Source organism: Phoca vitulina, unplaced genomic scaffold, assembly GCF_004348235.1.
Source record: "Phoca vitulina isolate PV1807 unplaced genomic scaffold, GSC_HSeal_1.0 scaffold18, whole genome shotgun sequence".
Lineage (NCBI taxonomy): Eukaryota > Metazoa > Chordata > Mammalia > Carnivora > Phocidae > Phoca > Phoca vitulina.
The window spans coordinates 28978186-29050274 of record NW_022589721.1 but is presented as its reverse complement, the minus strand read 5'-3'; positions in this window follow the sequence as shown (position 1 = coordinate 29050274).

Here is a 72089-nt window from a genome sequence, read left to right as displayed (position 1 = left end):
CAATATTGAGATGATGCCTTTGGAAATGCAGTATGATGGAGGATGTGTTTTAGAAAGGTCATTCCGGCAGTAGTCTGTCTTGGGGCTGGGGCAGGCGCTGGTGATTAAGAGAGATTGTAGGCAAGTTTAAAAATGCGTTCCAGTTTTCTAGGTGAGAATCTGAAAAGAAAGTTTGAGTTTTCGGAAACCACCATGCCAGGCTACCTGGCTTGTAACAGGAACACAGAAGCCACTGGAACCAACTTGGCCTGGAAAAGGCACGGATGGCTTTACGGTGGAGGTTGCATTTAGCCGACACTTGGATCATAAGAAGGAGTTTTACAAGCAAGAAAGAGAAGATGAAGTATCCCATGAAGAGGGGAAAGAGAATACAAAGGAGCAAAGCACGGAAGTGTATATGCTCTATGAGGATAAGATGCAATGATCTGGTGAGGAGGGGTTCAGTGCGTGGGGGTTGGGAAGGATGATGCACACAGTGATAGGACCTGGAGATGAGTAAGATTAGGGACAGATTATAATGGTTCTGGTTTGGCTTCCATACTTATCCATTTTTTTTTTCAAAGTAGGCCAATTCACTTGTGGATACCTAAGTTGCTGACTTATAAAAATAATTCCAACTTGCATATTCAACACTTGGTCACCATACCACCCTCACCACCCACCACCATGATTACATTGTGCTTCTCTTTTTATATCTTTCCCAGCTTGCAAAAATTTTGTCTCTTGCCTGTCAGAACCACTTCTCTCCACTTCGCCTACATTCTGATTTTTTACCTCTAAGACTTCCTTCCTGGCCTCTTTCTGCTCAGGATGGCTCAATGCTGTAAGGTTCTGCAATTCAACATGTCGCAGGTAAGTGTGCACCTCAACAGGCACCAGGCCTACGGAATCTGACCTCTTGGTTCCACCAAAGAAGAGTCCTCTTCCACCCCGGCCACCCCCCGCTGGGTCAAGAGCCACGGTGTCAGTCCTTCCCCATCCTTCTGCTCTGACCATCAGTTGAGGGAAGAGGTGGCCTGCTGGTAAACCTCAGGAGAAGTGATGGATGAGGAGGAGACACACCGGCCCCATCCTACCCACAATCAGCTATATGAATTTCAGTTTCAAAAATTCTATTCATTTTTATTTTTGGATGGAGCCTGGGAGTATTTTTTAAGTTTTTATTTAAATGAAAGGTAGTTAACATACAGTGCAATATTAGTGTCAGGTGCCCAATACAGTGATTCAAAACCTCCATACAGCACCCGGTGCTCATCAGATCTGTTCATTTTTCATGTAGAGCACTGTTTTTGACACCTCAGATGGCATACGCATGACTGACTAGAAGACTTGTTAGGTGATCAGTTGACTCACATTTCTGTCACACTGCTAGATGATGATAAGACAAATGTGATCCAATTCCTCATCCCTTCCAGGTGTCTTAAGCTTTTCTTGGATCAAGTCGACCTTTATCTATAATTGTCTGAATGATTCCAATATTAATAAAAATGATGGTCCATAGACATTAAATCCAGCGCCAAGTCATTTTCTTTGGAAGATGATGAAGGACCAATTTATCCCACATTGGTGAAAATATAATTATTTTTGGTTTTCATGCTGTGTGTGCACGTGAAGTGATGTACCTTTCAGAAACATTCACCTGCACACACACTTAGATGCTCACAATCTGTTCAGAGCATTTTTCATTCTTCAGGTAAAGAAATAAGGTAGGAAAGTGTGTATGTTTTCCCAGTGTTACTGCACTAATTAGTGCATGGAGTACATGTGGGGAGACGGGAGTGTGGGTTCGATTTTTCCCAGAAGCTACTTAGGTGCTCTCTCCACCAGACACTCTTCCATCATGTTTTTATCTCTTACACTCACATAATTCATCATAGATCCTGGAACCCAGGATGTCATTAGTTTCTGTAGCCCTGATATTAAGATAAGGAATCAGCTCATTTTCTTAGAGCCTGGTGTTTTTCATTTTCCATGTGAAAGAGAGATGAATGAGATAATCATGCTCTAGACTTTGGGAATGGGGCATGATGAGGTTTTTGTATTGAGTTGGGAAATACTCAGTTGAGACAATGATGATTGGAGAAACGTAACAATTGTCTCAACCATCCTGGTTATGACAGAAGTAGGGGTTGAAGTCAGGGCATTGATCCAGGGAGATAATATCAAAAAAGATAAGTTTTGACATAAGGCAAGACTATTTATAGTATACTCTTGGACCACAGCAGAAGAATAGTAGAAGTGGTAGAAAACAGGAGAAATAGTGGGGCTAAGTGTGTGAGGGATTCTCAGAAGTGCTATGTTTATATCATAGCACCATGTTAATTTGGTTCATGGAGAATGAAGGTCCAATGTTTAAGTAAAAATAATTTCACATCAGTGACTGAGAAATTCAGGTTTTTAATTCATTTGGGAGAAAAAAATATGAACTGTTTGGTAAGTGTCAGTGATAGTATATGCAACTAGGTATGCATTCACTGTTGGAGAAAATGTAGATTTATAGGCCACATTGGAAGTAATTTTGAAAATTATATTACAATATGAAATTCACAGACTACATGACCTAAAATATTAATTTCTGCTGGCTACCCTAGAGAAAAAAAAAAGGAGGCAGGCACAAGGGTGCCCATTAAAGCACTGTATATAATACTGAACATTACAAATTGATCTTAATGTCTAACAATAGAGGAATGGCTAAGTAAATATGTGTATTCATCTCTTATAATACTACGAAACAGTTAAAAGTAATGATTTATAAGTATATGTACTGATAGAGGAAATAATCCAAGTTATATTATTGAGTGATGAGTATAAGGGAAGCAATATATACAATACATACAATGTGAATATACAATATATATATATACATATATATTCATACAATAAATACTGCATTTTTTTTTTTTTTACAAAACATATGTAATTAAAGGTCTAGAAGGTTGTGCACAAAATCTAGAATACAAAGGAGTCTTCACAGGGGATTTTGACTTATGATAGATTGCACTATCAGCCCTATTCTTCATTCCTCATTGTACCCATGTCCTGGGCATGAGGTTTTTAAGTTACTCTCATTAATGGGCAGAATATCTGTACCTGTGATTTCACTCTGGTCTTAGCTATCCTTGCTTTGGTTTATATAACAAGGTAGAGATAATGGCACCAGGTGTGAGTGTAGGCCTTAGGAAATCTTACATGTTTCTGCTTCTCCCTCTTTCCATAAGAAGAACATTCCTGGGATACCCCACTAGTCACAGAAGAAGGATGAGAGTTATGTGGACCCAAGCTGCCCCATGCAACCTCCAGACTTGCAGTGAGAAGCAGAACTGCATAGCTCCGAGCAGACCAATTGTACCCACCAGTCTGCACAGCATGGTGAAAATAGGGCAGGTGTTTTAAGCCACTGAGCTTTGGGCTGGATTGTTATGCAGCATTATTGTGGTGGTAATTGACTAGTACATATCTTATTTCTGATATTTATTTTTTTAAATAAACAAGGTGAATAAAACAAGGGATGCAAATACATTACAAAAATATTTAAAAAGAAAGTCAGCGAATGTTTGTCTATGTGCTTTTTTAGGAGATTATTGTTTTATTGAATACGGGAATGGAAGGCTGCTTTTTAAAAGCTGAGGGTGGAGAGGATGCATTGCAGAATAAAATGTGTGTGTACTGCTATTTGTAAATGGCAGTGGGCATGTCTGTACTTTTACTTATGACTACAAGTGAACTGTTTGACCATGGACAAGTCATTGTCCACTTCTGGAGCTTTTTTTTTTTTTTTTTTTTTTTTGCAGGTAAAATGGTGGCTATGGATTAAGCTTACTGATGTAAAGTCTCTTAGATGGTGTACATTCTAAGATACTGCATCCTGCCCCACATGCTTCACTGTGCCACATACAATTGCTCCAATCTCTGATGCTTGGCTGTTTGGCCTCTGTGTTCTGCACAAAGGGAGAGTGAGGGAGACAATTCATTCTGACATATTTTTCTTAGAATCTCATGATTTCCTATCTTTCACCCCTCAGAATGTCAATCTCCTGTTAAATCAAAAAAACTTTGAAATATAATTTCCTTGCTGTTTTACCTTCCCACAAGGCAACTGTCATATCATTTTTTTTTTCATGGAAGAGAATAAAAATACACATTTATTTTTCTTTACAATTTTAGAAAGAGAAACTAAGACATTTATATTTATTTAATTCAAAGTATTTACCAGGTTATGGGCAAGAGCATTGTACAGAGATTAGAAGCAGTGTGACATAGTTGAAATAACCAAATTTTAGGGTCTAAAGGATCTGGGTTTGATATTAAATTGTGCCTCTAAGCAGATATGAGCCTTTGAAAATGGACTCAACTTCTCTGAGGCCATGTGGCTCACTTGTAAAATGAACTTAGTACTAACATACACTTCCATGGGTACTTACGAACATTAAAGGAAATAAATGCAAGTTTATTTAGAAGAAGGCCAGTATGTAATAGAGAATCAGTAGCTCTACTGTCCACACTCCTTATATACTCCTGGAAGGTGAATTGTTTCAAAAACGTATAGATAAACATTCTAGAACTTAAACAAATATCAAATAAGGAGAAAGAACATGATAATAAACACAAATATGGGGATTAATGAATAGAAAGCAGACAAATAATAAAGAAAACCAAAATCTGGCTCTTTTGAAAGATCAATAAATGGATCAAGGTCTAGTTAGACTGATAAAACAAAAACAGAGAAGTCAAATATTACTAGTAGCAGGAACAAAAGAGCACATATATCTATAGCCATATCTACAGAAAGAAAACAAGAAGGAAATTAGTGAAATAGTACAATTCGTAATGAGAAAGATAGGAAGTCAATTTTTTTCAAGAAAATAGAGATGGTAATGATGCCCCTTGTCGTCAAAAAGAGCTGGTTTAGAGGAGGTCTAATGTTGGAACATATCTGGAGATAACACAAATCTTTCATCTATACGTTCAACTATCCATCTGCCTATTCATTCATTCATTCATTCATTCATTCATTTTATTCAACTCTTAATGTGTGAGACATTATGCTAGAAAGAAGGTAGAGACTTAATGACAAGAAATGCTTCCTACCCTCTTCTTAGAGCTCACGTTCTAGAAAGGAAGTTCAGGGTGTGATCAGAGTACAATGAAGTCACAATAAAGTAGCGAGTGCGGTGAGGTCAGTGATAAAAACGGGTGTCACACTCCTATGTATAAACATAGAAGACAGGAGCTCTACCCGTGCCAGGAGAGGAGAGGGGAACCAAGGCAGGGACATCTTTACACAAGATTTGAATCCTTTACTTGGCTTAATATGCAAAGATAGAGAACCACAAATAATAATAATGCTGATAAAGAAAATGAAACTAAGTATTTGGGTCAGATTCCACAGTACTGATATGAAATGTCCTCCAAACACCTCATTCTTTCATTGGTGGTGTTTGCTGGGCTGGGAAGGATATCTTCCACCAGCAATGAAATGCAACAGCACGGAATTCATGCTCTGGAAGGAAATGCTACTGCAGAGCCTAAGGAGGCAGGGGCCTTTCCACCTGAGCCATCTCGATGATAAAATGCTAGATAATGTGCTGTTACGTTCTTTGAAGTTTCTTGTTATGCATACACACACATGTTCTACTCAGGAGAATCTCATTACAAGTGAGCAAGCTCCAACAAGTCCTCGGTCTAATGGTTTGTAGTAACCCTAACCAGCTCAGAGCACCATCACAAACATGCAGAAAGCACTGGGACATTCATGCTCATTTGAGTTGTGCCATGTATTTCCTTTAAAGTTGGTTTAAAGTGTAAGATTGATGAGAAGGAAGGTAGAGAAGGAAAGGAACGGTGGTATGTCAGAACCCAGAGTATGCCCGTCAAGAGGCTCAAAACGCTGTCATGTCCGGACCACAGAAAGGCAGAATATTTATCTCTTGGCTAATTTAATCAAAGTGTTCAAAATAAATCTAGTACCATTTCTTTTTTTGTTTGTTTTAAGATAGATATTGAAAAACACTACTCATGAATCCCTCTTTTCACTATTTCCACCTTTAGTCATGGCACTGTGATGGTTTCATTTCCTTTAGTCGTAGAAGTAAGAGAGAAAAAACCCATTTGTTACAATTGTTAGGTCCTCAGATCTAGCAGAAGTATCATTATTTATCACTGATGTTATTTCTAATTATCTTAAGCAGCAACTCTACATTTTTACCGTTGCCTATCAGACACTAAAGTGAGGTAGAAAACCTTGGCGGAACTAGTTTGGAGATTCTTAAAGGCATGAGTGGCTATCATAATTCATCTATATTTCTTGAAAAAAATAATAGCCATCTTAAGCCTAGTTCCAAGATTTCTCTTTCACCAAGACCTAAAAAGACAAGAACTACACGCTTCAGAGTATTTCACAATTCAATGCATGTTTTCCCCACCTCCTCCCACCCCCTAAACATGATGAAAGTGATGTAAAGGAGGAGAAGGAGGACACATTTGAATAAATAAAGCTCACTAGGTCCACCTTCATGCCCAGTTCAGCCTCAGAGACCCACCTTCTCCCTCTCTTCCTTCTCCTTACTATTTCCACCATAAAGCATATAAGACTCTTCAATGACATGCATATTTTCCAGATAAACCTTACTTTTGCTTGATGTTTCTGACACTGAGAACATTTGAATTTGTACAGAATCCCAGCTCTAATAGCTGGAATAAAACATTTCATTTAGACATATCCCACCTTCAAACAAAAGAAAGGTGAAGACAACATATAATTAACTAAAGGTAATGCTAGTTATTATTATGTGACCTTAATAAATACAAAAAGAAATGAGCAAATTCAGAAATATAGATTTTCATTACAGTGCCCAATAGGGAAAGGAAGAATGAATATCTAGTTTGGATCCCAAATGAAGCCCTCCTTATCAGTCAAGCCTATTAAAAACTAACCCTTGATTACATATTCATTTAATAATTAAAGCATGTTAATAAATGTGTTTAAATAAACCACAAGATAGATATAAATGTGTGTTTTTGACCAATGACAAATGATGAAACATACTGATCATCTCTATCCAAGCCTAGGGAGCAAGAATGGATCTCAATCAGCACCTAATGCATTATAATGTTATGTTTCCTGTGTTGCTGGCTTCTTGCCCCTCTGACTTTAATCCTTCTTATGGATTCAAGGCTCAGATTAAGGGCCATCCAGGACCAACTACATACTTGGCAGGACCTAATGCAAAATGAAAATGGAGGTCCCTTGTTAACAAATTATTCCCAATTTCAAAACAGCAACAGAATATTAAACCAAGGGAGAGGCTCCTCTAAGCAGGGGCCCTGTGTGAAAGCACAGGTATAAGCCCACCACGCTGGCCCTGGGGCTGCCCCCTCTCATTAGAAACACTCCCCGTACTTGGGCTGATAAAATCCAAGCCTACTTAAATGTTTAAGTTAAACGCCACTAGAAGACAGCACAACTCTCCTTAGGGCAGGAGTTCTGAATTATTTTCTCTTTCTTCCATTATGCCTAGCACTGTGCTTTGCATTTGTAAGCCCTTAAAGACAGGGAGAAGGGATGGTTAGTGAATTTACAAGGGGAGGATTTGGTCAAGGTCCACTACTTCATAGATTCGTTTCTACCCGAATGTCTTAAACTCCCATATATCCACATTCTTGACTTATGAAAATGCATAAAATCTCTATCTCACAGGGTCTTGCATGAGAAAATATTGTCTTAATTAGGTCTAAAACACAAATATTAGTGAATGAATGAACGAATGAATGAATGGTTTGAGTGATACACATGTGGTCTCTGTCTATGCCCTACCAAGTAAGGAAGAAGGAGGGGGTCAGCAGACCATCTTTCAGGGGGCTGGTGCAGACAGCCAAATCCACCACACACATCCTTTGATTCCCTGTCATCAAGTCACCAGATAATCACAGGCAAATCCTACCTGAATTGTATTATCCAGGCGCAGACAGAGAAAGATAATACGATTCTTCTTGCAGTAATACATGACTAGGCAGCATGACTCAGAAAAAATAATGCATTCTCTAGTTAGCTTGGATTCCTTTCAGTTAGCTATGAGATCCTAAGCATGTAAGTCAACCTTCCTGAGCCTCTTATTCCTCATTCATAAAGTGAGCATAACAACACAGTGCGCTGTCGAGGCTAGACTACTGGGCTCCGGAGTAGCAGCATGAAGGGGATGCCCCTGTGTGGTACTTCATACGGCAGCCACAACAACATCACATACGTGACAAGGATGCTTTTCTTCACAAGGAATTGCAAACAGTAGCCTATTAACCACTAGACCCCCTGCTCATGATCTTTCACAGAACCCAAATTCCCTCTTGTTTTCACTTTGTTTTCATTCTTTGAATTTCTCTTAAAACAATTTGACTCAACAGAATTAAAAGATATTTCTAGCTTTCCCTTCTTTTATTAGGACCTGTATTATCCTGTTGGTGTTTTAGAAGCTGAAGTCCCTGGGTCTTATCCGTGATTTCACTAGGTAATGCCTTGTTAGAATTCTTGTTGATGGCAGACCTAATCTAGCTCAGTAGTCTCACAGTGCAGATGGTGATTATGGTGGCATTTTTTTTTATGTTGCAAAACTTAAGTACTTAATTTTGTACTTTTTAAAGTATCATTTTTAAAATTAGAGGTCACTTCACCCATTATGGTCTAATGTATAAAACTTATACCAGTCTAGTACATTGGCGTATTTTCTCTGTTTAATTTATCAGGAAAGAATATCACATTTTTCAAATGCATGGACTAATTTTTATAGAGAGTCACATTCAAAGACAAGCACTCTTTCATTTATTCATTCAGTTTAGTCATTCACTTATTCTTCATTCATTCAACAAACACATATGGACTATGTCTCTGGCACTGTTTTAGGTGCTACTTAAACAAACCAGATGCAACTATGTGGCTTTTCCTATAAATGATTTCACAGTCTAGCACGATGTAATCTGAGCTCTAATTAAGATTTTCACAAGGGCGCAGAGATCAGACAAGGAGGAATGCCTAAGTCTCCTTGAAGGCATTGGGACCCAACACTTGAAGACAGAAGTTTGGAGAAGGCAGAGAAGCAAGGAAGATCATTCTAGGCAGAAGGAACATAAGAAAATATATTTCTAACCTGTATCAACTATGTCTGCATAGTAGTGAAAAATCTCCTCTATGTGGTTGGTAAACACAGGTAAATCTCCCCGCATTTAGAGATGTTTGACCAAAGTCTGCCTGTCAATCTAACAGGTATACCGAAAAGAATAGGGCTTGTGCTACAGACCTCTGTAATCATTTTAAATCTTGAGATTTTAGATAGAGCTGGGTATGCATTCAATTTACTCCAAATAATTAATGGGAGCAAAACCAAGGAATGAATAGGAATCAGGGTTGAGCAAAAAAGCCACAGGCAACCTAAAGAAGTATGCCGAAGGGCTGAGAAGTGAGGTCAGATGGCAATCAGAAAAATGAGCCACAAAGCCAGAAACGAGCAAGTTCCAGGAAGCTCTTGCTATCAGGGTGAGAAGTTCAGGACAGAGAGAACAGTGAGGCAAAGACGTTGAGAGCCCCATTTCTATGTGGCACGATGGCATTTTGTTTGCTCAGCGATGGGCCAGCCTGCTGAAAGGCACCCAGAAGGATCATGCACTTCCAACTCGCCCTCCAGACCTTACAGAGGAGGGTGATGTGGGGCCATGGGACTAGGGACTGGATTTGGGTAAAACAAAGCAAATGCCCAATATGGATCATCACTTCATCATCATCACACTTCACAGTACAATACCCACGTCCGGGAAGTCCCCTTAGCATGGAATCCTAGGAAGATCTTCACTGCTCTCTGCAGTCCTGTGCTCAACACACGTCATCCTCAAAGCAGTCCTGAGAAATGGGAGCCCTTGTTTCTCCTGAGAAATGTGAGCAGAGTGGCCCATAGTGTGTTTATCCCATCCAAAGCCATGCATTAAATTATGATTTTAGTCGTCTTGCCCTGGCATTTTCTGTTACTGTCTTCGTGGAGTGTCAGTTAATTTATCTGTCAAATGGGGGTGATGATTCTAACTTCAGTTACCTCAAAGATTTACCCTGTGAAGATCTCCCTGTGAAGGGAGATAATGCATTTAAAATATTGCATAGAATATAAAAGGTCAAACAGACATTGTTAATGGGGTAATATGTGATGGCAAAGGAGGAAGAGGAGGACAAGAGAGATAGAAAAAAGGAAAGGAGTCAGAATTTAGGATTCTTTTTCATTTTTTCATTCCACGATCAAAACCTCAAGTTTCTTGTATATTCTGTTCAGTTGTCGCGGTGAATTCTGGGTGCTTTACTCACACAACCTCCTTTCAATGCCCTATTGGAAGGTCTGGTTTTTAGTCCATGTTTTTATTATTTTTATATATGTGTATATGTATGTATTTCAATGATGGCAGGTTTCCAGTTCTAGAAATTTATTTGGTTCTTTTTCTGAACCTTTTTGTTTGTTTTTTAAGTTGTCCTGTACTCATCCTGTGGACTCAATTATAGGTGTGTGTGTGTTTGTTTTTTTTTAAGATTTATTTATTTGAGAGAGAGAGGGAGAGTGAGCAAACGAGCATGGGCAGGATGGGCAAAGGGAGAGGAAGAGACAGAGAAGCAGACTCCCCACTGAGTGTGGAGCCCTACTCAGGGCTCGATCTCATGACCCTGAGATCAAGACCTGAGCCAAAAGTCAAGAGTCTGATGCTTAACCAACTGCACCACCCGGGGGCCTGACAATTTTCTGTTTTTTTAAAATCTCTCTGAATATTTTAAACATAATTGTCATAGAGTTCAGATACTATCATCTGAATTTTATGGGGGACAATTTCACTCATTTTTGAATCTGCTAACTTACTGTCATGGGGGCTGGAGTTCAAAGGAAGGAAAGAGGCATGTGATTTGGGAAGTAGGAAAGACTTTGAGCTGGAATGGAAGGGGGCGTGTGTGGAAGAGTGTGTGTGTGTGCACGTGTAATAAAAAGACAACCATTACTATTGGCTACACTTGCAGGAGCATTTGGTGTTGTTAGGACAGACTTGATGCTAAGCATGTCAGTTGCAGCAACTCATTTGTTTCTCACACTCAGTGGGCAATAAACCCAACCCCAACTTAAATATAAAGAGGCAAAGGAGAGACAGGTGGAATAACTTCCACAAGTTTGGACACTGGACAGTTTAGATCAGAACTCAGAGGCATTCTTCCAAATTGCAGCTTCTTCATCATTAGGCTATCTGCCAGTGCATATGACTTTAACCAGCAGAAATTCTCTGAGATATTCTCTGCTGGCCTTCAGGAGTATGAGTAGAGAGAAGTTACCTATTTTAATGAATATTATAGGATTTTATTTAAGCAAACTATTTTTCTTTTGAGAACATACAGGCAGGTTTTGGAGAAACTGTTATTGCTTCTTTGCTCTATAATCCACTGTCTTGTCAACTTTTAAGTTGTATGTGGAGAGGGAAGATCTGGGTAGGAGAACAGAAAGTATGACTCTGTGGTGGGATGTGGGTGTGCTGAGAAAAACTCAGGGAAATTTCTCTGATCCTGGAGCTGAAATTTCATGTGATGAGACATACTTAGGGTTTTCACACGATAGACTAAGAAGAATTCTATAGAGGTATGTATATATATTTAATATATGTATTTAAAAATATATATATGCTGACAAAATCGCTGGCTTGAACTTTGGAATGATTGCAGGATGTTGCATAGCGGGACACATCTGTGGAAACTGATACAAACCCCAGTGGACTCATACAAAGAGACAGTGTTGCAGCTTCAGGGTGGGACACCCTGAAGCATAGAATCTAGGACCGCAGAGCTGTTGCTGGTAAATTGCTGAAATCACGATCAGAAGAGTGTTTCCAGGAAGAGAAAAAAAATAAATAAATAAAGATTGCTTAGCAACTTAGTGACTGTCAGGGTTCTGAGTGGGCACTTTTGTCCCTGACGTTCTGATTCATCTGAAGTGTCAGTTTCTTGATGTTTAAAATATATGCCACGAAACGGATTGGTGTATAATGCTCCTTCCAGCTCAAACAGACTATGAGTGCAGAATGTCACACGTGTGTGGAGAGGTAGTTCAGTGGCTCCCAAGCAAGGTCACATGTGGTGGTCATGACATTATTAAGAGGGATCCTGGAGTTATTTTCAATAATTTAAAAAAGCCAAATGGAAACCATATTTAATCTTGAGAAAATCCCTAAATGAAATGCCAATTATTTATATAATTATAATTATTAATGATTATTATTAATTATCTCAACTTCCTGTGGTAAATCCAATCCTCTTCTGCTGATCTAGGAATCTAGTAAATAGCAATTATGCTTGATTAATTAAAAAATATACAGAATTAAAACATCATTAACTATTAAAAAAGAGTATAGTTTTTGTATTGTGTGTATTTGTTTTCAATAAGTGGAGAACTCGCTTCTGGTAATTGTGGGATAACTATGCCGCTGTTACTGTACATTTCTTTTAGAAAATTATTTTTTACTTGAAAAACCATGCTAATGTTTGTTCCAGTAATCTTATTTCTGAGAATCTATGTGAAGAAAATAATATAAAAGGAAAGACTGCTTACATGGGGAATAGTTACTTTCTCTAGAGCACTATACATTGTATCAAAAACCTAAGAGCAACAAAAAGGACCAAGAGGGCACTGGTGAAATTGATGCCTCTGCTATGTTGTGTTGCAAATGTTAATTAGAAACAGTCTATAGAAATAATGGAGGGGCGGGCGCCTGAGTGGCTCAGTCATTAAGCGTCTGCCTTCAGCTCAGGTCATGATCCCAGGGTCCTGGGATCAAGTTCCACATCAGGCTCCCTGCTCAGCGGGGAGCCTGCTTCTCCCTCTCCCACTCCCCCTGCTTGTGTTCCTGCTCTCACTATGTCTCTCTCTGTCAAATAAATAAATAAAATCTTTAAAAAAATAAAAAGAATGGAAATAATTCTGTTATAATGTTTAAAATTGAAAAGTAAATAAAGTTGAATGCACATTTTGTCTATAACTATGCAGATTATACATAGAGAATGGACTGGAAGAGAAACCAAAACATAAATTTTTTTTTCAATTAGCGTAGATATTAAAATATGCACATAGAATATGCATATAGAATGGGCTGGAAAAGAAAATTCAGATCTGGAGCTAGTGTTTTTTATTTCATTGGGTGTCAGTAGTGGTACTGTTCCTTTTAATTACTGTGAGGATCAGTGTGATTTTTTTCATTATGTGGATTTTTTTATTCGTGCATGTATTTCTCCTATTTTTTTTAAATGTTCATAATGCCTTTACGTTAGTTTTACAAGTAAAATATTAAAGTAAGGATCAAAAGTCAGCTTAATTTATAAATATATTTTGATTAGTGAAAGATAGCAATCTATGGAGACTTTTTGAGGGAAGATGATAGAAAATTCGATGCAGGAAAGGTAGAGAGTATGTTTGTTGTGTCCTACTCTTGACATAACTTGGTAACTTGACCAAAGCTTTCCCAGCAAGCCCAGCACCGTCCCTGGCTCACAGATAAGGGCTTACTATTTGCTAACTGAATGCACTCAGCTACCACTACTGAAACCCTTTGCCGGAGGGGAGACCTGAATCACAGGAGTGAAGGAGGTGCCTGGACCCATGGAGCCGGTCTCAGTGGTCATGATAGAAGGAAAGCAAATTTCCCTTCTGCGGCAATGTTACATGTACACTGACTAAACACCACCTCCGCAAAGGTATTTTTCCCCATAGTGACATTATCATCGAGAAATTTTCAACCATTCAAGAAAAAGAACTTCATTAAAGTTTAATATTCTCCTCTAGGTAAGAACACTTGGGGCTTCAAACCTCACGATGGTTTTTAATTACAAACGATGAGCTGCCCTTTCAAATTATGCCAACAAAAATTGGTTTTACACGTATCAAAGTTTATTACTAACTCCTAGAGTTCTGCATTTTTTTGCGTCCACCTCCAAGGCGGTTGGCAGGGTGGCAGTTGGTGTAGAAAGGTCAAGATGGAAAGAGATTAGAGGAATGAATAACAACTGAGCTGTGTTTTTCCTTCTCAAATGATTAAAATGAGAAAATCACCCAGAACTGTATCATCTGCTGCCTGGGTATGTGTTTCTGCAGCCACCCTTCCCCCAGGTGAATCCACAGCTTTGCCTTCTCCTGACTTGGTGGAACATGCCCTCGAGAACCAACACGGCGGAGGTAGGCTTGAGCCTGAGGTCAGTACTGGGATCAAGTCTCTTGTCGATCTCCTTCAGTCAGTTTTGTTTTATCCAAAGATCTCCAACCTGGATTTGATTCATTAATTCCTTCCCTTATTCAAAATTATGATGTCCCTAACGCATGCACCGTGAAAGCAAGCACATCAGCCCTTACCGACATAGCCTAAGAGAATTGAGTCTAGTGTACTGTTTCTCGGCCTCTTTTCTTAGTATCACTGCCTTAAGGAGCCTTATATATGTGTTTGTATGTGTGTGTGTGTGTGTGTGTGTGTATGTATATATATATTACATATAAAGTATATATAAAGGTATATTATATAATATATAAATATATTATATATTATATATAAAGTACATAAATATATATTATACAAATTATTATATATTATATATAAATATATAATATAATATACAAATATAATAAAATGATAACATAAATAACAAATAATAAATAAAATAAATTAATAATAAATTAATAAAATAATAAATGATAAACAATATATGATATATAAATATATAAATATTTATAAATATATATATCCCCCCCTAATTTTACCACCATGCTTATGACTATGGACCTTTGGAGGGCCAGAAACCATTGTAATATCTAAGATCTTTTTTGGCCCAGAGAACTAATTTTTACCACTACATGATATCACCCCTGTTGAAAATGGATAATCTAGTTCCAAATTTGTTCAGGAAGTAGTTTTCTGACATGTGCTCTGGAGAAGGACCACGGGCTGCTAAGAAGCAATGAATGGGGGTCCATATCCTGGATTTGGGTACATCAGGTAAGGATTCCAGAGGAGGCTGGGGAAGGGGTCCTGGAGTAAGTCTGAGAGATGACAGAGAAGAGGCGAAGCCATGACCTGTGCTAGTGGTTGGTTTATCATGTACCAGCAGATGAGCTTCCCATGAGGGTGGCTTCCCTCACTAAGATGTCTCCATCAGGTTCTTGCCTTTTAAGACACACCATTCTCATTATGCACCACCTGGCTTTAAATATGGTTAGGAAAAATAAAACAAAACAAAAAATCTCGAGATATCCAAGCAAATTTTCCTATATTATCTCCCTCCTACCTGTTCCAAATCCAATTGTGTGTCAACTTAAATCCACTTTCTCATTTACTATTTGTGGTCACTAATGTCCAAGCTATTTGTGGCTTCTGTGGAAGGGCTGTAGCCATCCCAAATGATGAGTTTTAAAATTTCTTCCTAGAAGTGGTACATGTCACCTATACACATGTATCATTCATTGAGCCTAAACAAAACACACGGTCATTATGTGGTTCTGTCATTGTTTTTTCCCCGTCTGCCATAGGAATGGCAAAACCCAAGTAGGAGATACGCCTCACTGCGTGCTTTAGAAGAGAAGGATGCGGCAGAGCGTCAAAGGCAATTAGTTCACCTGAGATGAACCATACAGTCTTCTTTTCTCACTATTCTGGGCATGGCATAGGTATGTGAGTCTTCAAATAGTTAAACCTAGGTGTTCTAATAAGTACTTTTAATCAGGTTATTCCTCTGGGCTTTGGTGTTCTGTGCTACCTTATCCAGATACTTAATATCCCAGATGCATACCTAAAAACCTTGCTCCTGATGACTACTGTCGATCAGACATTCTGCTAATCAGGTCCTCTCACTTAGAAGGGCATGGGAGAGCGTGGATATCATATCCTTTCTCCATAAACAGATTATTTTTTCCACGTCATGAGCTCAAAGGTCACAGTTCATTGTTCTTGTATCAGCTGTTAATTATCTTGAAATAAATCACATTGAAATGAACAACTTATGTAAATCAGAGTTGCATACTTGAACTAAGACTGCATTTTAAAAAAAATGTATCAATTAACTCTTTGTAATAATACTCATTGCATTTGTATAATGCATTGCCATTTATAGAATGCTTTTATTAAATTCTTATAATAATCCTAGGAAGTACACATTTTGCATATCACTATTCTACAAAGAAAAAAACCTTCAAGTCCTTGAGACATATTCAAGACAATTATTACCAAGTCAAAGAGAAGAAGGAATTAATTTTAACAATAATCCCTATAAAATTCTAAAATTTATTTGAGGTAAATAACCATGGTATTTTCCAAACAAGTGCCAGACATCGCCCATTGGTGATTATAAATTAAATAAGACAGACATAGACCCTGGCTTCATATAATTTACAAGCCAACAGTTCTTTTAAACAAAAGAACTCTAAAAGTTTCTAAATTGGGGGCACCTGGGTGGCTTAGTCGGCTAAGCATCCGACTCTTGGTTTTGGCTGGGGTCCTGACCTTGGAGTGATGGGAGCAAGCCCGTGTCGGGCTCTGCACTCAGTGAGGAGTCTGTTTGAGAGATTCTCTCTCTCTCCCTCTACCTCCGCCTCTGCCCCTCCCTCTGCTCCTGCTCTCTTTCTCTCTCTCAAATGAATAAATAAAAATCTTTAAGAAAAAGTTTCTAAATTTCACAATTTAATTAAACTATGATAAAGCAGACATGTGGGATGCCATAGAAGTGAATTTTAAGGTTCTGACCTGGTCTGGGATAAGCAAAAAGATTCCCTTGAAGAATTACTGAGTTTTAAAAGGTATCTGAAAATCTGCCATGTGAATATGCAGAGGTGGGTGGTGAGAATCTATCGTCAAGTGACGGAGACAGTACCGAGAAGGTTATTCAGGTAGAGAGAGCACGGCGCATGGGCAGAAGGAGAGGAACACCAATGCAGCCTGGGCTGGGCAATGATCAGAAGAGGAGCAATACTGGTCAATGCTGGTGAGGTAGGCAGGACCCTGGTCCAGCCCTCTGTGTGGACCAAGTCAAATGTGTTCCCTTTTCCTTAAAGCCATATGAGGTCATTTTAAGCAGGGGAATAACATGATGAAGTTTGCATTTTTAAGAGCTCAGTCAGAGAGGCACAAAACTAAATCCCTGCGGACAAGTTTGGAGTCCAGGGATAGAAGGATAGGGTCCTTACCTTGAAGAAAATGTATTTGAAACTAGCAGTTGACTCCATCCTTATGAATACTAACCCGACTGCCACAGTAATCAGAAGCAGAGCAATGATGTAGAGTGGTGTTGTCTCAAACTGAGGGATATGAGCTTTAGACAAGAGAGAAAACAACTCTTCTAAGGTTCTTAGATACTAGGGTGTGGGCCCACAGCAATGGCTGATTTTCTTGATCCCCCCTTTATTTGGGGACACATCTGAGGAAAGACTTGTATTCATCATGCTTTTCTCTTTTCTGTATTTCTGATGCTTTGACCTCTGGGTCTTGCTGACCCTGGAGAGACTGCCCCTCCCGCGGCTATTACTCCTAGGATAGTAAGTGACTTCAGGTGAGTAAGACTTACGTAGGCAAACTACCCAATCCAGAGCCCATACCCCAACTACCTCCTTTATTGGGCTTTTATACTCTGGGCTACTATTCACCTGCCCTAATCATCCAAGGGCTAGGTACCAGACAACTAGAGGCAGCCCCTGCACCCTAGCCCTAGAAGCCCCAATGGAGGCTGTTGCTCCCATTGTCCCCTACTCCCTCTGCCTCCTGACCAGCCCCGGTGCTTCCCCATGAGGTCCCCTGTGCTGTGCAAGCCTCTTCCTGTTGGGAACTGTGAGTAACAAACTGTAGTTTTAATTTTTTATTTTTTATTTAAATTTTACTTAATAAAGTCATGCCAATAAAAAGAATAAAAAAATAAATTTTACATAGTTAAAATTCAGGGCAATATTGGTTTCTGGGGTAGAATTCAGTGATTCATCACTTACCTACAACACCCACGTTGTAAAGGTGGTTGTCTCCTGATCTGTTGGCCTCACCGTACATGAATTATATTAAAACGTACTTTTTAAAACAAATCTACAGCAAAGCCTTTGAAGCAAAACCCAACTTTTGGGGGAAATAGTGTCTAACATGTGGAGAGCTTACTACATGCGGGGCATTGTTCTCAGCACTTTACCTGCATTAACTCAGTTAATCCTCATGACACTCTGTGATTTAGGAGGACTATCCTTACTCCAATTTACAGATGGAAATATTGAGGCACAGGGGCGATAAAGTGATTCTCCCGGCATCACGTAACTCATAAGTGGTAGAGTTGGGATCCAAGCCCACACTCTTGCCTCCCTACTAATGGGACAACTAATTCTGGGAAACATGGAGGTCAAGAGGCAAGGCTCTTCTCCAGGGAATAAAGTGCCCGTAAGAGACACAGGGCAGCTCTGAGTGATGCAGTGTGATGGGGCCATGAGTGAGAAAATGGGAAAACAGGAGCCATAAGAGCACTTTCTATAAACTCAATCAGAAAAATTGTGCCACAGCAATGGAGACAGAGTTGAATTTTTCTTAAATAGGTATCAAGGCCAATATGGTCACTCTCAGAGGCCACATTTGCCTCTTGGCCAGTTCTAATTATCAGCATTGATGCTTTCTATGGGCAATTATCTGGGCTCAGGGAGCCGCCTCAGTCAATAATTGGAGTGCGGGGAGCCCTGGAGGGGTTATCCACACAGATGTACTTAGTACACACCCCTGCTCCAGCTGGCAGCGGGCACGGCCTGAGTGGGAGCAGTGAGGCCTGTGCAAAGTTGGCCCAGGGCTGTGGAGCAACTTGCAAAGCTGATCTCTCTGCATTAAGAGAAGCCCATTAGCACAACAGAGCTAGCGTAGCTGTCAGAGTCGCTAGGTGCCCGGCCAGGGGTCTGTGGTGCCTCTGAGATGGAGTAAAGTGAAGTTGTGGTCCACTCCTTCTGACCTCCTGGGAAGGGAGGCCTGACCCAGCAAAGTTAAACACCAGTTTTCCTCTACGTGCACCAAATGTCTAGGCTGCTTTTCCTCACATCAAACAATTCTGACACGAACTGCCAAGAGTTAGCCCAGAGCCTAGAAGTCAGGGGCTCAGTCCCACGAGACAAGATGGCCCCTGACTTCAGACACCAGTCACATGTCTCAGGGTGTCACCTGCATTTCTGACTGATGGGCTATGAAGTGGCGATTCTCACAACCCCTTCCTCAGGCTTGATAATTTGGAGAATGGCTCACAACCCCCAGGGAAACATTTTACTTGCTGCTCCTGACTTATTACAAAGGCCACAACTCAGGAACCACCAACAGCATAGAACAAGGTATGTGGGAAGGGGTGTAGAGCTTCTGTGCTTTCTCCAGGTGCATCCCTTTCCCAGAATCTCAAGGTGTTCACCAACTCAAAAGCTCTCCAAACACCCCTGGGAAGGGTTTTTATGGAGGTTTCATTACCTAGGCATGATTGATGAAATCATTAGTCGTTGGAGATTAGCTCAACCCTACTCTGCCCCTTCCCTGAGTGGGGATGGGGCTGAAATTTCCAACCTTCTCATCACCTCTAATCAAGTGGTTGGTTCCCCTGACAACAAACCCCTCATCCTTAGAGCCTTTCCAAAAGTCCCCTCATTAACGTAAGCTCGGGTATGGTTGAAAGGGGCTTGTCAGGAAGAACAAAAATAGGTTCCTCTCACCTTCTATCACTCAGAGCTATTTCAGAAACGTGAAAGGAAGACCAAAGTACATATTCTTATTATTTCACAACATCACACAGGGTCAGGGCCACATAACTGGATTAATTCAATTGCTTTTTAATACCTCTTTGGTGAGTCATTAGACTGCCCCAGAAAAACAGGAGAGAGATCTAGAATAAAAATCAGTATGGCTTGGGTACTGGCCAGTCTAACTCCTAGAGTCCATGAACAAGTGGGGCAGCTGCCCCTGCACTCAGGCCTGAGAGAAGCACAGGGAGGTACACATAGGTAACAGTCTGTCCTGGTGGAAAATGGCCTGTAGGATGATAAAGAGTGGGACAGCCCAAACTGCTCCCTATTTTTTGGACTTGGGTCCATATTGAGTGTCTCAACTGTAAGACCCTAAGCTGTGTCTCTTTAGTACATCTTCCAGAGTACACTTTAAATGCTCTCTTCTTCCATCAACACCTTCCCACAAACAGCCCAACTTCCCACTCTAAAGTCAGAAAATGAGCCATCCCACAGCACATTGCCTTCCCATCTGATCCTTCTTCTCCAGCTTAGCCTCCACTTTTCCCAGCTCTGTCTCTCTGGATATGGGAAACTTCCTTTGCCTCTTTCTCATTGTGGAGAAACACAGCCAGGACATCAGCCATGGCCTTTTTGTCTCTTTTTCTCATTCTCTCTGCAGTTTCTGTTTTCATCGTGTCCTCCCACTTTGCTGTTGTAAAGCACTTCCCAAGGAGCCAGCTCCTTCTTCCCTCTGCCTGTTCCTCAGGTTCTTGCTCATCTGCTGGTCGGCTTCTCTTCCCCGCACAAGCTGCACCTTGGTGGTGTCAAATAAAGATGCATAATTTTCAACAACACTGAAATAGACACTGTGTTCCTGAAGCTTTTGAAAAGAGAAGGTGGGTTGGCACCCAAACATTCCCGGGGCATCGTGACTGTGAAAGCTGCATCTTTTTGCTTAGGAAACCAAGCCAAATACCCTTTCTGCTTGCCTTTTAATTTGCATCCCTAAGAAAGATTAATTGTAGTACACAATTCCTGAAGAGTGGGTAAAGAATGACATTTTAATAAAGTAAGATTGTGGGAGTGAAGCACGGCTGCTGAGGACTGACAGGCAGAATAAGATGATTCTCTGCTGGACAACTTAATTGTATGTTTGCTTGTTTCCAGCATTTTCCGCAATGGCATCCTAGGAACTTGTGCCTGGAACCCAAAACAAGTTCATACACCTTCTTATTCTTATCTGCCACCCCTGTGACATGGGTCTGTCATACACACAGAGCGATGCTAGTATTTAATAAGCACACACTAACATTAATTTTGCCTCCTTCAAATTACTTCCTGACCAAAAAAAAAAAAAAAAAAAAATCCACTCAAACCCCATGGGCTGTTCTCTCTTTAGGAACTGACTCTGCAATTCAGTGTTTCCACCCCAGATTTAACTGCTTAACTGGAGCTCAGTAAATGAATTCAGAACCAATTCAAGCATCTCACAGGAAATGCGTTTTTGTCATTTTGCAGTTATATCATGTTTAATTCCAATGATGTTTTCAAGTATAATAAGATCATTTTATTCAAGATCTAACTCTATCAACTTTTTCTTAAGCACACATATTCCTTCTGAGATTGACAGATTGAAGGTATCCTACCACTGATGAAATTTAAAAGAAAATCATGTGGAATGTTGAAACACTTTGAGGATAACAATAGAGCTTTGAAGGGGAACAATTTAAGTGAGATGTCCAGCTTTGAATTAGTAAGTCCTTGAATGTTTAATTTGAAAATGCCAAATATCATCCCATGAAGTTAGTGTAGATATTGAAAATAGTCCTGGAGACACCTGGGTGGCTCAGTTGGTTAAGCATCTGCCTTCGGCTCAGGTCATGATCCCAGAGTCCTTGGATAGAGTCCCACATCAGGCTCCCTGCTCGGTGGGGAGCCTGCTTCTCCCTCTGCCTGCCATTCCCTCTGCTTGTGCTTGAACACTCTCTCTCTCCTTCAAATAAATAAAATCTTAAAAAAAAAAAAAAAGAAAAGAAAAGAAAAGAAAATACTCAGTCCGAGATGATTATCTATGATGTTGAAAAATAGATGGATTAATTTATCTGAATTTTGGTTTTCTAAAGTATAAAGTGGGAATAATCACGTATGGACAGTAGTGTTCTCGTGAGAATCGGAGACATCACATCATGAAGCTGCATCAGAGTTCAGGCAGGAAAATAAGACCACACTGAGTATTTCAAATGGAGGAATAAAGTACATGGGACTGCTGACACAAGAATTGGAAAGCTGATAAAAAAAATTTAAATTAGTCACTGCAGAAAGCAGTGGTTTCCCACAGAACTGAAGGAAGAGAAGAGAAAAGAAGAGGGAATACTCCCAGAAGCCAGTAGGAAGCAGGGGAGAGCCTTTGGGGACCGTGCTGGAACAGCTAAGAAGAAAAAACAAACGAAGAATGTTCTCAGCTTCAAATGCCTGATTCCATTTTCCTATTTACCAACTGGAGGAAGAGAGTGAATTGTTTTTGTAGTGGTTAAGACTTGGACACTGGGGCCAGACTGTCTGGATTCAAATCCAACTCAGATACCTACTTCCCCTGCGTCTTTGAACAAGTTCCTAACCTCCTTGTCCTTCAGCTTCCACACTGGTGAAATGGGGACAATAACACCACCCCCTCCTTAGGGCTGTTCAGAGGATTCAGTGGGCTGGGTTATGTATTAAGCGTAATGTATGTAAAGCCTGACACATAGTAAGTGCAATGTAAGAGTTTGTTAAGATTAGCTGTAACATTGTTATTATTGTCATTATTACTCCTATCCTTTAATCTTCGGCACAGAAAGTTCCCTTCCCTCATGGAGAACTGGAAGAATGTGAAGTAAATGTCTTCTCCACTGAATGTTCCTCTCTTTTCTGATTAGCTATTTGACTATTAGCTCATGAGGGCAAGGATGGTTTCTTTTCTGTTGCACAGGTTTCCCTAGTTTACAGCACTGCTGGGCAAAGGGAGGGACACAATGAGAATTTAAGGGCTGAAGGAAATACATGGTAACTCTTAATTTCTGATTCGGGCAACTCGGTGGATGGAGGTGTCAATCCTCTATCTAGGGCCACACTCAGCACATAGATGGGAACTAAATTTATAAAATTATAAAATGTTGCCCCAGAAAAATGAATACAATGGGAAAATTTATTTATTTTTTACATTTACTCTAGGACAGGCACTGTTCTAGATATTGGTGAAACAGCTGTCAGTAGAAAGTAGACAAAAATGAGGTCCCTGGGTGGCTCAGTCAGTTAAGCATCTGACTTCAGCTCAGGTCATGATCTCAGGGTCCTGGGATGGAGCCCCGTGTCCAGCTCCCTTCTCAGCAGGGAGTCTGCTTGTCCTTCTGCCCCTCCCCTGCTCATGCTCTCTCTCTCTCTCTCTTAAATAAACGAATAAAATCTTAAAAAAAAAAAGAAAGTAGACAAAATCCCTGGCTCTCACAGATCTTACATCTCAGTTGGGCACTCTGATAGTAAACATGACAGAAGAGTAAGTTACATGGATATTTAGAACAAGGTGAGTGCTGTGGCTGAGGTGGAAGTTTGGAATATGGTGATGAGTGTGGGCCTCACTGAGGACATTTGCACAGACTTGAAAGTAGTGAGGGAGTGAACCATATGGACATATGAGAGAAGAATGTTCTGAGAAGATGAAGTAGCAAATGGGAACACCCTGGAATAGAAACATGTCTCACGTGTTCTGGGATGAACAGGGAAGCCTGTGTGGACACAGCAGAGTAAGCAAGAGAGAAGTGGTGGAAAAGGAAGTCTGATAAGTAGAGAAGGCTCAGACTGGATGGGTAATGTGAACCACTCTGAAAGCATGGCTTTCTTCTGGGTGAGGGCTGCATAACCAGATTCACATTTGAAGGATTACTTTGCCTACAGGGTTCATGATAGTCCTGGGGGCAAGTGTGAATGCAGGGAGAGCAGGTAGGAAGGAAATGCAATCATTCAGGTAAGAGACCAAAGCTGGCTTGGACCACAGTGGTAGCAGAGGAGGTTGTGAGAAGTGGGTCAAATTTGGGTAAATACAAAAGCCAGGCCAAACCAATAGGACTTACTGAGGGATCAGATGCAGGGAATTAAAAAGAAGAAAAGAAAGGAGTCAAGTATGTCTCAGAAGTTCTGATCCCAACTGCTGAAAGAAGAGAGTTTCCTTTGGGGCATCTGGGTGGCTCAGTTGGTTAAGTGTCTGACTCTTGATTTTGGCTCAGGTTATGATATCGGGATCCTGGGATCGAGCCCCTCATCAGGCTCCATGTGGGGCATGGAGCCTGCTTAAGATTCTCTCTCTCCCTTTGCCCCTCCCCACCTAAAAAAATAAGAGAGAGAGAAAGAGAGAGAGAGTTTCCTTTCATCATGTAAGAGAAAGGTCTATGCAGAAAACTGGGGCTTTTCCAGCCAAGAGCCACACTGATTCTTAAGTGATGGACAAAAGAAGCCAAACCAACAAATGGACAAAAAGAGAGAAGGCTGAGAAGGGAAAAATAATGAAGAATATTTCTACAGAAAGCAAGAAGGTAAATGATAGTCCAGTTCTTCAGAGGGAAGATAGAATACTCTTAGCATTTCTTGAGATTATACCACTTATCCTGGGGTTTCGAGACTGAATTTGTATCAACTAAGGCAGAATAACTTGTTTGTTTGTTTACAGAGAAGAACCAAGGGTTGGTGGGTGCACAAGTCAGCCTTGAAAGTGGTGGGCAGGAGAAAAAAATGGAAGTGAGGGGAGAAAGGAAACTTTTCATCAGCCCTGCACTGAAGGATGGTTAACCCTGGCACACGCCTCACGTTCTCTGCGTGAGGGTGGCAAACATCAACATAAGCACGCAATGAAAATCTTTACAGGCAGCAAAAAGCTTGAGACACAGATGTACTGGTTTTCTATTGTTCCTATAACAAATTGCCATAAACAAATGACCAAAACAGCATAAACTTATTATCACATAGTTCTGAAGGTCAGAAATCCCAATTGGGTTTCTGGGGCTAAAATCAAGGTATCAGAAGGGCTGCGTTCCTTCTGAAGGCTCTAGGGGAAAATTATTCTCTTTCCTTTTCCAACTCCCAGAGGCAACCACATTTCTTTGTTCCTGGCCCCTGGAGATAGAACCAGGTGTCTGATGATATCATGCTAACCTCCAATTCCCTGACCTCGCCCTGCCTGAAGCCGGATGAATGCCTGGACTTTCCAAGCCAAGAGAACCTGTGCCTGCCCTCTCCCTCCTTCCCTTCCTTTCTCTCTCCCTCCTTCCTCCCTTCCTTCTCTCTTTATTATTCAGTTTGAGTTGCTGTCTGACCCTCAAAATCCAAAAGTTTCTAATTACACTAGTAGGAAACATGGAAAACAAAAATTACCTATGCTTGGAGTTATTTGATTACCAGCAGCAATGCAAGGGTATGGTAAGGGGTAGTTGGTATCTTCGGTGAAACAGTGAGGGGGCTGCAGTCTGCAGGGAGAAGAAAAACATTTGGCTTATACCCCTAAGAGTGCACTCAAGGCATGCAGGCGTGAAAACGGCTGGGCCGGCACAGAGAAACACTAGTAACTCGTTGCCAAGAACAATGGGTTGAAATATAGCCAGCAAGAGTCCTGGTCAAACCTCTGCTGGAGAAAAACCTCTTCCTGGCAGAGCAAAATTAAAACACAGTTAAGGGTAGTTCAATGTGCAGGAGTCGGAATTCATCATGATGAGATTAGAACACACAAAAGCAAATTCCATCCAAATATCAGACAATTTAGAGGCACGGTGTACAGACGCCACGTGCTTTTCTTTCTTTTTTTTTTTTTTTAAAGATTTTATTTATTTATTTGAGACAGAGAGAATGAGAGAGAGAGAGAGAGCACATGAGATGGGGGAGGGTCATAGGGAGAAGCAGGCTCCCTGCCGAGCAGGGAGCCCGATGCGGGACTCGATCCAGGGACTCCAGGATCATGACCTGAGCCGAAGGCAGTCGCTTAACCAACTGAGCCACCCAGGCGCCCGCCACGTGCTTTTCCTTAGGCAATTTGCAATGAATGACAAACAGAAGTTCATCGCTCCAAGGATAACCATAAGAATATCCTATCTTTATCTCCTTTTCTACACCGTTCACCCACAAAAGCTGCTAAGAGCAGAGGTGGAAGGATGGAAGGTGGAAGGATAGAATGCTCTGAGTCAGTGACAAAACCCAGGTGATGAAGCTGATAGGCTGTTCTGGTTCCTCAGGAAGGTGAGCCTGCTCTTAGAGCATTCCTGAGATCTAGGGGTGTGCAAAGTGAGGGTAACTGAACTAACACAGGATGTGGAGCTATGAGAGTGGCCAGTGTTTGCTCAGACCTGCAGGTTTCCCATGGTCCTGTAAACCCCATTACCACGCAGGCACTCTGGGCTGAGAGCCCCATCACCAGGTGGGCAGGTGCTCTGGGTTGCATCTTCAGGTGCTTACGTGAAAGTCCCTCACGGTCCTCCAGATGCACGACTTAAAATACTACGTCACCCGTCCCTGCCCTTATTAAACTCCCTTCATCTCCATAGAAAATAAAATGAAAATAAGATCAGTAGCAAATAGCTCACCTTTTATCACTTCCCCATTCTCCGCTCACAATCATCTCTGCCCTACTCCCTCGAACTCACTTCCCTGCACATGGATATGGTATACTCTGTTATGAGTAACAATGGCAATAGCTAACCAAATTAGTATTCAAAGATAATCTCCAAAGAACTGTAAATATATTAACTAATTTACTTTAATCCTGTCAACACACAATCTATGGAAGAAATTAGTTTTATTATTTGCATTGCAATTCATGCCTGTATTGGAGCTTGAACCCAAACCAGTATGAAAAATTTAAGACCTAATATCTAAGATCAGCCTTTATCTTGCCATTGCCTGGTTCCATTTCTTACAAAACAGAACTAAACAAGAAATGGTTCCAAATGAGAAGGCATTATTTGGGGTTTGCATAATTGACATCGTTATCTGTCAGGTGGCTTAAATAAACCCAGCAGCCATTATAAGATCATTAGGAAAGAGGGAGCAGTAGGTCCAGAAGGCCAATTGGCTGTGTTCTAATCATGGGAGAAGCAGCAATCCTAACAGGGGCCTCGGGGAAAATGTACTGAAGCAGCTGGAAGAGTTTAATGACCAAATCAAGGTAAAGAAATGACTACCTGTGCACCAGTGAATAGGATCATTTCAGTCCGTGAAGAGGAGCTTAGAGGCGCTCTCCCTGCCACCCCTAGCTTCCCCACTCCTAATGCAGAATCCCACATGTTCTCAGGCAGATATTAGAGGGTGGAGACAAAGAAGGGAAAACATCTCTGATGTAAGTAAGTAGGCTTGGCTCAGCAGATCCCAGCCTAGTCTGCAGTCCCCTCCCACTAAGGATTCAGTGGGTTTTAGGATAGGAGTCTTGTGCATTTGTCTCCAGAACGCCAACTTTGCCGTGAAGGGGAATGCAGCTCGAGGAAGAGAAGTACACCGCCTGCTAATTGAAGCAGAATCTAATTTTAAAAATCTCCTTTTCAGTAGGCATCTGGATGTTCTGTTTAATGCAACTGATTTACCTGGGGTCTATTTCCTGCCCAGCAGCCTAGGAAGAGAAGTACTGGAGGAGAAAATGATGTAATGAGAACCAGGTCTAGGAGGAGCCTGAGTGCCTTGCAGAAAAACATCCCACTCTGTAGCAAGGGGCTCCTGATTGCAGCATATCTCAGAGGATAACCTTGGGACTAGGTTGATCTGAATTAGATGCTGACATCAGGGAAAGTTTCTTCTCCATGCATTTTTTTTCCCTCTTCAGAGTCATTGGATCTTGGGTGACAGAAGTAAAATGTTTTAGTTACTTTACATTTTGCAAAGAGTACCATGCAACCACCTTGGTCCAGGTAACCCGGGTTCACCCCTACTCTAATATCCCCCCAAACCATCTTTTACTAATGTAAAAACCTTCCTCTCCCAAATCATGAACATCTTCCAATGCCTGATCTCATTGATTTATCATTACAACAATGTTTGAGGTATCATTATACCCAGTTTACTAAGAATAGCAAGGCACAGAGGGGTTAGGGAATTCACCCAAAAGCACACAGTTTGTAATCAAAATTTACATTTATTAAGGCACACTATGCCCAGACATGGGGAAAAGCACTCTGTAGAGACTATGCCAACTAAAATCCACCAGCAGCCTCTTGAGGTGGGAAACATTGCCATTTTCAATTTTGCTCCATAGACGAGGAACCAGAGTCTGGATGATAAGTAACTTACCCAAACACAATAGAAAGGAATTGGGATGTAACACCGGCATTGTGGCTTCAGCACTTTCTCCACAATCCCATGTTGCATTGTTAGTTCACAAAGACCCTGAGCTTGAATAAAGTTCTCTTACTCCCAGTGAGGACTCAGCAAATTGGACAGGAAATAACATCTATATAAAAATCCAATCTTGCTTCATATATAATTGGACAAAGTTAGAGATATAAAATTATTTATTATATGAATCTCAATAACCCCGAAGACTTTCAGTTGCTTTGGTTTGGTTTGGTTTGGTTTTAGTTGGTGGTTTTGAAAGTTTGGAACTGCTGAGGTATCATTAAACTCATCGGTATAATAAAACTTGAGATGATTCAGAGGTCTCATTGGAGGTTTCTGGATCTCAGAGGATAGAAGCTAGACAGGGATGGATAAAAAGAGAAGCAGCCACTCTGTTATTGGCATTACCAAGAGGGATTTTAGGAAGAACATAAATGTCTAATGGGAATTTGTGAATGTGCTTTCTGTGTGATGTGCAATGGAAATCTACTCCCACATTCCCCCATGGAAATGTCAGTGAAACTCAGAGTGATTATTATGTTTGATACAAGTATGCTTCTTTTTCTGGAAAATACAAAGAAGTAATGAGCTCTGTATCAAGACTGTTGGGAGCCCATGGGGACAAGCAATTTCTCCTTTTATAACAAGAGCATAACTGACTCCCAGCCTGAAGAAAGTAAAAAAAAAAAAAAAAAAGAGGCAGCTGTACATAAATACTATACATGCATATGACTGGTGCTACCAAATTTATGGTGGCCCTTCCCAGTTACTTAACAAATATTTCTTACTTGCATTCTAACTGCCTCCTAAGTATTATAGTTATTTTTTAGTCGTGGGGATATGGCATTAAACAAAACAGAGTCCTGATCCACATGGAACTTCCATTTCACTGGGGGAAGACGCTAGACAGAAATCATCTTGGATCCAGACATGTATTGTTGGTAAGGTAAAGAATGGCTGAAACTGGGGAGAAAAGCATTAGGATGCCAAAGAAGGCTTTTTGAGAGGAGTCCAGTGACAATAAGAGGAACGAGCATTCCAGGTGGAGGGAACACCATGTCCAAGGGCATGTGGTTCCAAGGCTCAATGGAATTGGGTTTGGTGTAGTCAGGAAGACTGTGTGGTCTCAACATAGCAAACAAGTGTGCTCTCAACATAGCAAACAAGAGGGACAGCAAGAGGATTTGGGATGGGAACCCAGGGAAGGCCAGGTGTAGTAGTGTTTTGTAGATCATGATGGGCAGTTTGTACTTTACCCTTATTGTAATTGGCAAGCCATTGGAGGGGTATGATGGAATAAATCTTGTGAACAATGGACCAGACACTGGTGTGAGTGGAAACAGAAATAAGTATTCCAGATGAGAGATGGATTATAAGAGCATAACTTTTAGAGAAGTTGACTTCAGATAGCATTTAGAGACAGAGTCTAAAAGGGTTGCTGTGAAAGTGGATGTTGGGTATGAAGGAAAGCATGCTATTAAGTATGATACTGGGGTTTCAGTTCAACAAACATGAAGTTGAGGCCTATGAAACCAATGCTTCTGCAGGTGGAAACTAAGCTCCCAGTAGCATGTCCTTGTGGGAGTAGGATCTATGAAGCTCCATGAAGGCATCCAGCCAGGAACTGCTGAATTGTGCTGGGACTATCTGAGAGTCCCAACTATTCACAGCTGGCAACTCGGCCAGAATTGTAGAGTGAGGTCTATGATTGGAGAAAGAGCACGCAATTCGAGAAATGTTGTAACTAGCAACAGAGAACCCCACCTTCACAGGGCATTCTACATGAGTCAATGTAATATCTTGCTCAGTAGGAATAAGCATCCTTTGGTTACCACTCTAGGTGGATGAATAAGCTGAGAAATGGCTCTTAAGTGAAGATTATCAGTAAGTATACAATTCATTATCATGATAATCTTATGAAGTATCATTGTAGCCACCTCACTGAGGCACAGTAAACTGTATCATTTGGCGGAACATTGTTTTCCATAAAAAATGTCTGTAACAATTATATGACCCTTACACGTGGACAGAGTAAATATGTGTGTGCTTTGTTGAGTGTTAGGAGGTGTACATACATGCTTATATCTATCCAAGTATCTATCTACGCTTTAATTTTTAAACTTAGACAGTCTCACCTCACCTAACTAGGACCCCTTTTCTCTGTTGTGCTTAATATAGATTATCATTATCATTCAAACTGAAACATATATATATTTGGAAGGAGAAAATAAAACCTCACCTTAGAGTACAAAACCCAAGAGGAAAAGAAACAGTTATTACAATATCAAAAATGTCCAAAACCTAAATATAGGGTCCAGTCTTTGCAAGGAAGTAGGGGTGAGAATCATTATTATCCCAACTTCATAGACATGGAAACAGAGACTCTGATAGGTCAAGTAAAACGCCAAGGTCCAGACACCAAGAAGCAGTGATGCCAGGACTCAGATCCTTGCCTCCCAACCGCACATTCTTTATTCTGTCTCTCACCTTAGTACATCACCTGGAATGTATTAGATGTCTAAAGGATACCCATTAAATAAATGCAAAAAGAAATCATTTATGTTCTCTTACAAAATGTAGAACAGAACAAAGACATTTTGCTTAACTTAATGATTCTAAAACGTATACTTACTTATTAACAATCATGGAAGCATCAGTTTTCCTCTCCTTCATCTATCAACATACATTTTGGCTGGTTTGATATAATTTTTTCCTATCTGAAGAGCCATGCAACCTTCCCACAAATGCACCACTGCTGGCAGGATTCGATGTTTGTCCTTGAACCCCACACTGGGTTTTAATTTGAGGATGATGGGATCCAGAATCATTCTCTTTCTTTAGGCAGAATCCATTTCCTGTAAAAGTAGGTAAGTGAGCATTTTGCTTCACAAGAATAGACATGGAAGGAGGTCCTAGGAGAAACCTCTATTACTCTACTCATTAAATTTTTCAGGCCATTTAGGATAGTTGTGGAGGTTTCAGGCTGCAGGACATTTTCTCTGTCACGTTTTGTTTTTCAATTCAGTTCTATACAGAACATAAGTTGATTGAATGCACACATTGTGTAACATATTATACTAGGTTCAGGTTGGGCTAGAAAAGTAAATAAGATGGGGTCACTGTTGACCAGGGGCTCACTGTCTGGGCGGAAGCAGGGAAGGTTCAGAGAGATACTCAGGAGACACAGGACAAGACAGGTAAGTGAGAAGAGTTTGCAAGATGTAAACTGTGGTGGGAGAATAGAGGGGCCCCCAATCATTTTGTGGTCTGAAAGCAAGGCAGTTAAGTTAGTTAGGTTAGGTTAGTTACTACACGCCCAGGGACAGAGGTAAGAGAGACATTACAGGGCAGAGCAGAGTTAGCAAGACCACAGAGTCAACAAAGGTAGGGACAGTGAGGGACACTGTGTGATGCCTTGTGCTTGTGGCATGAATGTGCACAGGGAACATACCAGGTGAGTTGGAAAGCCAGGTCAGGGCCATTCAAGAGCCATGAATGTCATGTTAATGTTTGCTTCCCATTTTCTCCCCATCACATCCACAGGGACTTGCACAAGGTCCCTGCTTAAAAATGTGTGAAATAAACAATGAAATGCTAGAATTTAGGGATACAAAGACAAATAAGATATGCTCTGGGTTGGTATGATTCTCAAGGCCTAGTAGAGATGAGTTTCAGAGGCAGATAATGTCGCCCAGGCAAGAAACTAATGGTCTGAACAATTATGCAAGCCCAGTGAAGAGATTTTGACATTCAGGTGCCACTTTAAATATCTCTTTTCTTATCAAATAGAAGGGGTAGTCTTGAATATGGAAGATTCAGTTAAGCCTGGCAAATCTATCTTTCATTGATTGTCTCCTGAATGAGAGAGACCTAGTTGTAGCCAAAGGAAGAACAGCATAATGGGATTGGGAAACTGACTTACGGTTAATTGATGTTTCAACACGGGGATGCAGACGAATACTTGAAGAACACCAGGATGTGAGCTTCCACATGATGCAGTGCTCTTGTTGGCTCCCTGCACGTGCCCAATTTACACTCTCAAAAGTTCATCCTGCCATTTTTAGAAGACGCAGCTTATTGAGATGCCTCTTCATCTCTTTGACCCTGGCTTCTCTACAATTAGATGTAAAATGTGCTCTGTACTACATCCCACTTATTCCTACCTTCCAGAATCTATCAAAGGAATTGCACAGATGATTGAGATAATAACACAGTGTTATGTAACATGACCAAAAGTTCTGGAACCATATTTGGCTTCTCCACACACGAGCTGTGTGATTGAAGGAAGGTCACTTCATACCTCAGTTTCTTCATCACTACCACTGAGATGTAAATTTTATATGAATTTTTTGAACTCATTTTGTAAAGTATAAAATAGGAATTCTTTTTATTTATTTTTTTATTATGTTATGTTAATCACCATACATTACATCATTAGTTTTTGATGTAGTGTTCCATGATTAAAATAGGAATTCTTAACCAGAGTTTATAAATTCCAAGTGAACTGAATATTCCATATGGACATACATGTTTTTGGAGTATATAAAGTTCTGAGATCAAATGATAAGTATGATGTGTATTTAATTAAGTACATTTTTTGTCTGGTTTCTGTCTCCATGCAGGCTTAAAAGCCTTTTTTTAGATTCTCAAAACATTCCTAACCCAAAGGAAACTAAGCCTCCCTGCTGCAAAATGGTATGTTCAACAGCTAGAGCAGGATCATTTACTTTGGTTACTAAAAAAGGAAAAGCTGGGTCATACAAAGTAGTCTTTAGAATTCCTTGATTTACTGATCAGTTTTCCCTACTTGTTTTGTACTCAGAAGTCCTGGACAGAAAACTGTCTGGGGGAGTAGTTATTTAGAAATATAGGATCTAATTTTGATAACTCAATAGATGATGAGTCCTGTTGCCAGCTAAGGGAGCCACAGTAATACCTCAGTGCCTCCTTCCCTTCATTCATTTCTGTCTATCCTTGTGTGCATTGGCAGTCATGATTTCTTAGATTCTTTGTAATCTTTTCAGTGAGTTATCTTAACTGTTACTCCAAGAGCTGTTGAGGTTAAACATCTTATAAAGATGAAGTAGTCAATTCAACAAAAACAGCTGGTTGGACTGTTTACTTATGTCCTTGAAATGAACTGATTATGAGTTCCTTGGATGGTTGCTAAGTTTCAGTGACTTCCAGGTTTTCCCATCTGTAAAATAAAGTGGATGAAATTCCTGTTTCGATCCATTCTTGAGCAACAAACTAGCTTCTGCAACATTTCCACACCTTCCATCTGAGCTCATTTCTTATTCTTTCTGTTGTTGTCCATCATGTTTTCTCAGGCTGCATTACAGGTCTATCTTCTCCACCTATTGAACCACCAATCCTAAAACTTTAGTCAGATGGTTCCCTGATTCTTCCATTCATAATACTTTGTTCTTTTGTTGGATTCTACTTAGATGTCTTTAGCATAGTCTGCTACATGGCAAGAGTTCAAAATATCATTATGTGCATCTGCACCTTAGTGTTGAAAGGAAATCATCCTAGGTATCCCTGTATCCCAAGATGCAGAAACAGATCCAGCATGCTTCATAATTCACATGTGTTAATGAAAGAGCAAAGCCAGAACTTGTGCCTCCTAAAATTAGCATGCCATATCAGGAGAGAGTTGTACCATGACCTAGTCACTAAACATAGAGAAGAGAGTGCAGAATTGCATTAAGGAATTGATGTTTGGGTCGCTAACCCAGTTGTGTGTATCAGTGCCTCTGTCATGGGCTAACCTTGGGGTAAGGTCTCAGCACAAAGGCAGAGGTGAGTAGCTTAGAGGAGAAAAACCAGCAAGGTAATGAAGAATTGTTCAGGGGAGAAGAAAGTCACTGTAATCAACCAGGTCAATAAGGTGAGAAAAAAAAGGCAGAACCAAAAAGTATTGGCAAAGAAAAGCATGGCTGGTGGTTTGAGTCCAAACTCCTCCCTTAGGTACTGAATGATCATGAATGTTTTGCTTTATGTCTCTAAGTCTCAGTCATTTCTGTAAGGCGATGATAGACATATGTACCTCAGCATGTAACTTTGAGAATTGATATAATAAATGTAGTTGCATGGCCCAATGTCTTGCACTAAGGATGTGGTCAATCAATTGTGGCTGCCATCTTGTTAGTTTCCTAATACTTGAAATAATGGATTCAAGGAATATTGCCAATAACATTTAGCTCCATTTAGTACCAGATGGTGAGGTTGAGTTCCTGGTAATTTCTCATCCAAGTTAAACTCCCCCATGAGTTGATATAAACCTGGGTGGCATACAGGCGCCTGGGTTAGCCCATCAGTGGACACAGTTGTCAGGACGGAGGCACTGGGATGGACAAAGAGATGCACTGGGGCCTCTTCCTGTCTAGGGCTTTTTCCGCTATGTCAGGCAAAATGTGTTGTGAGCCCTTGATCTCCATGGTAACCTCCCCCTGCCACACACAAATACACTAACATCTGGGGTTCTTATTTTAGGCTATAGCTATTTTTTCCCTCTTTTTCATTCACTTCTCCAGAGTTATAAACTTCTGTAATACATGATAAGTTGCATCTACCTAATATCATCAACAGATCTTTCTGCCAGGAAAAGAAATGTCCAATGAAAGCAAACCAATGGGTCATGGAAGCAGCTCTACCCAGCAGTGACCTAATCTGCCTGTTTCAAAAGAAGGTGAAAAAACGGCAATTCAGCAGCAGACCAGGATCACAGGAAGTGATCATTTTTTATGGAGCATGGTCTTGTGTTCTTTTCACAGAGGTTACAATGATGTGAACTGTTAGATCGGAGAGATATCACAGTAAACTTGAATCCTGGCCCTTATGCTTACCTGCTCAGTCTCATCTCTGAATCTCACTGTCCTCATCCGTGAAATGGTGAGAGCAATAGTCACCTGACCTGCATCTTCAGGTTTTTGGATTGTTTGTTTTAAGATACCATATGTGAAATTTTTTGTACACTTTATACTTATATGCAAATATGAGCTCTCATTATCCATCATGCTTTGATTGTTTCTTAATTTTTAACAGGGATCTAAAACTAAAGTTCTGCCTTCTCCTTTCCCCTTTCCTCAGTACAGAGAAGTACTAGGTAGGGGAGACCAGAAGTATTTATCTAGCACATTGGAGGCAAGGGTTTTATTCTGCTTTGTTTACTGCCAGAGCTCAGCCTCAGAACAGCAGTTAACTTGGTACACATTTAGTAAATTTGCTGTGTAGATATATTTTTGTCTTGGTTTGGAGCCTGTAAGAACAGACCCCTGAGACAAAGATCGGAGTGTCAGGAGTGCACTTGGGAAGGGACCTTAAGAAACACCTGTAGGAGGATGGGGAAGTGAGTCGAGGAAGGGAAGGCGCCAAGGAAAGGTATATTAACAAGGAAGTAATTACCATAGTTGTCAACAGAGCTTAATTCTGCTGGGGAGTGTGAGAGCCAGTGTAGGACACACACCTCAGAGCGGTCCCATCCAAAGCACAGTGAAGCTGGGGCACTGGACCACCCACTCCAGTCAGGGAATCAGTTAAGTGCTCCTCATCAGGAGGCATTAGTCCCCAGCACTACCTTCCCACCTCTTGCAAGGACAGAGGGAGGTTCTAGCAGGGAATGAAGGCAGGTGGAGAATCGTGGTGCTGGCAGTTGGACGTTGGGCCAGCATCACAAAAATATTAAGGGGTTATAGGCAGGGCACCAATGGCTTCAGTTTCAATTATGTATCAGAAAGTCTGTGGAAAGCATCTTAATTTCTGTACCTCAGACGGTGTTTTCTGTTATTCAGGGATTATAAAGAATATGATCTATGATTTGATGTCACTAATGTTGGATGTAGGAGAGAGAAAAAGCTGAAGAGGCAACGTGTAGATTGCTATGATTTGGACCATTCGATATCTGCATCTCGACGTAGATCTCTGTGTGTGTGTGTATATATGTATACATATATGTGTATACACATACACATAAAATACACATATGTATTTTACACACATATATGTGTATTTAAAATATAAGCTGTTGTATGTTGTGGCTAAGGATCACGTGTTCTGGTAAGAGAAACAAAAGTAGAAAACAGATTAAAAAAAGGGCACTAGATATGCATTCACATGCTTTCTTTGTCATCAACTGATATGTAATCACAGACAATTCACCTCTCCTCAGTTGCAAAATTAGAGTCTTGAGCCAGAGCAGGGAAAAAACTACATTTCAAGGCATGTTCCACCTTCACTGAATGAAGGGTGGCTGCCAAGACACTTGGCTGAGAATTATGAGACCGTGTTCAGGTTTGTGGTAGATGAGCCCTGTCTTCGTCCACTGATGTCTACAGGGAGCCTGGAAGGGCCGTGTTTATGCCCTCCTGGTTCTGAATGATTGCTATAGGCACTGTAAACTCCTTTTACCCTATCTTGTCTGAGCTTTGTTTTATAATCATCAACTTAAAAAAAAATCCACTAATGGAAGACAGAAAGAGATTTTTTTAAAGTCTCAAATTAAAAAAAAATACACTTAGCACTCACTGAACCTCCTTGTATCTCACTGTCCTCCCCTAAAGGTTCAGAAGATCCATCTGAACTGGTAATGCTCAAGGTCACTAACATGGGCAGAAAACATCACTGTTGTGCAATTGTGAAGAAGGATAGGTTAATACTGATTTCTTTCTCATGACAAATAAATAAACTATGTTATCACATATGGGTGCAAAGGCCAGAATTTAACAAGAGTATAGACAAGAAATAATGAAACAGAGGTCATGAATCTCCAGAGAACATGGTCCAATACCCTGAATAGTCATTTATTACATTTATTTATAATTTTAAATAGACTTGCACATATATTTTTGTAAATGGCTCTCAAAATAAACACTGAGATAAATAATAAGATGCAAGCCTAGGGATGGAGCAGTGATGTTCCCTTTATTCAATATTATATGCCCATCATCTGGAAGAATTTCAGACACAGTGTTCACCTTCAATAAATACTTGTGGAATTAATGTCTTGTTTTCCCTTTTCTAGGCAAGATGATGTATTTTTCTCAGCTCATGCGGTTTGTATACAGAAGAATCATTGCTTTAACACAGGTTTTCAAGGTATGTCCTAGACATTGTACCTATATGCAATCACAGCTAACGTTCAGACCCATCTGAAATCACATCAGTTTTTGTTTAGCTCCTCAATTAGACTGTAAGCTCTTATCTGTGTCTCTCACAGCTGAGCCTTAGGTCTAGCTCCGTGCCTTAGATGTAGCAGCTGATCAAAACCTAATTGTTGTAAGAATTTCCATTTTAACAGTAAAAAAAAACTTAGGCAAAAAATTAAGGGACGAAATCAAAGTCATTTTTTTAAAATTTTTTTATTGTTATGTTAATCACCATACATTACATCATTAGTTTTTGATGTAGTGTTCCATGATTCATTGTTTGCGTATAACACCCAGTGTTCCATGCAGAACGTGCCCTCTTTAATACCCATCACCAGGCTAACCCATCCTCCCACCCTCTCCCCTCTAGAAACCCAGTTTGTTTTTCAGAGTCCATCGTCTCTCATTAAATCAAAGTCATTTAGAGAATGAATGACAGAGGCTTGCCTAGAATCCAATTCTTTCCCCTAAGTCCTGGTAGAACTAACAAAGAGGAAAATTTTAGGAGAAATTAACTGCTACACATTATGTCAACATGCCCAGGGGTTCAGTTCTGTCTGATGTGGATATTAAGAGAAGAATAGTCCCCAAAGTCACCAGCTGCAAATTAGTTGGGGGGAAAAAGACTTGAAACCAGGTGCCCAAACAGGCATCATGAGTCAAAACACTATCAATCTGGGGAGATCTATGTTGCCTTTTACAGTGATCTCTGGCCTTATTGAGCCTAATGGATAGTGACTCCAAATGTCAGATTTTCCTCTTTTTCATTTGACCCTTGGATTTCAGAGTGAATTACATTTATCACAGAAAGGTCAGCAAATTCCTTGAAGTGAAATGTGTGCCGAGAATAAGGGAAATTTAATGGTTAATGGGCATTGGCTTTTCAGCATCCTTACCAGTGAGAAGCATGTTGTCAAACTTTTAGCTTTAGAAAAGGAAGATAGAGCTAAATTCCTACTAAATAACTATCTGAATCAATGGTGCATTTGTATCTAAGCCTAATCTATCCCACAAATAACCATAAATTCAGCTTCTTCTGAAGTTAAACTATGCAACTTTACCCAAAGGCGCCAGTAGCAGATACTTCCTGTGCTCACATCCTCTTGGTCCCCTTTTGGTTTCAGTCATGGTGGTTGTAGATGATTCAGGTTCACCTCCAACTGACAAGTCCCACCTCAAACTGGCTCTGCCTGTCTCTCTCTATCATGCCCTGAGGTCTTCTACTACAAGAGCCCTCTTAGTCCTCTCAAGTACAGCCTGGAAATGAGCAGAAGTGGGGACGTGCATGTCTTTCGTTTAATGAACAAATGTTACACACTCTCCTCTTCCAGAGGGACCAATCTATGATATGCATGTGTGTGCATGTCTGTATGCAATCACCAGAACGGGGGTACAAAGCAAATTTCCAGGAACAGTTTTAAAGTCATTAAAGATTAAATCTCTGCAATAACTAGGTCCTGGGTTAACAAAGATGACTGAAGATGGCCCTTGAATTGTCAGAGTTCAGGAATCAACAGGTGATAGATATCTGGAAATATGTTTCTCCCGCTGTCATCTTGTCAGACTATTCCTCTATGAAAACTCAGGTCAGAAGTCACCTCTTTCAGAAAGCTTCTGACATTTTCCTTCAGAATATTCCTCTACAAATGTCCTTACCAGTTGTTTTTGGATATATGTGCTGCTATCTGTTCCTCTTGTTAATAAGTGAGCTCCCTGAGGGCAAAGACCCTGCTTTCTTCAGCTCTGTCTTCACAGAATGTCCAACAGTGTATACAGTGGGTCTTCAATAGAGGTTTAATTTAAGGAACCAAATTAAATTATGGATCCTTGGAAAATTTAGCCAAGTGTTTTGTACATAAGTTTGTGATTCTTTCCTTCCTCCCTCTCTTCCTTCCAGTGGATTATCCCTATTGCTATTCCTATGGACAAATTTTGTATCTCTACAATTCTGAGTGAGCAAAATCTCCAGTCATTTAAAACCAAATGGATTTCCTTGGGGCGCCTGGGTGGCTCAGTCGTTAAGCGTCTGCCTTCGGCTCAGGTCATGATTCCAGGTCCTGGGATCGAGCCCCGCATCGGGCTCCCTGCTCCGCGGGAAGCCTGCTTCTCCCTCTCCCACTCCCCCTGCTTGTGTTCCCTCTCTCGCTGTGTCTCTCTCTCTGTCAAATAAATAAATAAAATCTTTAAAAAAAAAAAAAAAAATAAAACCAAATGGATTTCCAATGGTCTTGGAGAAGAGTGGGTCAAATTTCTGACTACAATATCTTGGGTACCTTAGAATTTAAAGCTCCTGTAAAATTGATTTCAGTGCCTGCCATTTTCAGGATAAACCAACTCTCAAAGAAAATATTAACTAGTGGCAGCTATAAAAGAAGAGGATAACATGTTGATGACCAAATGCTTCTGAGAAGTAAGAGAGAAGAAAGAACAAATAGCTAGCCCCTAGGCTTGTTAAAAAGGTGGAGTGGTATGGCCCGATGGCATTCATTTTGTATTTTTTCTCTCATCTAGAAACATCAGTGCCCTCTTGTCTAGGCCTGAATCTTCTGGCACCACTACTTTCCTCCTTCACACCCCTCCCCCACCACACACATACATACCAAATAAATGCATGTAATCAAATACAAATGCAAGCCACCTGGTTCACCGAACATTTGGTATGCACTTCAACTATATTTTTTCCCCCATTTTAATGTTGTCACACAAGCATGGCTGTAAAATGTAGGGGCAAAATCATATTTCCATTCAGCAACTGGATGCATATGCCATGTTGTGGTGGGCTGGCTGTGGAGTATTTTCTTTTTGAATGAAGGAAGTCATCCTGAACACACGCTCATTTCTGATAATTGCTTTTTCTTCTATATCACAATATGCTGGAGGACATATTTTTTGTTGTTTCCTTTCTGTTGGTTCCATTGCTTATTAATGGGTTTTGAATTCTGTATCTTTAGGTTTATTTCCTGATTTTGGTCAGGGAACTTTACAGAGAGCTCTGCTATGAGAAAAACTAGAAGAAGGCAAACAAAGATGGACACCTAGTCAGGGAAAAAAAAAAAAAAGAACCTAACTTTGCAAAACGCCCTCACAGACAAGATCTAGGTTGCTTCTTTCAAAGACAAAGACTGGAAGGTCAGGTTTTATCATACTGTTTTACAGAATAAGTACTAACTCTGGGAGGTGAAAAAGACTTGGCCAAAGTCGTTCACATGGAAGGTTGTGGAGCCTGCTTGCAACAAAATCAAGTCTTGGCTCCTGTCAGTTCTTTTCAGTGGACCAGTATAAAAGTTACTATAATAAGAATAAATCAGTTATCTAAAAATAATGATATATGAGCCATTAAATAATTAGTGCCACTCACTATATAGTCAATTTCTATTATTTCTGGTACTCATTTTAGTATGGTTTACAAAGGAAGAGAAGCACTTATAAGCAACTTGTTCATGACCCCATTGTTTTTAAATAGTTGTGCTTAAATCATACTTTGGTGCAACAACATTCAAAGCCCGTGTCCTCTCACTCCATCGCCTGACTTATAGTCTGAGAGCTAGTGGCCAAGTTCAGTGAGGGTTTTTGTAGTAAATAGAAACTGGTAATCCTAAAGCCAAGAGGACACAGAAATTAACAAGGGTTGTTTGTTTTAGTTAGTAAATCCCACGGTCAAAACTCAAGCTAGAGGGGCCCCTGGGTGGCTCAGTCAGTTAAGCAGCTGCCTTTGGCTCAGGTCATGATCCTGGGGTCCTGGGATCGAGCCCCACGTCTGGCTCCCTGCTCAGCGGAGAGCCTGCTTCTCCCTCTCCCTCTGCCTGCCACTCTGACTACTTGTGCTCTATCTCTCTGTCAAGTAAATAAATAAAATCTTAAAAAAAAAAAAAAACTCAAGCTAGAGAAATAGAAGACAGGGAGAAGATTAGTAGAGAGTTAGCAATTAGAAAATAATTTTAAATTGGGGCACCACTGTCAACAGGATGTGAATAAGTAGATAGAGGATATTTTAGTAGCTTGAGCTGCTTTGACAAATACCATAGACTGGGTGGCTTAAAGAACAGACATTTATTTCTCACAGTTCTGGAGGCTGGAAGGCCAAGATCAGGGTGCCAACGTGGTTGGGTTCTGGTGAGAGCCCTCTTCCTGGCTTGCAGTTTGCCTCTGTGTGCTCACCTGACCTCCTCTTTGTGCACACATGTATAGCTATCTATCTATCTATCATCTATCTATCTATCATCTATCTATCTATCTATCTATCTATCTATCTATCTACTTACATATACACATTCAGGGGCTCTAATCTCTTCAGGAGCACTTACCATGACCTAATTACCTCCCAAAGATTCATCTCCAAATAACATTACACTGGGAATTAGAGCTTTAACATATGAAGTCTGAGGGACACGATTCATTCCACATCAAAGGAAATGATACAGAGACTTAGTGGAGATGCATTGTCTGTTAGGGAAGAACTTGCTTCAGAAAGTACTGAATTCAGGCATTAAAGGCTGAGTGGAAAAAACTCACTCTCTTTCTCATCCTTCCTAAACTCCACCTCTTGGCTCTGCTTATCTTATTTGTGGCCTCATTGCCCCCAAGTACAACCAAGTTCTCACCTTATTCCAAAGAAAATGTACTTCCTCCAATTTCATCTTTGTTACCTAAAGGATAAATACTTCCTACCTCCAAACTGAAGAGCCCAAAGGAAGAGCTCTCTTGGTTCAGCATGATTATAGGCACTGCCCTGGACTATGTGCTAAGACAGGAGGACTGAGTGCCTCAGGTTCTGGATTACACACCGTCTGGGGCCAGAGCATGGGGTCCTATGATTGGTCACCACACATAGGAGATGAGCAGTTGCCTAAGGAAATGGAGTAGTTGGCAGACAAAAATATCTAATGTGAAGTGCAGGAATGTCCTGGTATGGTAACTGGTGGGTGACGAGATATGTAATAAGTATGGAAATGTAATGGTATGGAAAAGGTTGGGTTGGGAATCAGGTAATCTGGACTCTGTTCTATTACTCTCTGCATGTGAACAATGAGTTTCACTTCTCTGGGCTTCAACTTAACTATCAGTAATATTAGGAATCCCCAAATTGGCTGTGTATGGGAACCATTTTAGAGAGTTTTGAACATATATTGCTAGAATGTCCTAACACGAGAAAACTATATATAAAGATAAAGGTTAGAAAAATAATTATCTCTTGGCCAGTGTTCAGGGACCACTGTACTGTGTGACTTCTCTGGACCTTTACTGTTCTAATATTTGATGATTATAATTGAGAGAGAGACAGAGGAGACAGAGAGAGAAAAAAAATATCTTTGGATGAGGGAATAAGAACATGCCGACTTTCATGGCTGACCCAAGATAGCTGTGCCATGTGTCACTCAATACTCCCATTACGGTATATGCTTGCTGATAAACAGTGAAAGCCTGCCACATGCTTTCAAGCAAAGAAGATTCTCAAGACTTTCCAAATAAAGATCAATAGGCTCATTCTGCATGCAGACAATTTCATCAACGGAAACACACACCATAGAAATAGACTACTCCCCATGGTTTCCTGCCCTCCAGCTTTCGTAAAGTCGTAACAGATGCTCGACAGCCTCACAGAGCCCCAGGCTGCTAGCAGCTGTGCATTGACTTCTGCTAATTAAGCCACCTATCACCTGACCAACAGTGCATTCCACATTGGGATTGCTCTAGGAGAGGCAACAGTCACACTAATCATTCACCTTGAGTGGAAAAGATTTCAGACACGAAACGAGCTTCTTCCAGCACTGCCTGCTCCTACAGGGAAGACAATAAGTTCCACACTGAAAGGGAGAACACAATTTACTGGGGATTAGTGTCACAGCTACTTTTGAGTGTGAAAATAAATTGTTTAGGGATCATTTTGTTATGGAGTTCTTAACCAAGGTATAAATCTGGATCACTTCTGGGTCTTTTGGATTCCAGATCCCTGGACCCCAACCTGGATATGTGTATCAGAATCTCAGATCGGTGGACACATGTATAGACTCACAAATGCTGTTTATTCTGATGTTAAAATTGATCCAGCAGAATCCCCACCTCTGTAACAAATATGGATGCTGATGTCTAGCCCACCAAAGGGTTAATTTGAGACTAGAACTCAGACTTTTTGAAAATTAAAAAAGAAAAATGAAGGATGAAGATTTAAGGGCTGAGGCTATCACCCTGCATTTTTTAAATTAATTAATTAATTTTTATTTAAATTCAGTCAGTCAACATATAGTACATCATTAGTTTCAAATGTGGTGTTCAGTAATTCATCAATTGCGTATAACACCCAGTGTTCATCACATCATGTGCCCTCCTTAATGCCCATATCACCCAATTACCCCATCCCCCACACACCCTGCACCCCTCCCTCAACCCTCAGTTTGTTTCCTATAGTTAAGAGTCTCTCATGGTTTTTCTCCCTCTCTGATGACTTCCCATTCGGTTTTCCCTCCCTTCCCCTATGGTCCTCTGTGCTGTTTCTTATGTTCCATGTATGAGTGAAGCCATATGATAATTGTCTTTCTCTGATCAACTTATTTCATTCAGCATAATACCCTCTAGTTCCATCCGCATCGATGTAAATGGTAAGTATTCATCCTTTCCGATGACTGAGTAATATTCCATTGTATATATATCACATCTTCTTTTTCCATTCATCTGTCAGTGGACATCTCGTCTCTTTCCACAGTTTGGTTCTTGTGCACATGGCTGCTATAAACATTGGGGTGCAGGTGACCCTTCGGATCACTATATTTGTATCTTTGGGGTAAATACCTAGTAGTGCAATTGCTGGGTCATTGGGTAGCTCTATTTTTAACTTCTTGAGGAACCTCCATACTGTTTTTCAGAGTGGCTATACCAGCTTGCATTCCCACCAACAGTGTAAGAGGGTTCCTCTTACTCTGCATCCTTGCCACCATCTTTTGTTTCCTGTGTTGTTAGTTTTAGCTATTCTGACTGGTGTAAAGTGGTATCTCATTGTGGTTTTGATTTGTATTTCCCTGATTCCGAGTGATGTTGAGCATTTCTTCATGTATCTGTTGGCCATTTGTATGTCTTCTTTGGAGAAATGTCTGTTCATGTCTTCTGCCCTTTTCATGACTGGATTATTTGTTTTGTGGGTGTTGAGTTTGATAAGTTCTTTATAGATCTTGGATACTAGCCCTTTATCTGATACGACATTTGCAAATATCTTCTCCAATTCTGTAGGTTGCCTTTTAGTTTTGTTGACTGTTTCCTTTGTTGTGCAGAAGCTTTTTATCTTGATGAAGTCCCAATAGTTCATTTTTGCTTTTATTTCCCTTGCCTTTGCAGACATGAGTAGCAATAAGTTGCTGTGGCCTGGGTTGAAGAGGTTGCTCCTTATATTCTCCTCTAGGATTTTGATGGATTCCTGGCTCACATTTAGGCCTTTCATCAATTTTGAGTTTATCTTTGTGTATGGTGTAAGAAAATGATCTGTACTCTAAAAACTACAGAACACTTATGAAAGAAATTGAGGAGGACACAAAGAAGTTGAAAAACATTCTATGCTCATGGATTGGAAGAATAAGTATTGTTAAAATGTTTATGCTACCCAGAGCAATCTATACATTCAAGCCTTATCAAAATACCATCAACATTTTTCACAGAGCTAGAACAATCGTAAAATTTGTATGGAACCAGAAAAGACCCCGAATAGCCAGAGAAATGTTGAAAAAGAAAAGCAAAGCTGATGGCATCACAATACCGGACTCCAAGCTCTATTACAAAGCTGTCATCATCAAGACAGAATGGTACTGGCACAAAAACAGACACATAGATCAATGGAACAGAATAGAGAGCCCAGAAATAGACCCTCAACTCTATGGTCAACTAATCTTCGACAAAGCAGGAAAGAATACCCAATGGAAAAAGGGCAGTCCCTACATTATTTTTTTAAAAGCTAATTTAAAAATATATATGTTTGTCTACATTCTTAGGGTAAGGATGCAGCAAAAGTAATGAACATCAGTTTGGAGTCACATAAGTGATTTATATACTGACCATGTCTACATATTTGGCACAATATTATGAAAACACAAACACACACACACACTTGATAGTTAAAAGTATTTGTCTGAGAAAACAATCTTGCTTTCTGGATTCGAATTTCAACCCCATGACTTATTGTAAAACCTCATACAAATTAGTTAAGCTCAGAGTCCTCAAATACGCATTAGGATAATAGTAGTGCCTACTTCATAGAATTGTTGGAAGACTTAATTTTTTAAAGATCATAAATGTAAAGCACTTTGTTCAATTCTTCACATATAAATTCTTGGTAAGTATGAGTTATGATTATTATTCAAAGCCTGAGAAACCTGTTTCTACTTAGTGTGGACACCAAAGTCGGAGGTTAAATCGTGATCATGCCATTTACTAACTGCCATGATCCACTTGCTGACTCTGGTCAAAGTAGGGAATGGACCAATGTGAGTCTGAAGGAGGTGAATAGAGTGGAAACAGGAAGCCAGGAGATAGCAGTTTTAATGCTTTCTACTCAGTGTGGACCATGGAGCATCAGCAGCATTGACATCACCTGGGAGCTTGTTAAAAAACAAGAATCTTGAGCCCTACCCCAGACATACTGAATCTAAATATGCATTTTAACAAGATCCCTAGGTGATACATATTACATTAAATTTTAAGAAATACTGCTTTAGTGGGTCAGGTCCAGGCAAGGCAAATACTGGAAGAAAAGCGTAACTCAGCGCAAAACTACAAAACAAAAATAGAATTTCCCAACAGAGGGTAAAGACAGTTACAGAGTAAATTCATTGACAGGTAACTGACAGGTAATTTTACAGGTACAGAGCCAGTAAATGGAATTCTGGAATAGAAGGTTTTGCTGTCTAGGACTGTTCTTTAGGGTCAGTTCACTTAAGGGGGTATGTAATCCTGATGAGAGAGGTCAAAATACTGAGCAAATTTAGAAAACATAGCTGACTTCACACATCAGAGGCAAGATGAGAAGCTTGGGCAAGATTTTGGAGCTGGAGGTGGGTCTGAGCAAGAGCAAAGCCGAGGGGTCAGAGGGGGAACAGTCAAGTGAGCTGCGGAAGGAGCGAGGAGCAAAAGTGAGGGGCTCCAGAGCAATGTGTGACCCCAGCTCTTCTGCAGACAAACTATGAAGCACTTATAATGTGAGAGCCAGGCCTTAAGATGGTAGCCATTCTGTGAGAAGCAGGAGTCGTGAAACAAACAGGAGAAATTCCATGCTTCTCAGCCCCCAAAGCAGGTCACCATTGTCAGGGGACATTTACAGAGGAAAAGTGTCTGCTCCCATGCTCTGAAATTGTGCTTAATGATCAATCAGGAGTGAGACGCTGGTATTTCTGCTTTCCTGAAGTTCCCCCAGATTTGCTGATGCCCAGTCAGAGCAAGAAAGCCACCACTGGGAGCAGGGGAAGCAAATTCCAAACAAATCCTGCACAAACATGAGTCATCCACAGAGATGGGTCAGAGAGAAGCCCATTAAAGAGACTAGTGGCGTGAAGAGCAAGCCCGCAGCAAAGGCTGGAGAAACTCCACAGGGTCATCCTCTCGTCTGAGGGGTTTCTTCTTTCCTGGACTTAAAAATGATAGTATGGGGGGGAGGGGTGAAAGTTAAAATTGCCTCAAATTGTGCAAAATAAAAGTAAATACTCCACTCTTTCAGGTACCTCCTCAAAAATATTCACTGCTTACAGTTTCCTGTAATGGCCTTTAAAAAATATTTCAGTACTTTATTCCATGAGGAGATATACATATATGCATTTTGTATGGTGTCATCCACCTTGCTTTTTTTTCCCCATTTAATAACATACTGTGGTTATCTCTCCATATAAGCTCATACTTAATTTATCTCAATCCTTCCAAATGTCATACAGTATTTCATCATTTGGATATGCCATAATTTATATAGCCAGCCCCGTCTTAAAGGACACTTTTTGCCAGGTCTTCTCTTTCCCTTATTACAAAGCTGAAATAAACATCATTATGTATCTTGCTTAACTTTTCCCAAAATATCTATACAGGGTCTCCATGTACCTGTAGCAGGATACCTCAATCACAGGATACACATATCTTGATTTTTATAGACATTTTCTGTACACTTTCACAAAAGTTGACCATTCAAACCTTTAATGACAGCGCTTATTTTCCCAACACCCTCCCTGGCAATGGAAATGATATTCTCAAAATTTAACATTTTTACCAATCTGCATGGTAAACTATGCCATCTCGTTCTGTTTTGGATTTGCATTACTTAAAGATGAGTTGCCTTGGACTTTAAATCTATTAGGAGACTGTCCTGACACTTGGGTGTGTGTCTGATTCTCCGGCTATATCATAAGTCATATCTCATCTACCTTCTCCATTCTCACCCAGTATCCCAATGCCTAGCACAATGCTCTGGCACAGAGAGGTTATACGTAGCTGCTGAACTGATTGATTGGAATGAATTACCAACTGCCCAGAAGTGGTTTCACTGCCATTGTTTTGTGTGTGTGGCTATATGTTGGGGGTGGGTACTCAAACCCTAAGCCAATAGTAGCTAATATTTATTGAGCATATGGTGTATGCTGTTCCAAGTACCTCTCATATATTACCTCAATTAACCTTTATAATCACCTATAAGGTGAGTACTATGATTTTTTTTCCATTTTATTCATCAAAATTGAGGCCCAGGGAGGTTCAATATCTTTTCTGGGTCCATGAGCCTGCAGAGTTAAGATGCAACAAATCTAGGGTTCAGCTATCTTAGGCTTGTCATGTCTGTGCTACACACCACCTCTCTATTAGTGAACAACTCTTTTTCTTGTTTCCCAGGCAGGTAACACCAGAACCTCGTACTGCTTTAGAATTCTAGGAAACACCGCTCAGAATCTCATGATGAGCTTGGTGTTGCATTACAGATGGGCGCACGGGAGTGAAGCCACAATATTTTGAAGCTCCACAGATGCACTCCTCTGATCCCTATTGTGGATCTGTTCACTCCTCTGACTCCTACTGTGGATCTGTTCACAGCAGGATATTAAATGTGTCCCTTCCTGTAGACAGGATTCTATAAAAGTCACAAATGCAGAGAACAAAATAGTTGATTCTAGGCACACCACCGTACTGCAGATCTTGCAAATGAATGGCCCGCAGGTGGTGGTTATATCAGAATTAGCCTATCGTGTACGCAGAGGAGGTCAGAGGCTACAGGACGGAAGACCCACTTTGGTGAAGGTTGAAGATATGCAGCAAATTCTTTTTTTTGGAAGATTTTACTTATTTATTTGAGAGAGAGAGTGAGAGAGATCACAGAGGGAGCAGGAGAGATATGCAGTAAATTCTTGCTCACTGGGGTGAGGAAGGTTTTCTGACCTTTCCTCTTAAAGCAAGTGAGGGGCTTCCAGGGAAATAATCAGAGATATGTGTTCCTTGCATGTCAGGGGACTTAAGGATTGATACCTGAGAAGCTTAAAACATCTGAAGGCAAAAGGTAGCTGCTGGGGTGAGCAGGGTAGCAACACAAAGAAGTGACGGGAGTAGACAGAGCAGCCAGGGGAGCACCCCCCATGCCATAGGGAGGAACCAGAACTTCTTACCTAGGACATTCCCACTTGAAGAGGTTTCCATCTGTGGAGGCTCCAAGGAGCCTTCAAAGGCACTGCAAGAAGTAATAATTCAGCTCGTGAACATCTGCAGAGCACAACCCTATTGGCCATGAAACATCATTTCCATGTCTCTGCCTGTTACCTCTCCTCTGTCCCTGCTCTGTCCCTGGAGGCTCAGGGGCAGCACGGGGGAGAAGGATAAGGGGGAAGATGAAGAAAAATGTAATGAACACACAGACAAGCCCTTCTTGGCCTCTATCCAAATTCAGGTGTTCTAGTCTGAGACAGAACAAGTTGGCGATAGAGAGAAGCTTTAAATTGGATGACAGATTACACTGATGGCACTGGATATTTTCATACAGGAAGTTGACCAGAAACACTATGGGACCTAGCCCAGATTCCACCCACAAACTAGAAGAGTTTCAGCAGGATTTTACTAATGCGATGCTATCCAGTGGGTTTGCTTGCCTCCCTGTAAGTCCAGCTCACCTTTGGCAATTTAAGAATTTGTCAGGACTCAGCTCAATTCCTGGCTCTGGGTTTTGTAAAGCCTCTATGAATCCCCAGCTCACTGAGGTGCCACCACGTGCTTGCCCAATCCTTTCAGATGGCACACTGTGGCCACACGCCTCTGTTCTGTCCTTTCTCTTATTTTCCAGGTTATTGCAGAAAGAGATGAAAAAAAGAGTAGAAATAAGACAGCAATGTCCTGTTATTATATCCACAGCTCCATTTGAAGGCATGTAAACACGCACTAGTGTTCTGTATAATCACACATTTGTATGTATTATCATTTGCTATTAGTTTTATTTCTCCTATTTTAAACATTATTATCCAAACAGGCTGGGCACAAGCTTTCTGTACTTGTTCCACCATAAATAAACAAAAACGCCTAAACACAATTTGTAAAATGTCATCTCCAAACCACAGCTAGGATGCTGCATAAGTAGGAAACCAAAATTAAATCAAACTGGGCACAATGCCCAGACCACAGGCTTTGGGCAAACAGACATGGAGGGAAAACACAAGAAAAGACACTAAATTGCAGAAAACTGGTAGAATAACAGGGAAACCACAGTAATTAACCCTAGGACCAGTTTGTCTGTTCCAGGACCCACCTTCTAGATAGCTTTGGAAAATGAATGTTGAAAATTAACCATCTTTATTTGAAGTGAATCTCCATTTTTGGCACTAATTTTCTTATAAGTCAAACTAGGGGAAATGGTAACAGTCTTTGTTATTCTTCAGGCATGGGTCATGTCTTTTATTCATTTAATTCTTGCTTAAGGAGTAAAATAGTGATAGGGGCGCCTGGTGGCTCAGTCAGTTAAGCACCGACTCGATTTTGGCTCAGGTCATGATTTCAGGGTTGTGAGAGGGAGCCCTGCGTCGGACTCCATACTGGGTGTGGAGCCTGTTTAAGACTCTCTCTCTCTCCCTCTCCCTTTGTCCTTCCCTGATCCCTGTTCTCATGCTCTCTCTCACTCTTAAAAAAAAAAAAAAAAGAACTAAAATAGTGACAAAAGTAGTGCTAATAATTAAAAATCATGACAAAAACAGTTGCAGCAGTAACTACAGTAACAAGAGCTACTCTCTTTTCTTGGCCAACATGACAGATGTCCCTCACCCATACCCCTCAGCACATCTGTGTCTACCTAGAGCTTTGGTCCCTGTCAGGCTGGCACCTTCCAGCCTCAAGCATCTGGATCTTTCATCTCTCTTCTCTGCCCAAGGTCTTTCTCCAAGCCCAATAAGAGCTGGCAGTTTCTCCACCACCACAAGTCACAAACCATGAAAGGGGTGGAGGTGACATCCCAGGGGACAGCCTTTAATTAGTGTGGAATGCTTCAATCTCATTGGTCTTTGGGTGGACGATTTGAAGTTTCTTAGCAGGTCTTGTAGGCTTGAACCCCATTGGTCCGGAATGGAATCCCACTCACCGGTGTGCCTTGGCTTTTTTCCCTGTGTCATTTTCCCTACTTCTAAGATTAAGTCCCCAGACTCTCCTTGCATCAAAGTCCTCATTTCAGAGTCTGTCTTTGGACAATCCAAAATAACACAATCATCTATTATGAATCAGTACTTTATTTTTTTTTATTTTTTTATTTTTTTTGTTCTTTTTAATATATTTGTTTCTTTTTTTTATTATGTTAGTCACCATACAGTACATCATTAGTTTTTGATGTAGTGTTCCATGATTCATTGTTTGCATATAACACCCAGTGCTCCATGCAATGCATGCTCTCCTTAATACCCATCACTGGGCTAACCCATCCCCCCAACCCCCTCCCCTCTAAAACCCTCAGCTTGTTTCTCAGAGTCCATAGTCTCTCATGGTCAATCTCTCCCTCTGATTTCCCCGCCTTCATTTTTCCCTTCCTTCTCCTAATGTCCTCCATGCTATCCTTATGTTCCACAAATAAGTGAAACCATACGATAATTGACTTTCTCTGCTTGACTTATTTCACTTAGCATAATCTCCTCCAGTTCCATTCATGTTGATGTAAGAGTTGGGTATTCATCCTTTCTGATGGCTCAGTAATATTCCATTGTCTATATGGACCACATCTTCTTTATCCATTCTTCTGTTGAAGGGCATCTCAGCTCTTTCCATGGTTTGGCTATTGCGGACATTGCTGCTATGAACATTGGGGTGCATATGGCCCTTCTTTTCACTACATCTGTGTCTTTGGGGTAAATACCCAGGAGTGCAATTGCTGGGTCATAGGGTAGCTCTATTTTTAACTTCTTGAGGAACCTCCACACTGTTTTCTAAAGTGGCTGTACCAATCTGCATTCCCACCAACAGTGTAAGAGGGTTCCCCTTTCTCCACAACCTCTCCAACATTTGTTGTTTCTTGCCTTGTCAATTTTTGCCATTCTAACTGGTGTAAGGTAGTATCTCAATGTGGTTTTGATTTGAATTTCCTTGATAGCTAATGATGATGAACATTTTTTCATGTGTCTGTTAGCCATTTGTATGTCTTCTTTGGAGAAGTGTCTGTTCATGTCTTCTGCCCATTTTTTGACTTGATTATTTGTTTTTTGGGTGTTGAGTTTGAGAAGTTCTTTATAGATCTTGGATATCAGTGCTTTGTCCTTAATGTTATTTGCAAAACTCTTCTCCCATTCTGTGGGTTGCCTCTTTGTTTTGTTGACTGTTTCCTTTGCTGTGCAGAGCTTTTATCTTGATTAAGTCCCAAAAGTTCATTTTTGCTTTTGTTTCCCTTGCCTTTGGGGACGTGTCTTGAAAGAAGTTGCTGTGGCCAATGTCCAAGAAGTTACTGCCTATGTTCTCCTCTAGGATTTTGATGGATTCCTGTCTCACATTTAGGTCTTTCATCCATTTTGAGTTTATCTTTGTGTATGGTGTTAGAGAATGGTCAAGTTTCATTCTTCTGTTTATAGCTGTCCAATTTTCCTAGCACCATTTATTGAAGATACCCTCTTTTTTCCATTGCATATTTTTTCCTGCTTTGTCGCAGATTATTTGACCATAGAGTTGAGGGTCCATATCTAGGCTTTCTATTCTATACCGGTGGTCTATGTGTCTGTTTTTGTGTCAGTACCATGCTGTCTTGATGATCACAGCTTTGTCATATGGCTTGAAATTGGGCAATGTGATGCCCCAGCTTTGTTTTTCTTTTTCAACATTTCCTTGGTGATTTGGGGTCTTTTCTGATGTCTATCTGTCCAGAGCAATCTATACCTTCAACGCCATCCAGATCAAAATTCTAATGGCATTATTCAAAGTGCTGGAACAAATAATCCTAAAATTTGTATGGAATCAGAAGAGTCAGTTACTTTAATTTGCTATCTGTAATGCTCAGAAAAGCTTCAGTATTTTATTTATAATATCTCTAATCCTCAGGATAAATATGCATATTAAATATTATAATCCTTATTGAAGAAATGAAAAAAACTGAGAGTGAGGCTAAATAACTTCCCTGAAGTTTTGTAACTTGAAAATGGCAGACATGATATTACAGTTGAGCTTCAAAACCAGTACCATAATTTTTAGGTCATCTTGTCATCCCTTCTTACCATAAGCTCCATTCTATAAAAGCCATACTTAGCTTATCATTGCAATATTTACCACATCTAGTACTCTGCCTGACATAAATATTTTCTCCAGTAGATATTGGGGAATAAATCTATGAATTTAATGTACTCAACAATCATGTATTGAGCAACATCTAAACCAAACACTGTGGTTGGCTGAAAGATACAAAGGTGACTAAAATAAAAATTTTCCCTTCAAAAATATCACAGCATACCAAGAAAAACAAGATAGGTCAACAGATGAAGCAGGATAAGCATGACAACAAAGAATGAACAGAGTGCTTTTTGGTAGACATGAAGATGTGGAGATGCACCACTCAAACACTTTTCATGCAATGACTTGTTGCCCAACAGTGAAGAGTGACATCAGCAGAGATCTGGCTATCACCTCCTTGAGTGTGCCTCAGCTGCAGAGGGATGCCTTGTTCTTGCCCCCTCCAAGGCCAATCCATGTCCACCAACTAAATGGAGTGGGTAGTAAAGCCCAGCCCACCCTCACTTGTGGGATAACGTAGATGTAAAAATTCTCTCCAGAGTTCTGTTCTAGGCTAACTAAGGTTTTGTCAATCCTACACCGAAGCTGGACTTCTCCTCTGATTAATCTTGCTTCCTTTCTCCCTTTTCACAGGTACTGATCTCTAATAAATATTTTATACTCCAAACACCATCTCAGCATTTTCTTCCAGTGAACTCAACCTGTAACTGTTGGTACCAGTAGTGATCTAAGCAGGTAGTGAGGTAGAATTTTGAAGCAGGATCGTTCACCGTCTAAGGAGCAAGGAGAGCCCAACACTAGCAGAAGGTGAAGTACAAACAGTCCCTGACATAAGGTTGTGATCCAGGTGTTAACAATTTTACTGGTGAATCAAGTTGCATAAGCGAAAGAACTCAACTAAGGTGTATAATGTATTAGGCATTTGAGAAAACCATATGGAAGAAGTAATACCTATCTCCTTTATTTAAAAATCAACCAATTATAGTTATCAACCACATCTATAAGATATTTTCACAGCAATACATAGATTAGTACCTGATTAAATAACTGGGTCCTATTGCCTAGTCAAATTGAAACATAAAACTATCACAATGGTCCCTTTGTTAGAGCAGCATCACATAGGGGTCAGGTAATATCCTGAAGTACTGGCCAACACCAAGCTAACAGTGATTCAAGGCGTCCAGCAGACCTCCCAGTGGTCAACTCTCTGGTCCCAGAAATTGGGATAGACATATTTGGCAGTTGACACAATCTACAAACAGGGACCTTGGTCTCTGAGGTAAAAGCTATAATCATAGGAAAGGCCAAGTGGAAATCTCTGAACCTACCAATGTCCTTTCTCCCATGTAAGATAGTTAATTAAAAACAGCATCATATCCTAGGAGGAAGGCAATATTATTACCACTCTTAAGAATTGAAAAGATGTGGGAGCAGGATGATTGCTATGATCTTTTCCTTTAATAAACCACAATGGGCAATATAGGAACTGGAAGAATCCTGGAGGATTACTGCAGACTACTGTAGCTCAACCAAGTAGTAGTCCCAAGTAGCACCACAATGAGAGGTGTGATATCTTTAACATGAAAGCTCAATATCTCCTCAAGTACCTGGCATGCAGATTTTGATATTGTGTTCTTTCCTATCCTTATCAGAAAAGATATCAAAACAGCTTGCTTTTGCATAAAACAACAACAACAATACGCACACACAACAGGGTTTTGCCTGGGACTATGTTAACTCTTCTACTTGCTGTCATAATAATAAAGTTCAAAGTGATCTGGACTTTCTGGATATTCTGACAAACATCACATTGATTGATTACATTGATGATGTCAGATTGATTGTGCTGGATGAACAAATGATGGTTAACAAGCTGGAAGCCTGGGTAAGACACTTGGGCTTCAGGGGGTGGGAACTAAACTCAGCAAATATTTGGAGGCTAGACATATTTGTACAATTTTAGGAGTCAAATCATCAGAAGGTCAGGAGGTCATATTCTAGGAACATGGTCTTCAAAGTAAAAGAATGTTACTGTGCTTCACATCTCCCACCATGAAAAAGAAATCTCCAAAGTGTAGTGGGCCTCTTTGGGTTCTGGAGATGACATGGTCCACAGGTAGGAATATTGCTTTGGTCCGTCTTCTGGGTGACTCAGAAAACCCAACTTTAAGATGAGACCTAGAGAAGGAAAGGGTGTGGCAGCAAGTCCAAGCTGCTAGATAAGCAGTCCTGTTGCTTGGATCATATGATCTGGAATACCCTATGGCATTGGAGATATCAGTGGTGGGAAAAAATGCCATGGAGTATTTTTGGGAAAGATCCAATAAAAAAATACAACACAGCTATTGAAGTTCAGGAACAAATCCAAGCCACCTGCAGCAAATAATTATAAGCTTTTGGAAAACAACCCCATGTAGAGACAAAACATCTGACCATAGCACATTAAATGACAATGTGACCCAAACTGCCAATTATGAACTGGATTCTGTCAGATACACCAGAAAATTAAGTCAGGTAAGCTCAACAACCATTCATTATAAGATGCAAGTATCATATTCAGGACTGAGCCTGAGTGAGTCACAGAGCACAAACAAACTACATGAAAAATTAGCCCAGACACCATGATATCCAACTCTCCTGAAAAGAACATCACTCCATAAGCTCACACTATGGGTGTATGGTGGAATCCTGTTCAGCCTCATAAAGAAGGAGTTAAAATCCAAAGCATGGTTTAGGGATTTGTTGGTGCAGAATGGAAACAGAACCTAAAATGAATGGAAATTTCACTGTAGTCTCATGCAAGGGTTTCAGTGAAAATGCAGAGCAAGGAGTAATCCTCCCAATGAGCAAAGTTTTGAGCAGTGTACCTCATCGTTTACTGTGAGTAGAAAGACACATGGTTTGAAATTAGAATACATATAGTGAATCACCACAGTGGTAAATCTGATCAGAAATATATTAAAAGATCAGGGACAAGGAGGACTACAAAGTAAACACTAAGTTTGAAGACTTTTTATCACATGTTAACACCCACCAGAGAACATCAACCACTAACAAAATACTAAATAGGAATGGGCACAATAATTCCATCTTTGATAGAGTCTAGCCTCTGATGTCAGCCACTTCATTGTTGTCACATTGGTTACATGAATGAAGTGACCATAGTTAAAGAGATGAAGGCTATCCATGGGTTCAGCACTATGGACTCCCACTTACCAAGGCTGAGCTAGCTGCTATCACCATTGATTATCCAATGTGCCAGCAAGAGAGGCAAAATTTCAGCCCTGATATAGTATAAGTCCTTTAGGAAACCCCACCACTTGGTAAAAAATTGACTACATTGGACCCTTTCTCTCCTGGAAGGGCCAATAGTTTGTCCACATTAAGATATACACTTATTTTAGGTATTTTCAGGACATTTCTTTTGCTTCCTGCAGGGCCTCCCACTACCTGAGAACTTGTGGTCCATCAGCATGAAATCCCATGTAACATTGCTAAGAAATTCACCTTACACAAAAGGAGGTAGGAAGTGGGAACATAACAGTAGAATCCACTGGTCACATCACATATTGTTCCACCCAGGAGATGCCAGCCTGGAAGAGGATTAAAATGTCCTGCTCAAGGCAAAGCTGAAGTGGCAGCTTGAGGGCAATACACTGTGATGCCTAGCATCCATCTTCTAGAATTCACTGCATACACTGAATCAAAGTTTTTATATGGTAGTGCATGTGTTTGGGAACCAAACAGTGGAAGCAAGAGTGACTCCAGTTGCTATCATGCCAAATTATTCACTTGAGGATTTTTATTTCTCATGTTCACAAGCTGGGGTATGCAGAATTAGAAGTCTTGGTCTCCAGAAGGGGTACACTTTTGCCAGGAGATACCACAAAAATTTTGTTCAATTATGAGCCATAGCTGCTATCTGAGAAGTTTCAGTGGTTCCTTGTGTCCAGAGACCAGCAGCAAGAGGTAATTGACCCTGATAATCAGGTGGATACTGGGTTTCTGTTACAGAATATGGACAAAGGAATATTTGTGGAACCACACGATCTGCTTGGATGCTTCTCAGCATTCCATTGTTAATTGTGATTCAAAATTGACAGGAATAGCAACTCTGGCCTAAGTAGTACATTGTGACAGAAGCTCTGACCTTGGTGGTGAGATCTAGGGCATACCACCAGGTGGCCTTGATAATAGCGGAGGTGGAAAAGAATCTATAGTAGATCAAGGACAAAGAAAGACACTACTATCTATTGGGAAATGGAAACTTATTGCAGTGTCAGGGGCTGTTATTTCATCTTACACCATTTTTCACAGAACTAGAACAAAAAAATCCTAAAATTTATATGGAACCACAAAAGACCCCAAACAGCCAAAGCAATTTTGAAAAAGAAAAGCAAAGCTGGAGGTATCATAATTCTAGACTTTAATTATATTACAAAGCTATAGTAATCAAAACAGCATGGCAATACAGAGGGCACATATTGAATGGAGCACTGGATGTTATACGCAAACATTGAATCATGGAACGCTACATCAAAAACTAATGATGTAATGTATGGTGATTAGCATAACATAATATAATAAAACAAAACAAAACAAAACAGCATGGTACTGGCACAAAAATAGGCACATAGATCAATGGAACAGAATAGAAAACCCAGAAATAAAACCACAATTCTATGGCAAATTAACCTTAAACAAAGCAGAAAACAATATCCAATGGGGAAAAGACAGTCTTTTCAAAAAAAGGTGTTGAGAAAACTGGTTAGCTACATGCAGAAGAATGAAACTGGACCACATTCTTACACCATAGACAAAAATATAGTCAAAATGGATTAAAGACCTAAATGTGAGATATGAAACCATAAAAATTCTAGAAGAGAGCACAGGAGTGATTTCTCTGACATTGGCAGTAACAATATATTTTTTTTAAGTATGTTTCTTGAGGCGAGGGAAACAAAAGCAAAAATAAGCTATTGGGACTACATCAAAATAAAAACCTTCTGCACAGTGAAGTAAACAATCAACAAAACTAAACGTCAGTCTACTGAATAGGAGAAGGTATTTGCAAATGACATATCCAATAAAGGGTTAGTATCCAAAATATATAAAGAACCTATACAACACACTCAACAACCTTTTACATTTCCTGTTAGGAAGATTAGTCCACTGGAATTTGGGAGGAGTCATATCCTGAATATATTTGGACAAGTGAATTTGAACATCCGAATGGGTAGACTACGGTAGACCCAAAGATATGCTGTCAGCTCTCCCTTCAAGAAGACTTTCCTGCACAGCTTCAAGGAGCATGGGCAGCAGTCTCCAGCTGCAGACACCTTCAGAGCTACTTTGCCTGAGACCATGTCCTCTGGCAGCCCATGTCAGGGACTGAGTGAGGGAGGGATATAAAGATCTGACTATTTTGGTTCTACTTGAGATGATTCTGACTAGCATTTCACCATTTAGCCACCTCTGTCTGGCTGCATCACGGTTCAACTTCTTTCTCTGCACAGTCCTGATTTCTCTCCCTTCCCTTTCAGGAAATTGATCCCTAATTAACATTTACCCCACCCAAATCCTATATTAGCAACTGCTTCTAGAGAGTCTGGCCTGAGACATACTCCTAGAACTCAAATGTGTGAGTGACTAACTTCACTTAAAGGAACTGGAAGAAGGCTTTGCACAGCTTTTCCTGGCCTGACATGTGGTAGTTATTCCATAAACACTAACTGGCTTGAACTGAACTGACATTGAAGTTGGGGGGTTTAAATAAGTGGGCATTTCCCAAGACTGAGGGTGTTCAGAGCTGTAAGGGAAGCTGGCACATGTTGGGGGAGGGGCACAGAAGTCTGGGTTTGTCGGAGAAAACTTCTCCAAGTGGATATCTTGACCTAAACAATAAAGCAAAGGGCTGAGTGTGATTGCAAGGTGAAACAAGTATGCTGTCAGAGAAGTTCAATGTAAGAAGAGCAGCGATGATAAAAGTCAGTAAATGGTGTAGCCGTTGAAGGCAAAGTCCAGTACAAAGCACTTGTCATATATTATCTTTTTATTTCTAATAACAATGCAATAAAAGAAGTACCATTATTTTAGTACTTTACATATGAGACTCTAACACTTGAAAAGAGTTAGCAACTTACTCTTTGTGAAACCACTTCAGAGGTGGAGCTATCAATCCAGAAAGTAGAGGAATGGACAGAAATAAAAATGTGAAATTTCCTTGACACCACTGTTAAATCACTGCTGACAACTGACTATCCCCAGACTTTTGTTCATATGGCTATTATAACCCCCATTTGTTCAAGGCATTTTAGTGAGGTTTTCGGTTACTTGCAACTGAAGTCATTCCTCACTGACTAATTAGGGGGTAATTGAAGCCTGGGTGGCTTAGTTGGTTAAGTGTCTGTCTTCAGCTCAGGTTATGATCCCAGGGTCCTGGAATCGAGCCCCAAATTGGGCTCCCTCTCCCTCTGCCCCTTCTCCTGCTCGTGCTCTCTCTCACTCATTCTCTCTCAAATAAATAAAATCTTTTAAAAAATAATAACAATGAGGGGGTAATTGCATATTTAATGTAAATTGAAATCTAAGATGCTGTTAAAACTTCCTCTTTGAGCATAAAACTTTTGCAAACAAGATCATAAATCATTTTTAGAATTATCTTATGATTTATATGTCTTTAGTGGAAAATAATAAAGTACGATTAGCAAGTCTGCCTACTTTCCTGTCTTTGTCCCATAAAACAGCATTTTACAGACAAAATGCCCCTTTAGAGTCATAGGTTCCAGAAGTGAGAAAGTAGGATAGAAGCTGCCTTAGTACAACCACGTGCGGGATGCAGGCATCCTTCTTTCTTGAGGATGCATGTCTATCCCTTCTTTGAGCATTTCACCAATCATTGACTAACCACTGTGTGGGATGGTCTGTTTGCCGCATGCAGAGTTGCGGTTCTTCATAAAGTTCTTTCTTTGGGAAGGATTAAATTCTATTACCTCTCTAGAACCTCATTCACCAAACCTGTTTCTGACCCTAGAGGCTAAATATAAGTTTATTAATTCTCCTATATTGCACAAAGACAACTACTTGCCTTTTCCCCCTGTAGCTAATATATTTTTTCATTCACACAGTAAATATTTATCATCTCTTATGCACTGGGTATTGTGCAGATACTGAGGATATGATAGTGTATAAAATGGGCAATGTGCCTGCTCTCCTGGAATGAGATTCTAGCAGGGAAAGGCAGATCACAAATGAATAAACAGGATAGAAATGTGTGTTCTGAAGACCAAAACCCAAAAGAGAGAGTGTTATAATATGCACTGGTGTCTAGAGGGAGGGTCTTTAGATGAGGTGGGCAAGCAAGTCCGGTCCAATGAGGTAATGTGTAAGCTGATCTCTGAGAATGGTAAGAAGTAGCCAAACACATGGGGATCTTAAGGAAGAATTTTTCAGGGAGAGGAAAAATAAAGTGTTAATTTCTTGAGGCACTTTGGTCTCTGTAGAAACTGCAATAAAACTAATGTGTCCAGTGAGTAGGGAATGAGAAAGAAGTGAAAAGAGATGTTATTGAAAGAAACAGAAGAGCTTGATCAGGAAGTAGTTATGAGTCAAGGTGAGTTCTGATTTGATTAATACGGGCAATGGTCTGATCTAACAACTAACACTAGATTATCAAATACCTGTGTCAAGACACTGGCTTTCTTAATTTCCTGGGCATATCAATGGGCAGATGTCACCAAGCTCAAGTTTCAGTTTTCTCATTTGTAAAAATAGGAGAATTGATTAAACTATAAATTCTTTAGAAGGGTAAATGAGGAGACGGGGATAGGTGATTTGTAAATTTCAGGGTGTTATTTACCCGGGTACTATTTCTAGAATTACATTTTCCTTTTCTTTTTTTTTTTTTTTAAATTTTTTTTTTAAGATTTTATTTATTTGTGAGAGAGACAATGAGAGACAGCATGAGAGGGAGGAGGGTCAGAGGGAGAAGCAGACTCCCTGCTGAGCAGGGAGCCTGATGTGGGACTCGATCCTGGGACTCCAGGATCATGACCTGAGCTGAAGGCAGTCGCTTAACCAACTGAGCCACCCAGGCGCCCTACATTTTCCTTTTCTAAACTAAATGTTCTCAATTCCTCTACTCTCTCCATATTACATGTTACGTGGTTTCCTGTTTCTTCTTCGTCCTGGTCCCTACTCTAAAACCTAAATTTTTTAGGGTAACTACCTAATAGTGTAATCCCAAGTATCACTTTGTGTTGTTTCAAATTTCTCTCAGACTTCTACAAAGAGCATGGCAGGACAGCCTATGGTGCGAGAGACAAAAGTTAAAGTCACCTGGATCCCATATTGGGTAGCAACATCACCTGTGAGTGGGACCTGACACATTCTCCTGATCTTATAGGCCAGTTTATCCATTTGTATAATGGAAAGAATAGCTATCTAGATTAATTGGATGAAATGTATGTGAGGAGAATTCCTGAGCTCCAGGTATACAAGGTAATGCCAATGTTATCCTTGACCCATCTTCCTGTAGAGTTACTAAATTGTCTCTTAATGGATTTGAAGCTACTATGATGCCATTCAGTGTCCCCTTGGCAGTAATTTATTAAATGGAAGCTGGCATAGTGACCATGACATTTGAATGAGGCACCTGACCCACGGCAAAGCATGCTCTCCCCTCTCACCAGTTAATCTCAGGAACATGGTATAAGAAAAATGAAATGGAAAACAAACTCCAAATGCACATATGCCTTATAAAAAAGAATTTACCTTCTAATAAGGTAGGGTTCTTTTTTTCAGGGGCATAGTTATGAGAGCTTCAGAGGGCTCTTCTTAGCTGTGTCTTTTCCTGGTTCTCTCTGTTTGTCTTCAACTGATCAATAATTTCTTTGTTGCTATAAGATTTTGTAAACCAGCCTCCTCCCAATTGCTTAAAACCAAGATCTCCATTGCTTTTGGCAATGCCCTTAGGTGTGATCTTCCCTACACTGTTCCAAAGATAGTCCGTATCACTAGGCAGAGGTGTCTGTCTTAGTTTCTATTGCCACTATAGCAAGTTACCACAAACTCAGTAGCTAAAAGCAACACAAATTTTTCTATTATAGTCTGGAGATAAGAAGTTTAAAACCCAGGTGTTGGCAGGGCTGCATTCCTCTGGAGGCTTCATGGGATAAACTGCTTGTTTTTCAGTTTCTAGAGGTGCCTGCATTCCTTGGCTTGGAGGTCCTTCTAATCATTCCAACCTCTTGTTTCTCTCATTACATCTACTTTTGTCTCTCCCTCTGATCTTCATGCCTCCATCTTATGAAGAGCCATTTGATTTTTTAATTTAAACGCAATTAGTCAACTTATACTACTACATCATTAGTTTCAGATATAGTGTCAATAATTTGTCAGTTTCATATAACACCCAGTGCTCCCATTTGATTTTTTTGGACCTACCCAGATAACCCAGGATAATGTTCCCATCTCAAAATCCTTCATCACATTTGCAAAACTCCTTTTTCCGTGTAACATAACATATTCACAGGTTCTAGGGATTAGGATATGGGCATCTTTGGAGAGCCGTTATTCAATCTACCACAGTGGTGGAACTCTTTACTCTTAAGGCATGCTTCTCCTCATGGGAAGAAGCTCTGTACTATTCTATCAGACAGCAACCCACTTCTCCCAGAGTGGCAACCCTGCTCTGAGTAGGGATGACAGACCCTGATCTTCTATGCTTGCACTTGCTGGTATGGAACCTTAGCTTTATGGGTTAGTGGAGGCAGGTGCACTCAGAGCCTAATATATTCTTAGCATGTTTCACTTTGAGCAGAGCCTTCATCCTACAAGCAGATGCTGTATCAGGGAAGGGCCCAGGAGTATAGTTTCTGCAATATGGAGCTGAGGGGGTGAGATATGCTAGAAGCCCACCCTCCCTGGTGAAGCCACAGTCCTAGATGGTGTTAGGTGGAAAGGAAAACCCATCCCCTTGCTATACATACCTGGAATAGAGCTTCCATCACATTAAGCTGGGGCAAAGGAGGAGAGTTATGAGTGGGTCATGGCTCAGTGCCACAAACTGCCACAGTTCTTACTGAGATTTAGCAGATTTTCTTCAATAAATGTGCCTCCATTTGCTCTTTGTTCTTAGGATAATTTCTAGAGTCTAAGCTGTGTATGTGTGTGTGTTTCTTCATAATTTTCATCAGGTAAATGGTTGTGTCAGTAGTAAGAGGGTCCACTGTGTTCCACAGACAACCAGTCCAGACATTGTTCTACCCTTTTTTACTGTGACAAACTGCTATACCTCTGACTTATAGCCCCCATTAACCCCAGTATAATGGAACCACCCCAAAGTATCAGGGGATTTAAAATGCATTATAATCAATAGATTTTTGTTTGATTAAGACCTCCTTCCATTAGTTCATTGACAGATGGTAGCAAATCCATGTCCAAGATATCTAAGCCAAACCTACTAAAGAGAAACCCACTGATCCATCCCACATACTGCCTACCCCAAATCACCGCTTCCTGATGCCTACCCTAGATGATCTCATTGCCCTATGCATATTTCTCCTCTGGGAATCCAAGCACATACTTTCTTTGCTTCTTTTATTTTTCACCTTAAGCCTGTCTTGAATTTTCTCCATTGTGTTTACTTCTTCCTTTACACTTCCTTTCTCTGCTCCCTTCTGTAAGACGAAACACTGGTTCTTTCATTAATCCACCTTTTGCCTATTTCTCCTGTCCAAGGAATTCCACATTTTTATGTAGCTATTATTCTCAGGTAATCATAAATGTAGAAGTTCTGATGATTGTGTAATACCAAGGGATTCTGAGGTCTCAGGAGGGGCCAGAGCCTCTGAGACTTACTTCAGTTGTATCCATTGTTGCTGTCCCCTGGAAGACCCTTGACTTGTAATTCCCTGCATCACTTATCATTTTATGCACTGATTCTTTCATGCCAACATTTAAGAGGGGTTTTAAAAAGCTGCACCATCAGGGTGGATTCTGACTTGAGTGAGAATGAAAGAGGAAGTAGAGTGAGTGTATGAGCTTAAGCAATAGTTTTTCTAAGGAAGGTTAAATTGATAAGCAAAGTAAGAGAAGACTAGTAGACAGGCCATGCTGAATTTAGGAGCTGCAAATGGTTGCACCAAAGTGGATGAAATAGGAGAAAATTCAGGGAAGGTTAGTGCCTTACATATTAGGTGATGGGATTCCAAATTTACCCTGTCAGCAATGACTTTTTATCCCATTCCTCTCTTACTCTTCTCTCCCAAAACACACATTATGGAAAAAATAACAAAAATGGATAAAAATTAAATTTTAAACCTAGTATCAGCATTTCTCTTATGGAGAAGACTATCTTTCATTTAGCAAGATGGATGCAGCTGTCTGTCCAATCCTTGTCTGGCTGATGCTGCAGACCTGGACCCAGTGGCAAGCTTTGCAGGGGAGACTAAGGGAATGGCAAAGAACAGATATTGATGAGCAAATCAGAGTTGGTTGAGCAACCCCAAGTGTCTTTCTTTCTCATGTGTGTGTAAAAGCAATGCTGAAAAGGAAGAGAGGAAGAGAAATAGTCATACCTACTCGAGACCACAACAACATGCATTATCCTTTCAACATCCCTGAAACCTTTCCTTCTGGAAAACAGGGTTCAGTCACTGTCCTAGAGTCTGACCAGCCTGGTTTGTGACTCATCCCCACTAGAGATGGGAAAAAGAAGCATGGCGGGACACCTTGTTCTCTCCATGGTGGCCATAGGAATACATACAGAGAACATTGGGCAGGAAGAACAAGAGAGGCCTATGCACCCTTACCATAGTAGAGGGGAAAGTCACAAAGGGACAGAAGTAATGTTGAGGCTTGCAGAATGAGTAGAGGCTCCCTGGAAAGAGTCCCTTTCATAGTTGTCTTCTTGGGATCCTGAAGTTTATAAACAAACAAACAAACAAACAAACCAACAACAACAACAAAAACCCCCTCAAGTTGCTTAAGCCAAAAGAAGGCAGTTTCTATTAATTATAGCCCCAAATTTTAAACTAACATAAATGCTTACCTTTTATAATCCAGTGCTAGTGGGTAGGGTGAAAAAAAATGAATTAGCACACCACTGCCTCTAATGATAAATGAATGGGGGAAATGGGCAAATAATGTAGTAATTATCATGTCAACCCACTGAGGGGCTATCTTTCAGATGAGGGAATTTAGAGGCAGAGTAGTACTTTGTCATGCCTCTGCATAAGAGACTCACAGTATTGAACTTCACACCCAGGACTTGCTAATCCTAAAGTGCAAGCTGATCCCAGAAGAACCAGAGGCAATTATATAGGGAGGTGCCACTTTAGCACAACTGGGGAGTTTCTCTAGTCTTTGGACCATGGATTCCAACATCCTTCCTGGACTCAAATCTCTTTATCTTGATGATGCATTTGATATTGGAGGATCAAAAAGAAGTTTCTCAGAGGCATAGTTAATGAATAAATTGGGTTGTCTAGTATCTTTTGGGGTGAAATAAGCACTATGGATGCAATGGAAAGGGTTTCATGTCTGTCTTATGAAATTGCTCTGGAAGCATTGTTATCAGAGAGTTCAATGTGTATAAATCTGTAATACCACTGGAATAATCTAGGGAAATTATGCATCAGCTAGATATAGGTGAAAAGCTCTTAGATATGGAAATATGGAGGCCTCAATATTGTCCCATGCTAAGTTTATGGGAGGATGATGGCCAAGCTGTTTATTCTTCCTAGAACTCAGTTTCTCATGTGAAAGTAGAAAGATCAGGCTGGATAAACAGTGGTTCCTGGTGGATATACTAATTTGTAAGGCTTTAGGTTTATAATCTGGTAAAAAGTTGGGATGAATTCAATGTGGTATCATCCATTTTTCCCTCTCTCCTCTCTAGAGAAAAGAACAGCACTCAAACAATCATTAGGATTGAGGAGGGAGTCTAAGATGCAGAGAGCGGCACAATGTGGCTTCCCTTGTGATGACCAAGAGAAGATAACACTTCTTCCTGTTTGTGATTTTTCTTCTCCCCCACATAGCTGCAGGGGTAAATGAGGCCCATTAGGTCCTTCTATTGATTCAGTGTCCTTGCCCTTGGAAGGTCATTTGAGACTAAAATAAGTTTGTGGAGCAAGAAAACAGAGTGGGCGACTCAGGCTGACTCTACACTATTAGAGAATTTGGGGACCATTCTATGTGCCACCTGAAGTTGCAAATGACAAAGTGACATGGGAAGACAGGACTTACTGGAAATGATGGTAAAGAAACAAAGAGTCTGTGGTTGCTTTGCCTGTCCCCTGCCTTATGCCAACAGCACCCAGCATGAAGAGCCTAATTGAACATGGAATTATTTAGCAGGTCCTGGAAATTTAGCTTGTCTGGAGGCTTGGATTTAACTGGAATTGTCTGCATTAAGCCTGCTGAGAATATAGACCCTTGGTTTCAAAATGGGTCCAAGAATAACCACATTCAAGCATTACAATTCTTTCCGTTATGAATACAACACCCTAGAGTGGGTTTCTAAGGACCTGACAAGTTGAATTACTGTCTTTTCCTACTCAGCTGCTTGCGACTGAGCTTACAATGAAATGGCTTTAAACAATGTCATGCCTCTTTACCCACAGATGCAGCTTACAGGACCTCGTTCACACCCCAGTGACAACATAAAGAAGGGAGTGTTGGATCCAGAGGCAAAAGGCTCAGGGTTCTTGCTGTAGTTCTGTGGCCGATGAGCCATGTGACCTTGACAAAGTCACTTCCCAGCTCCTGTAGTTGCTTCCCTATCAGAGCATAATGAGGGCATGGACTAAATCAGAGTCTTTATGAATCTTTCCAATTTCTAACTCAATTCAACAAACATTTACAGAGTTTATACTATGATGCCACCACTGTGCTAGACAGCGCCCAGCTGTATAATTTATTTTTTATTCCATTGAAAACTACAGTCAGGTAATTTTCATGCAGTTTTTAGCACAAAATCACTGGACTGGGAGCCACAAGCCTCAGGTTCTACTTACAGCTTCATCATTAAATATTTGTATGATTTTTACAAAGTTACATCAGCCATCTGGGTTTTAGTTTCTTCATCTGTAAAAGGAGAAGGAAGAATGAGGGTAATGTTGAGAGCTCACGGTTAGCCTGAAAGTAATCTGTCCCCACAAATCTTAGAATAACCATGTGCTGAGCTGAATGCATATTCTGTGCCAGACAGCACATAAGACAATAGGATGAGAAGTTAAATTATTCCCTTTTGACATTGCCTTGTTCAGAAACTCTCCCCTGACACATAGTCAGAATTTTTGATCCTCTCTCTCTGCCTTGGAATCCTGAGCATTTTCTTACTAGGAAGCCATTACAAAGCATAGAAATGGTTGACTGTGTGTCCACCTTCCTTCCAGGGAGTCGTGAAGACAGAGCTCCTCTCTTTGCAGCTCCTATGCAGGTTCTGAAACCTAGCAGGAGCCCAATAAAAGTGTATCACAGCTATCCTCCCCTGTGTATTCTTCTATTCCAGGTAAGTTTGTCGCCAACACACCAGACACAGAACGATCCTCACCAGGGAAGATCTCGATGTGTTTTATTCTAGATCCTACAATTAATAAATGCTAAATCAATGCATTTCTATTTTTTTAGTTGGTCACTTTGGGACATTATAAAATAAATATTTACTCCCCTCTTCCTTCCATTGTTGATAGGCACAATGTACCTTCCAGCCCTCATTGGTGTTCAGTTTGGGGCCATGTAACTTGCTTTTGCCAGTGGGATGTTACCAAATACAATATGATCAAAGACTTGAAATATGATTTCTCTCTTGAGCTTCTGCAGTTATTGGGGAGAGAACATGGCATGGCATGTTCCCAAAAGAATGAGAGACACATGGAACAGACTTGAAGTAATCTTTCAGTTTGGAGCCAAGCCCAGCCTAGATCAGCCAACACCTAGATTCATGAACAAGAGTAAATTTTGTTATTTTGTTATTCAATCTTGTTATTTCAAACCATTGTTTTTGTTTGTTTGTTTGTTTGTTTTTATTATGTTATGTTAGTCACCATACAATACATCATTAGTTTTGGATGTAGTACAAACCATTGTTTTTTGAGATAGTTTGTTCTGCAGCATCATAGTAGCAGAAGATGACTGACATACTTCAAAAGCCACAGGTGAATCACTTTTCACACACCATAAGGGTAGTGAGTTCATATCCTGATTCTACCACTTACTAAGTACCATTAGTTGGCATGTACTTAACTTCTCTAAGACTCATTTTCTTTAACTATAAAATGGGGATGATATGCATTCCTTGCAAAGTTTTTGTGAAGATCAGATACAAAACAAATAAAATAAACAGTTCAGAGGTAGCTAGTGATAGAAGAAAAAGAAGAGAAAGAAGAGGAAAATAATAGAGCGTGTTTTCCCGGTGTGTTTCAAAGAAAAAAGAGGAATCTACTGCAGATTTGGCCACAAGCTTAACAGATTTTCCTAGTAGGATGAACAACCAACAAGCCTCATTTCTGGGAGTCTGACTTCCCCAGGAATAAGCAGTCTTGCCTCCCGGAGTTGCCTCATGCCCACTCAGAAGCAACGTAACCACTATCTGCCTTGCTTCTTTGTAAGGGCGGCCCTAAGTCCCTTTTGATTGGGACCTCCAAAGCTTTGGAGCATTTTCATGTGAGAGGGAAATTCTATTGTTCAGTCTATTCAGGAGATCAGAGTGGCTACAGTTTGCATTCCCACCGACAGTGTAAGAGGGTTCCCGATTCTCCACATCCTTGCCAACATCTGTTGTTTCTTGAGTTGTTAATTTTAGCCATTCTGACTGTTGTGATGTGATATCTCCTTGTAGTTTTGATGTGCAATTCCCTGATGATAAGTGCCTTTGAGCATCTTTTCATGTGTCTGTTAGCCATCTGTATGTCTTCTTTGGAAAAATGTCTATTCATGTCTTCTACCCATTTTTTAATTGGATTATTTGGGGTTTTTTGGGTGTTCAATTTTATAAAGGAAACAGTATGGAGGTTCCTCAAAAAGTTGAAAATAGAACTACCCTACAATGCAGCAATTGCTATACTAAGTATTTACCCAAAGGATGCAAAAATACTGATTTGAAGGGATACACGCACCCAATGTTTATAGCAGCATTATCAACAATAGCCAAATTATGGAAAGAACCTAAATGTTCATTGACTGATGAATATATAAAGAAGATGTGGTATACATACATACATACACACACACACACACACACACACACACACAATGGAATATGACTCAGCCATAAAAAAGAATGAAATCTTGCCATTTGCAAGGACAAGGATAGAGCTAGAGAGTATGATGCTAAGTGAAATAAGTCAGAGAAAGATAAATGCCATATGATTTCACTTAATACGTGCAATTTAAGAAACAAAACAGATGAACATATGGGGAAAAAATGGCAAACCAGGAAACAGACTCTTAACTATAGAGAACAAACTGAGGGTTACTGGAGGGAAGGTGGGTGGGGGATGGGCTAAATGGATTATGGGTATTAGGGAGGGCATTTGTAAGTGATGAGCACTCCGTGTTGTGTGTAAGTGATGACTCACTAAATTCTACTCCTTAAAGTAATATTATGCTGTATGTTAACTAACTAGAATTTAAATTAAAACTGGGGAAAAAACCCATAATTCAGGAGATCAGAAGTCAAATCTCATTGCTCATGCAGGTGGTAATGCCCCTGGCCTCCCTCTCTGAATGACCTCTTACTGCTCTCATCCTCCTTCACTCCTTTCAGGCACAGGGACCTTCCCTGGTGTTTCCCAGACACTATGCTTTGTTCTGCCTTAGAGTCATCACCTTTGTGGTTCTCTCTACTTAGAATTCTTCCTACAGAAGTTGTTTTCTATTTGTTCTTTCTTTTTCTCCCTTCCTTCCTTCCTTCCTTCCTTCTTTCCTTCCTTCCTTCCCTCCTTCCTTCCTTTTTAATGGCTGATCCTTCGTCAAAACTCAGGTTCTAACTCCCAACATTTCCTTCTCAGAGAAATGTTTTCCTGATAACTCATGTGTAATGATATATTTCAAAGATAATTATATAAAATTAATGCATTTCAAATGTGCATGTTGATTTTCTCTTCCCCATTCATATTTAACCTAATTGTAAGCTCCATGACATTCTGTAAACCTAAAGCCTAGTACATGACTGGAAAATAAGTGTCCAATAATGATTTCTTACACACATACACACAGAGAACTAATAAAGTCTGAGGACAGAGTCGGTGCAGTAAAAGTCAAATTTAACTAAACCAAATTTTCCTCAAAATGGAATGGGGATATCATGAAACTCTGAGTCAGAATGTGAAATGGAAGGTCAGGGGGTGGGCAGGGGTGAGAGACGAGGCAGAAGATGTCCCAGGGGCTAAATCATGTAGACGCTCGGCTGTCACATTAATATATCACATTTTATTGTGTAGATAATATAGAGCCTTTGAAGGGTATATTAATCAGGGTCCTTGTTTAAAAAATAAAATCAATCTAGCTATCTTAAGCAGGAAAAGAAATATTTATTATATTACAGCCCTCAGAATCTCTGAGGGGATCAGATTTCCCAGGAACGAAGCTACACAGCCGTAAATACAGCAGCCAGTACATCACAGGACCCGTCGTCTAGCAGAAGCACCATCACTGCCCATCCTGGACAGCTCTGACTCCATAACTGGATGCTAGAAACATCACCGCAGCTACCTCAGCGGGGGTGATCAGGTGACTCATGTCAGCCTCTAGGTCTCAGAAAAGCATATATGTTTTACAGGGTCTTGGACCTATCTGAAACTCCACCTGCAAGAGTGTCTCAGAAATGTAGCTCACATCGTCTTAACCTCTCCAGTACAGATAGGTCAGGAAACTTTGGGTGGATGCTAAATGACCAGCCCCTCTGCCGGCCACCCAGAGTTGTACTTCAGGAACACGAGTCCGTCTAGGGGAGAATGCCAGACAATCTGGAGATGATGCCAGAGAAGGGGTTTCTCCCCTGGGTGGGACTAGCTATTTCCAGAGTACCTTCCAGCACTGGTCTTCTTTGACTATTCTGGGGACAGCTTCTTTAAGAGAATATGAATTCAGAGAACAGAATTATTTTTTATTGAACAACCACCATGTTCCCAACACTGTGCTGAGTGTCTTGCCTGTGTTGATTTATAAAACCCTCCTCTGTGACACTCCATGAGGTAAGGCATGAAGAGAATTCTCTTCTCCTTCACTCTCCCTCTGCCCTTCCCTCCACACATCTTTCCTGGGCTGCCACTCTGTCCTAAAGGAGACGTTGATTTTGAGAGCTTGAAATAATTTTTAGGCCACACAATTGTTTCCAGGGAGCAGAATTATTGGCCTTTAAATGTCAGCATCTGTTCCTCTCTTATATTTCTTACTCTGCTAATGAATGCCTACCTGCAGGATGATTCTGTATGTGTGCTCTGGACATTAAAGGGGTCAGCAATTTGAGACAGTGCATGCTTCCTGAAGGTAAATCCATCCACATGTCTAATACTTCTGTGTGCTGTACCACTTTGGTACATGCATGGATATCAAAGAGAAGGAAGGGAAATGGAGTTTTACTTAGACCTCAAGCCTCAACAATGTTCTAATATCCAGTTTTTACCCAAGATCCCATCATTTGTCCAGATACTAATAGACAGATCCTGTGTCTCTGTCTATGATTTCCTCAGATGGGAATTCTATAGCAAGGAAAACTGAGTGGTAGAATATGGGCACTCAACTGTCACTCAAAATTCCTAATAGTTGATATTTTTTATTATTACATCAATGCCATTTCCCTGGTTGTGATGTTGCCATCCATATATAAAATGCCATCATTTAAGGAAATGGGATGAAAGGTATATAGATCCTCTCTGTAATTTTTTCACTTTTGGTAATTTCTGAGTCTACAATTAGTTCAAAATGAAAAAAATTAAGGACGGTATCAATATCATCAGGAACTAGGGTGTCATAATCACTGGCTTCCAGGGCATGGGGAGCTCAGACTTCAAAAAAACACAATGGCCTGTTTCCCACTTTTTTTTAAGATTTTATTTATTTGAGAGAGAGGGAGAGAAATAAGCAGACTCTGTGCTGAGTGTCAAGTTGGACACGGGGCCCAATCCCAGGACCCTGAGATCACTACCTGAGCAGAAACCAAGAGTTGGGCACTTAACTGACT